The following is a 61065-nucleotide window of genomic DNA, read 5'->3' as shown; positions in this document are numbered from 1 at the left end:
CGCACAGCCCAAGCTCACTATGACCAAGGGAGAAGTCCCTGACTGGGGAGGAACCATCCTCTCTGTGATACTCAGTGGCAGTGTGACTATGGGACTAGGTATTGTCCCTTTCTCCTTTTGTTTCCTTACCATAACAGGGAGAGACAAAAGGTCTGAGAAGGTGTGAATAAAAGACATAGGCAGTGGGGGTCTGGAAACAGTAAGTTGACAAGGTAAGTTTTCCAGCCACCTCATATGTTTTACTCTCCAGCAGCCTTGAGGGTGACTGTCCCCCTTCCCCCAGTGTGATGTGACTTTCCATAGCCCTTCTCTGAGCCTCTGGGAAGGCCTCTGGACTGGCCAGATGCCCACCAGCAGCAGGAACAGCACAGCCAAAGCCCCTCCCTAGCTGCTGTGTCTCAGAAGGACCCCTGACAGCACATGTCTCCATGTGGGTCCCGTCTCCCCAGCTGTGGCTGAGGACCAGTTTTGCTGGAATCAGGCAAAACATTCGGATGGGTAGTCTTCTGCCTCTGGCAGTGTCCTCATTCTAAAGTGAGCAGGTTTAAATAGATGAGTTCTAAATACTCCTCTACTTCTAAAATTCTAATGTAACAATAGTCAGACTGATACTTACGTTGAAGCTTTTTCTATGTCTTCTGTTACTCTTCCTCTATGAGAGTAAATCTGTTTTGTAAGGAAAAGCAATCATTATTCACCATAATGATACTATCTCCAAATCGTTTACCTTCCCTTTCCTCCTCTAAAAGCCTTGCCTGCCCAATAAGATAACTTTTTTTGAGGACAGGAATTCTGTCTTGTTAATAGTTCTCACTCTTCCACAGTCCTTGGTCTTGAATGCCTCTGGGTCTTAATACATTCTATTGAGAGCCATTCATCAATGAGTCCTCTTAAAAGTGGAATGGGAGTGCAACGTCATGCATTTAATGTATACAAATTTGGGAACATGGAAGTTGTAGTCCTTAAACAAAATAAAAAAAATCTGGAAGAAAACAAAGTGGAGTAGAAGGAAACACCCTTAACCTGCTGAAAGTATGGACCAGAAACCTAAACAATGGTGTTTTAAAGGCAAAAACAGGAGTAGGATACTTATTAGACTGCTACTAGTCATCATTGTTGAAAAGGCTGAAATCAGTGCAATAAGAAAAATAGGTATAATTACTGCAAAGGAAGAGACAAAACTGTCAACATTTGCATAGGAGATGGTGGACAACCTAAAAAAAAGCCCAAGGTAATCAGCTGGCATTTTGTTGGATGTAACATGTGGTTTTGGGGAGGTGACTAGGTGCTGAGTCAGGAGAGCAGTACAGTGGATCTCCTGTTTGTTTTGCCCCACCAGTGACTAGAGGGAAAATGGAGTACAGAGCCCTTCTGTAATAGCAATAGAAAGTAATAAACTGTCTTGGAATAAACTCAACGAAAGTTGTATAAGATTTATGTGATGAGGATGCTCTTCTGAAGCCCATAAAATGTCATGTTTCTAGGGTAGCATAAAGAAGCCAGTTCTCAAATTAATCTACAAATTCAATGCAACTTAACTCAAACTCCAAGAAAACTTTTTACAAAAACCAAGAAGCTGCCATCCTTTAGGGAAAAATATATGAGAAAAACTACTAAATTTATGAAAAAGATTAGAGAGCAGGAGCTTGCCCTGCACTGAAACTGTGTAGTGTTAGGGTGGGCACTGCCCATGCTGGTCTCTTTCTCATCTCCTCTGTGCTGTTATCACTTACTTCTTGAGCCTAGACATGTCTTTTAAAAAACTTTCATTGAAGATATACAGATTTCATGGATACAGATTCAGGAACATAGTGATGCTTTCCACCTTACCCTCCCTCCCACCCACACTCTCATCCCTTATTCTTCCCCCTATTTCCATTCTTATTTTTTATGAAGATCTATTTTCAGTTAACATTATACTCCTAAGATTAACCCTACACTAAGTAAAATGTTCAACAAATAATATGAAGAAAAAAATTCACTGTTCTTCAACAGTCCAGACAAGGGCTATTTAAAATCATACATCTCAGGGATTTTTCAATATGGTGGCATAGGGAGGCAGCTTGCTGCTCTAGTCTAGGGGTGGATAGTTAAAAAAAAGTGGAAGGAGTGCAATCTCAGGGAAGGTTTAGGGGGAAAATGGTAGAGGAAACTCCATGTAAATTGGATGGACACTGTGGACCTATATGGAGGGTGTGGACTTGCAGTTTGAGACCCTAGCAGCTGAGAGCCTCAGCACCCCTTTGGAATGAGGTGAGACCATACTGCAGCAGCTCAAGCCACTGGCAATAAAGCTGTGCGAAAAGCCTGGCATGGGTCTGGCTTGGAGCCCTGTGGGGGTGGTGTACCTGCCAACCTAGAGCAAAAAAAAAGGGGGGGCTCACGTTTCTCTCTCCCTGACCACAGGCACTGGCATGCTGTAACTAGCCAAGAGAGGCACCATTTTGGAGATACATAACAACTGCTCAAGCTACTGACCGCGAACCCAGCAACCAACCTAGAGGAGATGCTGGACTCTGGGAGAATTGACAGGGGGCTGGGTGCTTGTGACTGTGGGAGCCTTGTGTGGTGGGACTGTGAAAACACTGGGCTGTGTGGGAGGGTGCAGGCAACCTCCATGGAGGGAACACATCTTAGAGTAGCTTGATGCAGGAATCAGCTGCAGTACATCAGCTGAACTTATTTAGACAAAGTCTTAGACATTGGAGCAGTAGGATGCTACGTAGATCTAATGTTTCTGTAAGATAATACTTTTGTCTTTTGGCTGCATCCATTCTCCCAAGGGCAGTGACAGTTCCTAATCTCATTGTTTCAGCAATGAGGAAAGAGTTCAGTGGTAGAAGAGAGTACATCAAATCCCTGACATAATTTTGGAGAACTTCTACCACTTTACTCTGGCTTTCTTACACTTAACCTCTCCAAATGTCCAGTCCCTTGTTATCTTGGTTCCAGTTGCACAGAGATTTCCTGAGAGTGGGGTTCCTATAAAAAATCTGTGGAATGTGCTTTTCAAGGAAAAGAATAAAGCGCATCTCAGTCTTGGTGACTAAAGAGGAAGGTCAGCTCGTGGTATGTGGAAAGTGGCTTTGATGTTCAGTCTGTGGATTCCGAATCTATTACAAAGGAAGGATGCACTCTGGAAATCTGAACGAGTCGTCCTTACCTTAATGAGACAGAGGATGATAACCAGCATCGTGAGCTCTGCCATCACAGGTATTGCCATGATGATCTTGTTGTGACAGCCGTGATCTTGAGCTCCTTTTGCGAGCTAAGAAAGAGCACAGTTTAAAAAGACAGAATAAAGAACTAGAAAATATGAATGCTTAATATTCAGAACCCCCTTCTTCCAGGTGAGTGGCTTAAAAGATCTTAAAAGACCATACAAAATCTACTGTCAGTGTGACGCTGGGGAAGTTTGCTTGGAGAGCTACAATCTGAGGTGAGGATGGAGTGTGAAGTTGGTGATGCACTGATGCCTGACCTACTACTTCTGCAGTAGCAAATGGATTCTGAGCTGGGGCCTCCTGCTGCCATGGAGATGCTTCTTCCTCGGGCTGCTGTAGTTTTGGTACTGGGACCTCTTGCGGGGTTGAAGCAGGCTCATCGGTTTCAATGGGCTGTGGAGGCGGAGCTTGTTCTTCTTGCTGTGGGGAGGAGGATTGGATGGGCTCCTGAGTCTCTGGATTTGGAGTCTGGCCCTCCAGCAGGAATTGAGATGGTTCAGCCTGCTCAGAAGGCTGTGCAGGTTCCCCTGGGTTCTCCTGGGATTCCGTAGGAAAACCACCAGGATAGACCACATTGTCAGCCGGCAAAACTTGATTTTGACCCTGAAGCTTGGCCGCTTTGTCTGGAGTTCCTACACCAACCTTAGGAAGTCGTCTAAGCCGAGCTAGATCTTTCTTGGGGATCAGGGGTGAAACAATCAACTTGTTTCCTTGTGAACTCTGACTGTCTAGAGGCAGAACGAGTGCTTCAAATGACTGGTGAACCTTTCCTTCCAGTCGAGGAGGCAGAACTAGGGGCTGATCCTGATCCCTGTCTAGCATGGGAATGGCTTCTGGTAGCCTTTGTTGTCGAGTAAGCCTATTGAAATACTGGTACGGAGCAGCAAGCTGTTCTGACTCTGGGGGCAGCCCTTGAGCTGAATCCATGTCCAGAAAAGGAACAAAACTCACAGTGGACTCTTGAGGTGAGGCCAGCATCTGAGAGGGAGCAGAAGACCGCAGGTCATCAAAGCTGCCGGGGTCTGCCGGGAGTGTGAGCGCGTCAGGTGATTCAGGTGGGGCATTCGAGGAGTGGGAAGACCAGGGCTCAGAGAGCCAAGGGAGGCTGGAGGTCAGCTGGACCAGGTCCTGGGCCCTCTCCAGAGGCTGAGTCGCCTGGACTGGTAGCCACAAAGGCTGCCAGTTGAAGAGGAGCCATGTGACCAACAGGCACAAATGGGTCATTGACAGGGTTTTCAGGATACAGTAACTCAGGCTGCTGGGGCACATGCAGTATGCCCTGAGCATGAGCTAATGAATTTTCAGGATACAGTAACTCAGGCTGTTGGGGCACACACAGTATGCCCTGAGCATGAGTTAATGAATTATGGCAGCCCCTTAGAGGGCATGCCTTAGCAACTGTGAACCCCGCCCCACCCTTTATGACACCTGACCTTTATTTACACATTCTTTATTAGGCTCCGCCTCCAGGGCTCTTCTGCTTTGAGCCAGGGCAGCCTTTTTCTACAGCCACTGGGTCACAGACCCAGGTGGCTCCAGAACCCCAGCAGCCCACTAGTGTGGGGTGGGGCTGGGGAGGCGGAGTTTCCCAAGGAAGTAACAGGGCCGGTTTTTTTTTGGGGGGGGGTCTTCAGAGTTATCTGGTTCTTGTTGCTAGCTTGAAGTTTCCTCCTCCAAGTTCAAATCCAAGAGCAGTCTTTCCTCCCATCAGGGCTAGTTAGGGCAGAGGTAGGAGGACACATATTATGCTTATTTATTATGGAACAAGGCCATTTCCTCTAAAGTCTCAGTATCCTTGTTTCCATATTTGACAATTCTGTTAGGTAGGGGCTACAATGACATCAGTTCTTAGAAGATTTCTGTAGAGACATGGGCAATGCAGTGTGGGTGTGATGATTAGAACAGAAATCAATAACAGTTTACATTGGCATAGGAAAACTTCCCCCATTCTACCCTGGCTCAGTACAGCTGCTAACCTATGAAGGACCCTTATGGGGGAAGGGACAAGAAACTAGGCCTGGGCAAATATCGGGGGCTTCTTAAGAGGTTAGATGTTCCCCAGAGTCCAGCGGGCAGGACGTTCTCTGGGAAGGAAAAGTCAATCCCCTTCAGAGAATCTCTGGGCATGCCCAGAGCAGAACTGCCCCTCCCCTCCAGGAAACCTCTGGGCGCGCCCAGAGCAGAGCTGCCCCTCCCCTTCAGAGAGTCTCTAGGCGCGCACTTATGATGTCACTGCGACCGGCCAATCCTGTAACACCTCAGCACTCTCCCTCAGCACTCTCCCTCAGCATTCTCCGGTATGCTAATTGTGCCTCCGAACTAGCCAATCCCGTGCCACCTCTGCATTTTCCACCAGCACTCTCCACCAGCATTCTTCGCCAGCGTTCTCCCATATGCTAATGGTCCCTCTGAACTGACCAATCCTATGCATGCGCATTAGGAATATGCTAATTCGTTGCCTATATAACCTGTGTGAAACTGCCGCTCAGGGCTCCTCACTGCCTGAGGTGGGGGCCCGTTTGCGCAAACGTTCAATAAAAACCTCGTGCTTTTTGCATCAACTGGTCTGGAGTCTGGAGCTTTGGGCGTCCTCCCGAGCAAGTGGGCATCTCTGCAACTGAGAGGTCCAACACCTAGAAGTAACAATGGCACTTTTTAGTGGTTTTGCACACACTCAAACCTCCACACTGGACCCTCCAGGGTGTGAATGATATTGGGGCATGAGTTAAAGCTCCGGTAAACTTGTTATTAAAACAAACAGGGGGCCAGCACTGTGGCATAGCAAGTAAACCTGCCACCTGCAGTGCTGTCATCCCATATGGACACCAGTTCAAATCCCAGCTGCTCCACTACCGATCCAGCTCTCTGCTATAGCCTGGGAAAGCAGTGGAAGATGGCCCAAATCCTTGGGCCCCTGCACCTGCGTGGGAGACCTGGAAGAAGCTCCAGACTCCTGACTTCAGATCGGCTTGGCTCCGGCTGTTGTGGCGTGAACCAGTGGATAGTTCTCTCTGTCTCTCTGTAACTTAGCCTTTCAAATAAATAAATACATCTCTCTTTAAAAAAAATGCAGCTGGGGCCCTGTTAGACATGTCTTGGGCACATGTGTTGGTGAACTCTTAAACTGATCTTGGCCGGCGCTGCGGCTCACTAGGCTAATCCTCCGCCTGCGGCGCCGGCACACCAAGTTCTAGTCCCGGTTGAGGTGTCGGATTCTGTCCTGGTTGCTCGTCTTCCAGTCCACCTCTCTGCTGTGTCCCAGGAAGGCAGTGGAGATGGCCCAAGTGCTTGGGCCCTGCACCCGCATGGGAGACCAGGAGAAGCACCTGGCTCCTGCTTCGGATCAGCGCGGTGCGCCGGCCGTAGCAGCCATTTGGGGGTGAACTAACAGAAAAAGAAAGACCTTTCTCTTTCTCTCTGTCCACTCTGCCTGTCAAAACAAACAAACAAACAAACAAAAACTGATCTTTAAAGTTTTTATCGGGGCTGGTGCTGTGTCGCAGCGGGTTAACGCCCTGGCCTGAAGCGCCGGCATCCCATATGGGCACCGGTTCTGGTCCCGGATGCTCCTCTTCCGATCCAGCTCTTTGCTATGGCCTGGGAAAGCAGTAGAGAATGGTCCAAGTCCTTGGGCCCCTGTGCCCACATGGGAGACTCGGAGGAAGCTCCTGGCTCCTGGCTTCGGATTGGCACAGCTCCGGCCATAGTGGCCATTTGGGGAGTGAACCAGCGGATGGAAGACCTCTCTCTGCCTCTCCTCTTTCTGTGTAACTCTGACTTTCAAATAAATGAATAAATCTTTAAAGTTTTTATCTATTTATTTGAGAGCCAGAAAGAGTTCTCATTCACCGGTCCACTCGCACAATGGCTGGGCCTGGGCTGGAGCCAGGAGCTCAATCCAGGTCTTCCACGTGAGTGGCAGGGGCCCACCTACTGGAGCCGTCACCATCTGCCTTCCAGGTCTTTATTAGCAGGAAACTGGAACTGGGAGCGGAGCTGGGACTTGAACCCATGCCCTCCAGATATAGGATGTGGGTATCTTTGCGGTTAAGCCAAAAGCCTGCCCTTGAGCTGAATTTTCAAACGCAGCTGTGTGCACAACCCCACTGACCTTAGGAACAGAGCTGAACCTGCAGCTTCTGGGGCAGAATCTGCCAGCCTGTGTGAGGTCACCCCCTGCCTTCCTCTTGCACCCTTAACCCACAGAAGGTGTCACTAACAGCAGCCACCACCGTGCACAGCCCGTGGAACACACATTCAGGACCTGCCTGCATCTTGTGTCGCTCACTCGCCACCTAAGAAGCCCCCGAGGAGCAGAAGTCTGTCCTTAACCGAGTGGATCCGGTCTTGGTGGAAACTACACACGCTCATTGCTACAACACGTAATGCATGATGCATCCCCAGAGGGCGCGCCCCGTGGCTGTGAGGGACAACGGAGACAGGCTCTGTGTCCCGCTGAGGAGGCCCCTCGAGGGTCTGCGAATGAGAACCGAAGACACGGAACCCCCTGTCCACAGAGCTCCCTCGGCCCTGCCTCTTGCAGGAGGTGTGTATGTGTGTAGTGGCGGGTAACACTATGAATTCATATCTTATCTACAAATGGAAATACTGCAGAAGGTACAAAAGAAAGGACTGAGAACGGTTATCTCGCCATAAACCTTCCCGTAGCAGCTGGAGTTCTGAACCACACAATGCATTTCTGAGCAAAGAAAAAAGTAAGAAGACATAAAAAATGGGAGAAAAAAGGAATTGGAAATAGCAGGTGGAGACAGCCCTTTATGGGGCTCCCAGGAAGCAAGTCAGGGTACAACCCCACCTCACCCCAGCCCCGCTGGCCCCAGCTCCAGGTGATGTTTGAGGAAACTGAGGCAGAAAGAGGTCAGGGACATGCAGGGTGGAGACAGGGCAGGGCTAGTCCTTCAGGCTCAAGGCCACCTCCCAAAGCCACACCCACTGCCTGCCCCCAGCAGGGACCCTTGGCTGTCTGGAGTTTGTCCAGGAGAGAGATTGAGAGGCTGCCACTGCCCAAGACCTACAGTGGACCCTCGGGCAGGCATCTTTCTGCCCCAGAGTTGCACCATCCTGAGGAAGAGACTGACGCTCAGGCAGGCCCGGCTGTTGAGGGTACACTGTGCTCAGAATGGAGCCAGGCTCCAGGTCAGGTCTCACTCCTATCCTGGACCTGAGCCCCAGCAAGTTATGTGGCTCCTGCACTGCCCCCCCATCTGTACGTGTAGGTGCCACCAGCGCCCCCTCCTGCTGGGGCTGATGGGCATCAAATAGCATGCAGTCTGTTTGAGCAATGGCTGTTGCCATGACGACTACTGTCGTTGTTATCACAGGCAGCAGTCCTGTCTGCTGTGTGTGTGTTGGTGACACTGGCAGCAAGGGCCGTCCACTTGACCCCTCCTGGTGTCTGGAGCCCAGGCTAGTAGCCAGCAGAGGCTGCTCTTTCTCTGGTGGGTTCCAGGTCCCCCTCCCTGTAGGGGTCCACAGCCTCTGCAGCTGATACAGAGTGGGTGTCAGGGAGCAAGTCTCTCATTCACTCATCCATCCATCCATCCATTCATTCATTCCTCAAAGACTGGTCATACACGTGCTATGTGCTGAGCATAGGGAAGTCACAGAGCTGAGAAGGGCAGTGCCGGACCCCAGGCAGGCGGGCACTGCCCTGGGGGGGCCCAAGAAGTGGCCCCTGAACCCAGATCCTAAAGGGTGAGGAGCCAATCACATGGAAGAGAGAGCGGAGTGCCGGGCAGATGGGCAAGCACGCGCAAAGGCCAGGTGGTAAGAGAGGCTTGAGGGGAAGTCTTGGGGCCACAGCAGAGCTGAGGGGCACACGTGTGGAATGGCAGGCAGCGACCGGCCCCCATGAGGCCGTGCAGCCTGGGACGGGACTTTGGTCTCCATCGCAAACTAGTGGGGAGCCACAGCAGGGTTTTAAGTTCTTGGAATACTGTGACCAGATTGAGGTGTGGAAGTTACAAGAAAGGTAACCAGCACTACTAAAGGGTCTACTACCTGCTCAGGGCTGAGCGCTTTCCTGGAGTAATTTTTAAGAGTCTCATATAAGATGGAGAATTTTCTCATTCTGCAGACACAGGGCTGGGTCTTTTTATTTTTTATTTTTATTTTTAACAGGCAGAGTGGACAGTGAAAGAGAGAGAGAGAGAGAAAGGTCTTCCTTTGCTGTTGGTTCACGCTCCAATGGCTGCCGTGGCCGGCGCGCTGCGGCCTGTGCACCGTGCTGAGCCAATGGGAGGAGCCAGGTGCTTATCCTGGTCTCCCATGGGGTGCAGGGCCCAAGGACTTGGGCCATCCTCCACTGCACTCCCTGGCCACAGCAGAGAACTGAACTGGAAGAGGAGCAACCAGGACAGAACCCGGTGTGCCGGTGCCGCAAGGCGGAGGATTAGCCTATTGATCCACAGTGCCGGCTACAGGGCTGGGTCTTAAGAGAGGGGAGACCCCCCTCCCCGCCCCCACCGCTCAGCCAGGAGCAAGGAAGGGATGGGCCTGGGTCTCTCTGACTGCAAGACCCTGTGTTCAGAACTTAGCAGCCCTTGCTATAATCTCCAGAAACTGCTACTGTTATTTATTTTCCCATGGAAAAAACAGGTCCAGAGAGGTTAGGTAAGTTGCCTGAGGCCACACAGCTTAAAACTGGGTTTAAGTCCAGGCAAGCTGGCTCTAGGGACCCCAGTAATTGAGCCCCCACCTGCTGCCTCCCAGGGTGCGCATCAGCAGGAAGCTGGAATGGAAGCTGAGCCAGGTCCGGAACCCAGGCAGCTGCTTAACCCTCTGCACTGAACTCCCAGCTCTGGAAGACAGCTCTTGGGCTACTGTGGGTGAAAAGTCAGGGATGGGACACATAGCGGGGCAGGGCGCAGGGACAGTGAGAGGATGGGAGTGCCGTGGACACATTCAGGACAAGGTGACACAGCCCTGGGGAGGGCAAAGCCATGTGGACTTGAGGCTGCTGGATGGGTAGAGGACTTCTCTCTGAGGTGAGGTGGGGTGGGGTGGGAATGTGGGACATGGCGGGGTTGGTGCTAGACAGCCAAGGAGGCTGAGGGGGAGGTCCGGGGAAGGGGTGTGGCCAGCCCTACTGAGCTTACCAAGGCCACAAAAATATGGGCTGAGTGGTCCCTGAGGGGGCTTGGCTGTGTGGCACCGTGGTTAAGCCACCACCTACAACGCCAGCATCCTATATCTGGGCACCAGTTTGCGTCCCGGCTGCTCCACTTCTAATCCTGCTCCCTGCTAATGGCCTGGGAAAGCAGAGGAAGACGGCCCAAGGGCTTGGGCCCCTGCACCCACGTGGGAGACCAGGTGGAATCCCAGCTTCCTGGCTTCAGCCTGGCCCAGTCCCAGCCAGCTACTGTGGCCATTTGGGGAGTGGACCAGTAGATGGAAGAGCTCTCTCTCTCTCTCTGCCTTTCAAATAAATCAACAAAATCTCAATAAATAAATACACGAGATGGCTGCTCGGCCGCACGTGGCATCAGGAGCTGGTGGGGTAGCGGGTTGGGAGTCAGTGAGCAGGTGGGCCTGGGAAGCTGAGGTGGCCAGAGCAGGGGACGCATCTGTGAGAACTTCTGTGGCTGGAGCCACCCGGGGTTGGGGCCTTTGTTACGGCTGTGGCTGCCAGAGCAAACGCAAGGTCACAGATCCCGCTGAGAGGGGGAGGGGCAGTCCCCAGGGAGCGAGAAGGGGTCCCTGGGGGCAGTTTTCCAGCTGGGACCCCACGGCAGGAGGTAAAGGAGCAGTGGGGAGCGAGCAGGCTTGGCAGAGCTGCAAGGGGAGCCGGAGGCGAGGCCCGGCCCTTGGGAACAGGTGAGTGCGGGCTTTCTGGGGGAGCTGCAGAATCTAAGCCGGAGAGGAAGGGATGTGGAGTGGACAGACGTACAGGCGCTGGACAGAACAACGGACCCTCTATCCCATGGCTCCTCCGTGCCTCAGCCTTCTGGGGTGCCAGGCTACCTGGGGACGACTGGCCCCTGGGGTCACCCATGGTCAGGAGAGCGATGGGGCTCCTGGGGCTGGCAGGGTGGTGTGGGGGCAGGGACTTTTGGGCCCTTGGGGGTCTCCTTGGCCCCAAGGGCACTGTGATCTGGCCCTCCACACAACCTGGGTGTGCACAGCCGCGACCCTCCTCTCGCACTCAGACGTGTAGACGCACAGGCATGCAGACCACAGACCCGCAAAGCCCCGGTGCAGGTCAGGAAACAATGCCATCCCCGAGCCCAGGGAGGAAGCCGTGGGCAAGGGGGCCTCAGGCCTGGGTCTGCTCTGCCCAAGGGCTCCAGATCCCACCCAGAGCCTGGACTCAGCCTGAAGCCCTGGGAGCACAGGGGCTGCCCAGCCCCTCCCCGGGCATGGGAACCACAAGCCCCAGGCAGGCACGGCCGGGCCCAGCAATGGGCGAAAGGGCTGCGGCAGGCTCATTTATCCGGCGTGGCATCCACCCCACCCACCCCACCGTGGCCAAGACAGGGACTGCATGGCACCCCCCCCCCCCATTTTACAGGGGAGGAGGGCGAGTGTGCCTGGGGGAGGCCCCAGCACTGCCGCTGCCCTGTCCCGTCTCACCTGTAACCTCAGGGGTAGGGGCACAGACCCCAAGGTACCCAGGAGGCCAGGCTGCCCTTACCTGGGTCCCTCGGCCTGCTCCCTGGCTGCATGCCGCCCACTGGGTGCTGGGGCCACTGGCCCCGGGAGCAGCTTGCTGTTGCGGGGAGGGGAGGCCCAGCCCACCACGCCGGCTGCCTGGGGCCCCATGCATATTTAATGATGTCTATTATTCCCATTTTGTCTCTGGAAAGGAGCGAGCGGCTGACAGCTGAGCCGGGAACAGCTAGAGAGCCGGGCAGGGGGCTGCTCCAGGCTCCAGCCTGGCCCCGGGGAGCTCCCTGTCCCTCCTGGCAACCTCGCAGAACTTGATCCAGTCTCTCCAAAAGCACACCTCCTCCAGGAAGCCCTCCCTGCCACTCAGGCCTCAATCTGGGCTCTGCACTCACCACCTGTGCAGCTTCTATGACGAGGTGGAGCCCTGCCATGCAGGGGTGCTTGGCTGGCACCCGGAAGTCCCTCCATCGCTGCTTCCAGGGCAACAGGAATACACATGGCTTTCACAGGGGAGCCTCCCGCCACCCCAGTAGGGTCATGAGGGCCACCTCTGACATCTGTCTGGCGCCGCAGACCCTGGCCAGCACTCTCGGGTAGAGAGCCATCCAGTGCCAGGCTAGCAAAGTCCCCACATTCCCTTGCCCTGCAGGTTGGGCCTGCCCACGGAGGGCCCAGGCTGAACCCCCTCCCCAATCGCCAGGCCCACTGCCGCCCCCCACCCCGCGCCCACCCCACCAGATGGGGCCGGCTGACAAAATCTTCCTCACCCTGAACAGGAATCATTTTCGATCTTTTATTTCAGAAAGGAGAGCTGAGAGGTCAGGGCGCCTAGAGAAAATACGAGACCCAAACTCAGAAGTGATCCCCCCTGGTTGGGCAGGGCCAGGATCCTGGGGGTGTGGGCTGGGCAGGGCTGCCCTGCGAGGGGCAGGGGGAGGCACTTGAGGACCCCACTTGGGCGGTGCAGGGACAGGCCGGGCAGGGGGGCGGGCTCTTCCCAAGGGCCAGGGAAGCTGGTGGAAGCTGCGGGAACAATGTGCCCTAACAGTACCCACCACCTTCAGCGACCCAGACGGGCCCAACTCCCCACCCTGCACTGAGCCTGCCGTCGGCTCTGGGCCCTGGCTGGGAGGTAGGCCGGCAAGTCACTCCCTTGCAGCCTGAAGACGCAGGCCCAGGGCTCAACTCAGGACACCCCCAAGAAGGACCAGTCTCATGGGAAACGCTGCCAGGGAGCCCAGGGCCGCCAGCCTCGCCCCTCTGCCCTAACACTTTCACCATCTGCCTACTGAAGAAGCTTCTGGAAACAGCGGAGACCCAAGGGGCCCCTTCCCGGGGTGTGGCTGTCTGGGCTTTTGTGCGTCCAGCGGGCCTGACTCCCCAGGGAGACGGGGCCGAGCAGGGTGGGCCCAGCAGGTGCGGCTACTTCTTCACGATCTGGATGACGTCCTCGTGCTCCACGGTGTGGGAGAGGCCCACGCGCTGCGGGCTGTACTTGGTGCTCGTGCCCTGGCAGGGGTGGGCAGAGAGGCCACGTCAGCCTCTGGGCTGGGCGTGGGTCTGCAAACCGGGGGGACGTGGGGGCCCTAGCACAACAACCCCCCCCTCCCCGGCCTAGGCAGCAGGACGTACAGACATGCCTGCCGCGCTCGGGACAGGCAGACTACAGAGGGTGCGTGCCCACCGCCCGCCTCCTGCCCACACTTACCCACACGAGGGCGTACTTGAACTGGCTGGCGAGCGATCGGTGGATGCGGTAGCACTGGAGGGAGTCACACAGGGAGATGAGGCTCCAACCCCTCGCCCAAGCTCAGCTGCAAACCCAAGGCCTGAGCAGGGGCCGAGCCGCAGGAAGCCCAGAGCAGGTGCTCAGACAGCCCGACCCTGGACCAGGACCACCCACCACACGCTGGGACGGCACGCCGCCTCCTGGTCACGGCTGCAAGGGGCTCTGATGCCCGCCTGGTCAGGAATGCTGCCGGTGAGCAGCCTCTGCCCGCCAGGCCTGAACGACACCCGGACATGCGCCTTCCGAATGTGCCAGCGTGGAGCCATGCCTGCTCTGTCAGTCCCAGCTGTGGCCACAGCCTCCCGCGTTATCATCCACCATCTCTCTCCCCGCCCCCAGCGGCCCACAGCCTTGCACACTCCAGCTGGGGCAGACGGTGAAGGTCCCGACAACAGGGGCCCCTGGCTGCCATGGTGACAGGAGCAGGGCAAGAGGGGACCACCTGTGGCTCCTTCTCCCCCGTGTCCACGGCTCTGACGGCCCGGCTGGCCTGGCTTTTACTTTCTGTCTGGCTTGCTGTCACAGCAAAGGACACCCCCCGGCAGTTTAACAAGCAGGGGCGGGGTCACTCAAGTTCGGGGTCGGGGGGGGGGGAGGCACTGAGGCAGTCGGGGCAGGAGTTCTGCTGCGTGACGCAGGCCCCACTGTGCCCTAGTGCCCTGCCTGCCTCAGGAGGCTCCATAAGCCGTGGAACTCACTCTAGGGCTCCCCCCAGTGGGAGAAGGGAATCCCTGCACTCACATCTCTAGCAAAGAGGGTTGGGTGGGGATGGAAGGTCATCTGAGGCTGTGCTTTTCAGAAAAAGGGGAAATGGCTTTGGGGCTGGGGAGACTACTCCCCTGGAGCCCCAGGCCCACTCCTGCAGACCCTCACACATGCTCCTGTCTGGAGCCTACTGCCTGGAGCCTCTCACAGGCTGGGCGCTCACCACTGACAGCCCTGGGGTAAGTTACCCCAGACGAGGAGACCCAGGCCTAGGACTGGCTGGTCCGTCTGCCTTGGGTCTCTGTTGTCAGCACCCAGTCTGAAAGGGAGCCTGTGGGCAGGGCAGGCCTCTCTGCGACAAAGCCCAGGTCTCCTGGGCAAGGCCCCAAAGCCCCTCCTCACCGTGCGGTCCAGCACCTGTTGCCTGTGCCCCTGTGTCCCGCCCCCCGGCCCCCGGCCTTTGCACCTGCTATTCCACTGCCTGGGGCACCCTGCTCCTCCCAGTGTTGCCCCCTCTTCTTCCCACAGTGTGGCCAAGACCCCCACCCTCCTGGACAAGCAGCTGAGAGCCTGAAAGGGCGGGTGAGGACTGCTCTGGCAGCCATAGGCGGCCCAGGGAGGCCAGCTCAAAGCCTCTGACCTGGAGCTCCGTGTGAGGGACCACGGGGACTTGGGAGGGTCATCTGGGGTCCCCTTGCCTGCTGCCTGGCCTGCGAATTCTGAACCTCGTTTTTCTCAGAGTCAGGCACCCAGAGGCCTCAAGGCAGGCTTTGCTGATGGACAAATGCATGGGGCCAGACTGCAGGCCCGGCTGCCAGTGCCCTCCCGAGCGACTGCTGGGTCGCACAGCAGCCCTGCCTCCCAAGACAGAGCCCGGGAAACGCAGGGAAGGTGGCAAACAAAAATCCCGGACCCCAAGACGGCTGTGGGGCCTGGACCGCAACACTCACTGCTCCTGCGCGCTCCTGTGCAGGTGGCAGGGGCTGGGCGGCCTCTGTTCATTGTGACCCCCACGTGGATCCCCCCGTCCATCTTGACTACCACCAGGACCTCCCCCCCATCCATCCTGACCCCGTGTGGATCCCCCCATCCATCCTGACCCCCGTGTGGACCCCTCGTCCATCCTGACCCCCGTGTGGACCCCTTCATCCATCTTGACCCCTGTGTGGACCCCCTCATCCATCCTGACCCCACGTGGACCCCCCATCCATCCTGACCCCACGTGGACCCCCCCATCCATCCTGACCCCCGTGTGGACCCCCCCATCCATCCTGACCCTGCGTGGACCCCCCCCCCATCCATCCTGACCCCCGTGTGGAACCCTGTCCATCTTGACCCCCGTGTGGACCCCCATCCATCCTGACCCCCGTGTGGACCCCCCCGTCCATCCTGGCCCCCACATGACCCCCCTCGTCCATCCTGACCCCCGTGTGCACCCCTCATCCATCCTGACCCCGTGTGGACCCCCCATCCATCCTGACCCCCATGTGGACCCCCCCATCCATCCTGACCCCCATGTGGACCCCCCATCCATCCTGATCCCCGTGTGGACCCCCCCATCCATCCTGACCCCGTGTGGAACCCCCCACCCTGACCTCTGTGTGGACCCCCTCATCCATCCTGACCCCCATGTGGACCCCCCATCCATCCTGACCCCTGTGTGGACCCCCCCGTCCATCCTGACCCCGTGTGGAACCCCCCATCCTGACCCCCATGTGGACCCGCCATCCATCCTGACCCCGTGTGGAACCCCCTGTCCATCCTGACCCCTGTGTGGACCCCCCATCCATCCTGACCCCCGTGTGGACCCCCCATCCATCCTGACCCCGTGTGGACCCCCCATCCATCCTGACCCCCATGTGGACCCCCCATCCATCCTGACCCCCATGTGGACCCCCCATCCATCCTGATCCCCGTGTGGACCCCCCCATCCATCCTGACCCCGTGTGGAACCCCCCATCCTAACCCCCGTGTGGACCCCCTCATCCATCCTGACCCCCATGTGGACCCCCCATCCATCCTGACCCCTGTGTGGACCCCCCCATCCATCCTGACCCCGTGTGGACCCCCCGTCCATCCTGACCCCCGTGTGGACTCCCCATCCATCCTGACCTCTGTGTGGACCCCCCTATCCATCCTGACCCCCGTGTGGACCCCCCGTCCATCCTGACCCCTGTGTGGACTCCCCATCCATCCTGACCCCCGTGTGGACCCCCCTGTCCATCCTGACCCCGTGTGGACCCCCCGTCCATCCTGACCCCCGTGTGGACCCCCCATCCATCCTGACCCCCGTGTGGACCCCCCTATCCATCCTGACCTCTGTGTGGACCCCCCTATCCATCCTGACCCCCGTGTGGACCCCCTGTCCATCCTGACCCCTGTGTGGACTCCCCATCCATCCTGACCCCCATGTGGACCCCCCTGTCCATCCTGACCCCGTGTGGACCCCCCCGTCCATCCTGACCCCCGTGTGGACTCCCCATCCATCCTGACCCCCGTGTGGACCCCCCTATCCATCCTGACCTCTGTGTGGACCCCCCTGTCCATCCTGACCCCCTGTGGACCTGGCACCTGCTGACCCCAGTCGACACCGTTCTGCTGGGAACCACAGCCCGCTGCTCAGTGCTTGTGCTGAGTGCGGGAGGCAGTCACAGCCATTCCTGGTGGGGACACGCCAGGCTGGGGCCTGAGTGGGGGCCATGGGAGATGGGAACCTGAGCCACAGCCAGCAGTGCCACCAGGGATTTTGGGAGGGAGGGGCCTCTGCCACACTCACAGACCCGGTCCCCTGGAGAAACCTGGAGCACAACAGCTGGCTCAACACCTGCGGCCCGAGGAGCAGACATGCCGACGGCTGCCTGCTGACATCGTCCAACGCCAGGCAAAGCCCTTGTTCAGTGCCACTCTCCCAGCCGCCGGGGCGGGGGGCGTCGCCAGCCCATCTTACAGGAAACGGATGGAGGCTCCACAGCCAACCCGCAGAGGTGGTGTGCGTGCAGCTCTACCCTGGGCCAGGCTGGGCCCAACCCCCGCCCGAGAAGCCTGTGGCACTCCAACTCCGACCCCGGTCCACCAGGTCTTGCCGACTCACCACGTGCTCCACGGAGGCCCCCTTCCGCAGGATGATGGCATCCGTGAAGTCTGGCCTCTCTGCGGGGAGACGGAGGGCTGCGTCAACCGCACGGGCTGTGGCCGCCCTTCTTACCCCTAGCCGGTCTTCCAAGCAGCGACCGAACCCTGCCCCCTGCTGGCGAGCACGACCTCGGGCTAGACCCCTTGGATGATGGCCTCAACAGGGAAAAGCAAAGGGAACCAAAGCCCAGGCTTCCACGGGCCATGGTCTGGGTGAGGAGCAGAGGCCGGCTCTGGGACAGGCCGGGCCAGGACTGGCGGGGGGTCTCGTGGCCGGGGCGCCCCTCCCCACTCACGGCCTCTCTTCTTGGTGTAGATGCAGGTCAGGGCCAGGTACTCCCAGAGCATCTCCAGCAGGTAGTCCAGGTTCAGCTTCATGCCGCAGCTGCGGGGAAGGGGGCGGCGTCAGGCAGAGGCCCCACGGGGCTCAGAGGCTGCGGCCTCTGCCTCCCCCAACCTCCATCGGCTGGGCACGGCGGCGGGGCCTGCGGCCATCAAGCCTGCGACTCTGCCGGCTGCACGATGCCTCCCATCACCAATCGTGGTCTCAGCTGGCAGAGCTCCAAGTCGCTCCCGGGGGCTCGTGGCACCTGTGACTGCCGCAGGCTGGCCTTGGGAGACTGGGGGGGGGGGGGGGGGGGCTGTGGGCTAGGGTCTCTGTGGGGCCCAGCGAGGATTTCAGCAGAGAGGGGAGAACCCCACAGCTCTGGAGGCAGTCAGACCCAGGGCGGCCCCGGGCTCAGCTGTCTATGGGAGAGACACCTGAGGGGCATCCTGACCTCTGCCTAGACTCCGTGGTCGTGGGCAGGCACGCAGGCAGCATGTGGGGTGCACACGCTCATCACCCCTGAGGATGGATGCGGCCCCACATAGCCTCCTGCGGGCCTGTGACTCTGCAAGGGAGGTGCTGAGGCCACCCTGTGTCATGCACCCCCACCCGGCCTCCCTGTGAGGCAGGCCTCGCGGTCTGAGCCAGGGATCTGCCAAAGTGGGGTCAGGGGCACCCCAGGGCCCACCGTGCAGGGAAGGGCAGGAAGCAGGGGCCTGTCCAGCCTCAGCGTCACTTCTCTTTGCCTCCACGCTATGGTCGGACAGAAACCAACCATCCAGAGCCCCAGGAGGGAGACTTGCACCGGGGCTTCCTGGGATGGGCCGTTCACTACCGTGCTAAGAAGTCCCAAGTGCCAGCGAGGACTCCCCTGATGGCTAGGCAGAGCCCGGCAGAGGTGGCCACCCTGCCCGCGCCGAGTCAGGGCCGGGGCAGACCGGCGTCACTAGCAGCCATGGGAGGGGCCGCCTCCTCCAGCCCAGCTGGAGCTCAGGGAAGGCGCTCTGCCCCGAGACGCGGCGCCAGTGGCCTCACCTGATGACCACACTGTTAGGTTTTCGGGCCAGGCGGTCCACTTCTTCCATGGAGATCTGGTCGATCTTGTTATAAACCTGAGATGGGAAAGGCGGAGGTGGGAGCTGGGGAAAGCAGGCAGCCAGGAGGTCGGGGAGAGGCCCGACAGCCCCACACCTGCCACTTACATACAAGCAGGGCATGTACACCCGGTTGCCCACGATCACGTCGATGAACTCGTCTGGAGAGCAGTCTTCGCGGAACAGCACTTCTGCATTGAAGATCTCTGAGGGGCTCGGGTTAAGGGACTCGTGTGCCAGCAGCCCCCAGGCCCCCGCAGTGGAGGCCCCCAAAAAGCCACGCACGACACGCGGGCTGCAAGGGACCCTGGTGGGTATCTGCCTGTGAGATTTTACACAACTTTGAAGTTCGCAGCAAGCAGTGGGAGGGTCGGCATGGCAGCCAAAACACCCCTTATAAGCACCCCTTATCAGTGTTCCATTTCTGGCTCGAGTGCCAATTCCAGCTTCCTGCTACGGCACACTCGGGGAGACAGCAGGTGATGGCTCAAGTACTAGAGTCCCTGCCACCCACACAGGAGACCCACAATGAGCTCCCGGCTCCTGGTTTCGGCCTGGCCCAGCCCTGGCAATGACCGGAGCTATGCTGAACCAAAGCCAGGAGCCAGGAGCTTCCTCCAGGTCTCCCACACAGGTGCAGGGGCCCAAGCACTTGGGCCATCTTCTACTGCTTTCCTAGGCCAGAGCAGAGAACTGGATTGGAAGTGGAGCAGCTGGGACTAGAACCATGTGGGATACCGGCATTGCAGGCGGTGGCTTTACCCGCTATGCCACAGCACTGGCCCCTGTCTCTCTGCTTTCAAAAAAAAGTTTGGGGCCCTCTCCTTTCTTTTCCCCACAGACGCTACGAGACATACAACTGTCCCTCAGCGAACAATGAGCATGTCTTCGCTGTTAGGTAGGGGAAGTGTGCCACTTCCCCTGGCTACTCTGGGCGTCATCTGAGAGCCGGCCCAGGGCAGCTTCTCCCACACGGGACCTCCTTGGGGCCACGCACCACAGGGTGCCAGGGGCTCCCACACTGTCAGACAGCCTGCCCTGTGGAGCCCCAGAGCCCACCGAGCCCCCATCCTGCTGTTACCTGAGGCCTCTGCAGACCAGGGGGCCTCAGCACCGCCTCATCTTTCTCCGCGGTGGGCCTCTTTCTTGGGGGGGGGGGCTGCTGGGGGAGACCCAGTGCTGGGTGGACGCGGCCCCGCCCCGCCCGCCCCACGGGGAGGATACTGTACTCGTGTAGGATGAGCTGCACCAGCTTTTCCGAGCACTGGGTCAGCGTGACCGTGGAGTTAAAGGAGATGCCGCCTCCCTTCTTGGGCTGGAGGAAGAGAGGGCGGGGCGGAGCAGCTGCTGAAGAGGCGGGGCAGCCGCCCCGGGGGGGCCCCCCCCCGCTCCCCCCCCTCCAGCACACGTTGGGCCTCACCTTGAAGTAGATGTTGGGCTTGTGCTTGTTGAGGCGGATGCCCACGGACTCCAGCTCCTTCTCCAGCAGGCTCCTAGGCAGAGCCCCGCGAGCCCTCAGCTGCCGTCCAGGGGCTGCCGCTCACAGCTTGCCCCCTCCACAGACCCCCAGGAGGGGCTGGGTGACGGTGCCTCCTGGCCCATGAAGGCAGAGCCCTCGGCCCCCAGCACGTGTCTCCCATTCGGGGCAGGGCTCCTGGCCAGCTCTGGGCAGGGGCTGGGGCGCCGGGGCCTGGAGCCAGGCCACACTTCTTAGCCCCCTACCCTGGCCCAAGCTGCCCCAGGCGAGGAAAGGACGCGGGGGACCGGGCCAAGCTCCCCCCAGGCGGCCCGACGCGAGCTCGAGGACACCGAGGCTTTCCCCAGCCCGGCAAGTCTGCCCCCCAGCCCCACCCCGCGGACCTCTGCACCTCTCCTTTGTCCAGCATCATGATGACGACATCAGCCGTGCGCGCCACCGCGATCACCTGCCGGCCGCGGCCTTTCCCTGCGCAGGTGGGAGGGGCGTAGGCAGGACCCGCGAGCTCCCCACCCCAGCCCAGGGTGCCGGGACACCTGCCCTCCACACAGCCACCACCCACCAGGCTCTCTGCCGCAGCCCCCCCGGGCTGTGACTTCCCTGGTGCCTCTGGCATCCCCACTGTCAGCCGAGCAAGGCCAAACGTCTCTCCCACACCACCTCACTCAGCCCTCCGCACGGCCAGCACCAGCGCGCCCATTTTACAGACAGAAACACCCGATCACTTGCCCACAACCACAAAGCCAGCGTGGTGCCAGCATCTGAGCCTGAGCCTGCCCTTTCCAGATCTCTCCCAGCCACACCCGTTCCAACAGTCAGTGACCGCCGCCCGCCTGGCCCCAACACCCACCTTGCGCTGCGCCTTCAATGATGCCAGGCAGGTCCAGGAGCTGGATGTTGGCGCCTTTGTACTGTGAGGCAGGAGAGGGGTGGGGGGAGATGGTCGCCGCCGGGAAGAGCTGCCTGGAGCCCGGACACGGACGCCCCACGGCTCAGGGTCCCTTGTGGCCCAGGGAAGGCCCCAGCCTGGGTGCTGGAGAGCTGCCAGTCCCCAGAGCTGCACGGGCGGACCTGACCCGGAATCAGTCAGGAGTCCAGGCCCGGCCACACGCCTCTGGGACCCTCAGGGCCACGCAGCCACAGCTTCACCCACCCCAGCACACGCCCCGCCCCACCCCTCCCCACCCGGGCCGGCGCACCCGCTTACTTCGATGACCCCGGGGATACAGGTCAGGGTGGTGAACTCGTAGGAGGCGGCCTCACTGGCTGTGGAGGTCATCAGACTCAGGAAGGTGGACTGGGGGGAGAGGAAGCACTGCCTGAGTTCTCTCGGGCCCCGGGGCCACCCAGGTCGGGCAGTGAGAACAGGGCCTCAGGCCTGCCTGTCTCAAGTAGATAGGGGCCTGGTTTCTAGGGGCTTCCCCATATGACCGGGGGTCCTGCAGCCCCTGCTGGCCCCTCTGTACCCGTGGAACCCACACACAGAACGAGCTGCTCCCTTGAGAGGGCAAGGGGACAGGTGAGGAGGTGCCACCCTCTCACTGGGAGACAGACGGCTATGGGAGGGAGGTAGGGGTGGGGTGGAGGCTGAGTGCCACTGTACTCTGGGAGTGGGGGAGACCTGGCTTCGGATGTCACTGCTGCTTGGGGACCCGGGGCAAGAAAGGTCCCTGTGTGAGCTGCACAGTGGTTGCGTGCACAGCCGGCCTCAACCCATTCCCTCCATCGCAGGACCGCACCAAGGAGAGAGCCTGGGACACCCAGCTTGGAAGGTCACCTGTCACTGATGGCTACACCAGCAGGGGGCAGAGCCTGGAAGGGAGAGGCCCACCCTGTGAGCCCTGCCCCACCTAACCTGCAGGACCCTGGGGTTCTGGGCTACTGCAGTCCGCCCCTGCCCACTCACGGCCACACCCACACAAGGCGTGGGAAGGAAAGCCTCCAAGCCAGAAACTCAGCCACGGGGACCTCCGGGAAACAGAAACCCGGCAAGCAGAAAGGCATGGACAGACAAGGGCACCAACTGCGAGACACAGTAGGCTCTCCGAGGCCACCCGGGGACACCCTAGATCCCAGCCACGGTGCCCAAACCCCAGGCGCTCGGTAGCTCCAGTAGCTAGTTAAAATCCCCCACCCGCCTCTCTCTCTCTGCACACCCCCACCCTGCCTCTCTCTCTCTCTGATACACACCCCCACCCCGCCTCTCTCTCTGAGACACACCCCCACCCCGCCTCTCTCTGACACACACCCCCACCCCGCCTCTCTCTCTTTGCACACCTCCACCCCGCCTCTCTATGACACACACCCCCACCCCGCCTCTCTCTCTGATACACACCTCCACCCTCTCTCTCTCTGACACACACCCCCACCCCGCCTCTCTATGACACACACCCCCACCCTGCCTCTCTCTCTGATACACACCTCCACCCTCTCTCTCTCTGATACACACCCCACCCTGCCTCTCTCTCTCTCTGACACACACCCCCACCCCGCCTCTCTCTCTTTGCACACCCCCACCCCGCCTCTCTCTCTGACACACACCCCCACCCCGCCTCTCTCTCTTTGCACACCCCCACCCCGCCTCTCTATGACACACACCCCCACCCTGCCTCTCTCTCTCTCATACACAACCCCCACCCTGCCTCTCTCTCATACACACCCCCACCCCGCCTCTCTCTCTGATACACACCCCCACCCCGCCTCTCTCTCTGATACACACCCCCACCCCGCCTCTCTCTCTGATACACACCCCCACCCCGCCTCTCTCTCTGATACACACCCCCACCCCGCCTCTCTCTCTGATACACACCCCCACCCTGCCTCTCTCTCTGATACACACCCCCATGCTACCTCTCTCTCTTACACACCCCCACCCTACCTTTCTCTCTGACACATACCCCTACCCTGCTCTGCCCCTCCCTCTGACACCCCCCCTAGTCTCACGGACGGAGGAAGCAGCACAGAGCTGCACAGCCCGCAGCAGGCGACAGGAGACGGCAGCCCCTGCCCACCTGCCCTCTGCCAGCCCAGGAGCGTGGGCTCAGAAGCTGCCCCGCTGGCTCCTGCTGCAGCTCCAGCCCTGCCTGCTTGGCCTGGAACAGATCAGTGCCTCTGTCTGCCCTCCGCCAGCCCTGCCCAGCGCCCATCTGCCCATCCGCTGCACGGCGGCCAGGGCGATCCACTCAGAGGCCCGTCAGCCGTGTCTAATAGTGATGAGCATCTCCAGTGATGAGAACCAGGGCCCTCTGGGAAGCAATAGACAGGACGAGCCCCAAGTGTCTCCCAGTGCCGGGAACTGGGCCAGCATCAGGGAGGCTGCTCCAGCTTCCTGCTAATGGTCGGGAAAGGCATCGAGCGATGGCCCCTGCCTCCCATATGGAAGGCCAGCCGAGGCTCCTGGCTCCTGGCTCAGCCCTGGCCATTGTGGCCATCTGGGGAGTGAAGCTGAGGCTGGAACATCCTCTCTCTCTCTATCTCTGACTTTTGAATATATAAAGAAATCTTTAAAAATATTTTTAAAAGAATGGAAGAAATGAACACGGCTATGTGTACAATGCTGCCGCTGATTAAAAATAAACAAACCCCATGGATGTCGCACTGAAAAAGCTTTCAAAGGAAACCAAAACGAGAGCGCTCCTGCTTAACGCTCACCCCCAGCAAAGTCCTTCCCAAGCCGGGGCCCCCAGCCCCTGCCGTTCCCAGCTGGCTCCTAGCCAGGTGCCCCCGCTGTTCCCGCTGCCCACAGCGTCCTTGGCCAGGGCTCCACAAGCCCAGACAGGCCCTTGTCAGCACCACCCGCCCAGGACCCTGCCCTCAGCCGGCTCTGTTCGCTGTCCTTGCTCCCCGGAGCAGGGGGCTCTGCGCAGCCGGGGCCAGAACCCGACCTCCTCGCCAGCCATCAGGACCTGCGCAGTCCACGGCTACCGGGAAAGGAAGATGCTAGGGGCGGGGCCTCGGCCCGGGGGCGGGGCCTTCGGAGCACAGCAGACTGGCAGTGGCAGGGGCGGAGACGCCGTGTGTTTGGGAGCCGCCCGCCTGCCCCCCTCCCCCAGGCCACAGTGCCCATCGCTGACCTTACCCACAGAGGGGAATCCAATGAGGGCCACCCGGGCGTCACCCGACTTCATGACGTCGAAGCCCTCTCCTTTGGATGAGGCCGACTTGGAAGGCTCCAGGAGCTGAGCCCGGTACTTGGCGAGCTTCGCCTTCAGCAGGCCCAGGTGGTACTCGGTGGCTAGAGGAGGTGAGGCAGACAGTGGGTGGCCAGGGGCCCCAAGCCTGGGGGCCACCTCCTCCCGCGCCGAGCAGACCCGGAGAGGAGCAGCTGGCCCTTCGCTCCCACCACCCCTGCAGACCCCAGTGCCAGCCACGGTTCTCAGCGGGGCAGCGCCACTCCCTGGGGGCCCTCTGGGACTTGCAGGACTGTTCTCTGCCCCTCGGAGGCTCAAGTCCTCCCTGGCGCCTATCCTAGGCGGCCTGAGTTCAGTCCTGTGCAGTCAGTACCACGGGCTGTGTCACAGTCCCAAAGACATGCCCAGGGGTGGGAACCCTGGGGGAGGGGAACCAGGGCCTGGATCCCCGCTCTGTCCGCCCCCACAGGGCCTTTCTCAGGGCGTTCCTGTGCCCTGAACTTCCCAGCCATGCGCCTGCTGAGTTCCTGGAGCGGGGAACGTCTGAAACTCCACCACGCCGGGAGGCCGGCACCACACGCCTGACAGGTGCGCACTGCAAAGCCGCCCCCGTCCCCGGACTCCATCCAGAGCAGGAGGCACTGCTGCCTCCCTGTAACCCTGGCACGGAGGGACTGCAGCGAGCGCCTCTCATTCCCAACTCCTTCTCCCTTTCCCCTCCTGTGTGGTGCCCCTGAGGGCGTTACGGGCTTTTCACATTCCATGCCACGTAAGCCGTAGTGCACATGGTGCCCAAGGGAATTCCGGATCTTAGCTGCAGTAGGGGACTGGGGTTGAGGCTGAGGAGCAAGGACCCACGGGACTGGGCCGCTGGCTGTCTCAATGCCACCTGTCACCCCCTATCTGTCACTCCTCCCATCACCCCCTGCCTGTCACTCCCTCCATCACCCCCACCTGTCACTCCTCCCGTCACCCCCTGCCTGTCACTCCCCGTCACCCCCCACCTATCACTCCTCCCATCACCCCCCGCCTGTCACCCTCCACCTGTCACTCCCCACACCTGTCACCCCCTGCATGTCACCCCCACTTGTCACTCCCCTTCCTGTCACCCCCTGCCTGTCACCCCCCTGCCTGTCACCCTCCTCCTGTCACCCCCCTGCCTGTCACCCCCCTGCCTGCACCCCCCGCCTGTCACCCCCTGCCTGCCACTCCCCCGCCTGTCACCCTCCACCTGTCACCCCCTGCATGTCACTCCCCTGGTTGTCACTCCCCCACCTATCGTTCCCCTGCCTGTCACTCACCCGCCTGTCACCCCCTGCCTGTCACCCCGTCTGTCACCCCCTGCCTGTCACCCCCCGCCTGTCACCCCCTGTCACCCCCTGTCACCTCCCCTGCCTGTCACCCCCAACCTGCCACCCCCCTGCCTGTCACCCCCCACCTGTCATCTCCCCTGCCTGTCACCCCCTGCCTGTCATCTCCCCTGCCTGTCGCCCCCCGCCTGCCACCCCCCTGCCTGTCATCTCCCCTGCCTGTCACCCCCTGCCTGTCATCTCCTCTGCTTGTCATCTCCCCTGCCTGTCGCCCCCCGCCTGTCATCTCCTCTGCTTGTCACCTCCCCTGCCTGTTGCCCCCCACCTGTCACCCCCCGCCTGCCACACCCCTGCCTGCCACCCCCCGCCTGTCACCCCCTACCTGTCGCCCCCCACCTGTCACTCCCCACACCTGTCACCCCCCGCCTGTCACCCCCTGCCTGCCACTCCCCCGCCTGTCACTCCCCCGGTTGTCACTCCCCTGCCTGTCACTCACCCGCCTGTCACCCCCCGCCTGCCACCCCCTGCCTGTCACTCACCCGCCTGTCACCCCCCGCCTGCCACCCCCTGCCTGTCACCCCCCGCCTGTCACTCCCCTGCCTGTCACCCCCCGCCTGTCACCCCCCACCTGTCACCTCCCCTGCCTGTCATCTCCCCCGCCTGTCGCCCCCCACCTGTCACCTCCCCCACCTGTCACCCCCCGCCTGTCACCCCCCACCTGTCACCTCCCCTGCCTGTCACCCCCCGCCTGTCACCTCCCACCTGTCACCCCCCGCCTGTCACCCCCCGCCTGTCACCCCCCACCTGTCACCTCTCCCACCTGTCACCCCCACCTGTCACCCCCCTGCCTGTCACCCCCCCACCTGTCGCCCCCCACCTGTCACCCCCTGCCTGTCACCCCCCACCTGTCACCCCCCGCCTGCCACTCCCCCTTGGCCGCTGTGTTCCAGACAGTGGCTTTCTTTGCTTTGCAGAACCTGCTGACCACATGACTGCCTCGGGACCTTGAGCTTGGGGCTCTGGGCATTTCGAGCGCATCTTCGCAGAGCCGGCCCCTTCTCACCGTGTGAGGCACAGCTCAGACGCCGCCTCCCGGAAGAAGCCTCTCGGGCCCTCCCTGGGGGTGCACGGGTGGTGCCCCGCAGAGGCTGTGAGCACCCTGCCTCACTGCTGGCTTCCTATGGGCAACTCACTCCTGTGCCTCAGTTCCTTCAGCCGCAAGCAGGGGATGTTAAAGAGTGAACTCCAGGGGGCTGGCACTGTGGCACAGCCGGTAAAGCCGTCCCCTGCAGTGCGGCATCCCATATGGTGCTGGTTCTAATCCCAGCTGCTCTACTTCCGATTCAGCTTTCTGCCGTGGCCTGGGAAAGCAGCAGAAGATGGCCCAAGTCCTTGGGCCCCTGCACCTGTGTGGGAGACCTGGAGGAAGCTCCTGGCTCCTGGCTTCGGATCGGTGCAGCTCCGGCCATTGCAGCCATTTGGGGAGTGAACCAGCAGATGGAAGACCTCTCTCTGTCTCTGTCTCTCTCTCTAACTCTGCCTTTCAAATAAATAAATATTTAAATATATATATCACTCATATATATATGAGTGACCTGCGGCCTCAGGTTTCTGTAGTGTGAAAGCAGCATAGAACATGGCTCAGCACACCGCAAGTGCCCAAGAACAGGGTCTGCAGGAGCCCCGCCCTCCCCGGCGTGTACTGGGCTCTCGGCTCCTATCCCGCCGTGGTGGACCGGCCTGCCCCCTCTTCCCTGCCTCTGACGGCACAGGGGGTGGGGCTGCCAGCGGCATCCCCAGCCGATGGCCATGAGAAATGGTCCCATCCTGGCTCAGAACATGCCGAGCAGCGCTGCAGGGACCTCACTGAGACCCTCTCAGCTGCTACTGCCAACGCAGTAGCCCCCTCCCCCACCCCGGGGCTCCCTGCTGATCCTCCACATCGCCAGCCAGCATCCGTCTCCCCCCACCCCCCGGGGACCCGGTCCACAGGCTCCTCCTACCCTTAGGACAGGAGCCGGGCCCGGAGGCCTTTCCCGTGACCTGTATGTACGGCTCTGTGCTGCCCGCACCTCCTCTCCCACCACTGCCCCAAAGCCCCAGACTTTGGATCCTTGATAGGTGCACCTGCTGCCCGAGGTCTTGCCCCAGCTCTCTGCCTGGCTGGGTCCTCCTGCTCATTCGGGTCTCATCCCAAATACCCCCTTCCCCGAGGTGGTCTCCTCGACCCGGCCCCCGCCCCCGCCCCGGCTCTGTCCTCACCCACTGCTGCCCGGCATGATGTTGTTTATTGGGCTTACTCGATCAGCTCCAGCAGGGCAGGGGTGCACCTGCTGTGACCACAAGTACCAGGCCCAGCTCCCCAGCCGCCAGACCTCAATGGGGCCGAGCGGGGAGAGGCCCCCGAGCCCGGCCCCCGAGGGCTCCCTGCCTCCCGCGAGCCCACAGCACCGCCCGGGGAGTCAGCCGGGCCAGTCCTCCCCCACGATCCACACTGGTCTCCTCGCCGTCCCAGGAACACGCCAGGCCTCTCCGCCCTCCTCCTGGCGCCACCATCTTTCTCTCCAGCCCTGACAATCCGAAACCCAGACTCGGGCACCTGGTCCAGCACGGGTCATTTTCCTTTGGGAACCTTTGCTGACAGAGCGGGGCGTGGGGCCCTGGCCCTGCCTCCAGCCTTGGCACGCCCCTGGCGCTTCGCCCTGGTCTACCGCTGGAGCTGCTATCCCATTTTGCAGACAGGAAAACTGAGGCGGGCACAGCACGCAAGGCCCCGCCGCGTCGGGCCCTCACCCTTGTTCTTCTGCGTCCGAGCGATCTCCTTCTCGATCTCCGAGAGCTTCTCCAGGATCCCCATGGCTGCGGCAGAGATGGACACACCGGCAGCGACGGAGATGGCACGGGCGAGTTCCGGTCGCACGGCGGCGGCGGAGCGGCACGCGACCGGAAGTCCGCGGAGAACCGCGTCCTCGTGGGCGCCCGGTGCGCCACTGTTCAGCGTCCGGGCGGGCGACGTCGAGCGGAAATGCCCGGACACTATCGGTTCCGCCCGCTGCGCCGGCCCCGAGGCGGAGCTCCAGGGGCGGGGCGGGGCCAGGTGGGGCGGGGCCAGATAGAGCAGGGCGGGGCCGGCCGGAGAGGGCGGGCGCTGGATGGAGCGGGCGGGGCCAGACTGAGAGGGGAGTGGCCGGCCGGGGAGGGAGGGGCCGGATGGAGCGGGGCGGGGCCAGACGGGGTTGGGCGGGGCCAGACGGAGCCGGGCAGGGCCAGGCCTCCCGCTGGCCCGGGCCCGGACTGGAAGAGAAAGGGAAACCTTGAGTGTTAAAGCCGACCTTGACAGTGAAGGCAGAGGTGCTGAGGTGGAAGGCTGGTGCCTGTCATTTTGTGGGCCCCCCCCGGATCACCTTAGACAAGGGCTGCAGCTTGGCACTGCCCGCCGTCAGATACCCCCTTGAGGCCGCGCGGTGTGGACAGCGTCTCCTATGTGACATTCTTGACAGGAACAAACTGTGCCTGGGTTTAAACACGACACCAGACACGGAGAGTGGGTCGTCCTACAGGCCAGTGGCCGGCCAGTGGCTGGGGGCTGGAGGGTGGGCTGGGGTAGATCCAACATATGAAATTCACGGTGTGGCAATTTGTTTCTCACAGCCTGGGCACTGGACGTCTCAGAGCCCAGGACCAGTGTGGACGGGGGACCGGGAGGGCTTAGACGACACAGCCTCACACAGCCGGTCCTGGGGGCGTGCTCTCTGGGACAGCGAGCCTGCTGGTCTCTCTGGGAAAGGCACCAATCCCATTTTTTTTTTTTTTAAAGACAGAGAGAAAGCAAGGAGAGAGACACAGAGAGATCTTCCATCAGTTGGCTCCCTCCACAGATGGCCTCAACAGTCAACAGCTGAGCCAAACCAAAGCCAGGAGCTGGACTGCATCTGGATCTCCTACAAAGGTGGCAGGAGCCTGACACTGGGGCCATCTGCTGCTGCTTTCCCGGGGGGAGCAGAGACTGGATTCCAGCCAGTCTCCATGAGATGCCTGTGTTGCAAGCAACAGCCTAACCCGCTGGGCCACCATGCCTGCCCCACTAATCCCTCCTCCTCCTCCATTTATTTATTTATTTATTTGAAAGGCAGAATTACAGGGAGAGGAGAGGCAGAGAGAGAGAGAAGTCTTCCATCCGCTGGTTCACTCCCCAGCTGGCCGCAATCAGTAGAGCTGGACCAATCCGAAGCCAGGAACCAGGAGCTTCTTCCAGGTCTCCCACATGGGTGCAGGGGCCCAAGCACCTGGGCCATCTTGTACTGCTTTCCCAGGCCACAGCAGAGAGCTGGATTGGAAGTGGAGCAGCCAGGACTTGAACCGCTGCCCATATGGGATGCCGGCACTGCAGGCGGCAGCTTTACCTGCTGTGCACCATTTCAAAATGAATAACAAACCCTCAGTGTATAGGCAGAGGTGGGTAAATCACCATGCCTGTATCGTATTCTCAAGTAGTTCAAAACATGCATATATTCACAAAATGCATGCTGAAGTAAGAGTGGCAGTATGCAAGGGTTGTTGGCCCTGGGGGAAGAGTATGAGGGAGTTTATTGTTAGTCCTTCAACTTCCCTGTATCGTTTCAATCAGAAGTTGGGGCACTGGGGAGCAGGTCCTGTGTTCAAATCTCACGTCCCTAACTGGGTGATCTTGGCTACATTTCTTTATTTTTAAGATTTTTAAAAATTTATTTGAAAGACAGAGTTATAGAAAGAGGAGAGGCAGAGAGAGAGAGAGAGAGAGAAAGGGGGGGGGTCTTCCATCTGCTGGTTCACTCCCCAGCTGGCTGCAACGGCCGGAGCTGCACTGATCCGAAGCCAGGAGCTGGATCAGAAGAGGAGCAGCCAGGATTAGAACCGGCGCCGGCCCACGCCATGGCTCAACAGGCTAATCCTCCGCCTTGCGGCGCCAGCACACCAGGTTCTATTCCCAGTTGGGGCGCCGGATTCTGTCCCGGTTGCCCCTCTTCCAGGCCAGCTCTCTGCTATGGCCCGGGAGTGCAGTGGAGGATGGCCCAAGTGCTTGGGCCCTGCACCCCATGGGAGACCAGGAGAAGCACCTGGCTCCTGCCTTCGGATCAGTGCGGAGCGCTGGCCGCAAGGTGCTGGCCGCGGCGGCCATTGGAGGGTGAACCAACGGCAAAGGAAGAACTTTCTCTCTGTCTATCTCACTGTCCACTCTGCCTGTCAAAAATTAAAAAAAAAAAAAAAGAAGAAGAAGAAGAAGAAGAACCGGCGTCCATATAGAATGCTGGCCCTTCAGGCCAGGGCTTTAACCCGTTGCGTCACAGCGCTGGCTCCTTGGCTACATTTCTTAAGCTTTCTGAGCCTGTTTATACCTCCTGATAGGGTTGTTATAAAAATGAAATAAGGAGGGGGGGCACTGCTGTGGCGTAGCAGGTAAAGCCGCCGCCTGCAGTGCCAACATCTCATATTGGACGCCAGTTCGAGTCCCAGCTGCTCCTCTTCCAATCCAGTTCTCTGCTATGGCCTGGGAAAGCAGTAGAAGATGGTCCACGTCCTTGGGCCGCTGCACCCACGTGGGAGACCCGGAAGAAGCTCCAGGCTCCTGGCTTCAGATCCGCACAGCTCCAGCCATTGCAGCCATTTAGGGAGTGAACCAGAAGATGGTGGACCTCTCTCTCTCTCTCTCTCTCTCTCTCTCTCTCCTCTCTGTGTGTAACTCTGACTTTCAAATAAATAATAAATAAATCTTTAAAAAAATGAAATAACGGGTGCGTGTTGGTCAAGTGGTTGGGGTGCCTGCATCTCCCACCTGTGGGCTATGTAGGCCCCTTTGCAAGCTTTGAGTTTGCCACACTCACCCACATTTTACTCATTTTTAAGAAGACTTTTATTTTATTTATCTGAAAGCAGGGAGATTTTTCAGGTCCACTTTCCAGATGGCCACAGCAGCCAGGGCAGGGCCAGGCCAAAACCAGGAGCCAGGAGTTTCTTCTGGTCTACCACGTGGGTGCAGGGGTCCAAGCACTTGGGCCATTGTCTGCTGCTTTCCCAGGCGCATTAGCAGGGAGCTAGATGGGAAGTGGGGCATCCAGGACTCGAACTGATGCTCATGTGGGATGCTGGCTTTTTTTTTTTTTTTTTTTTTGCAGCTTAGCATTTTACAAATTAAGGTGTGAGTGAGTGAGCCGTGCAAAGTTCCTGGCCTGTTGCTCAAGCTGTTCAATGGCCAGGCTGAGCTCCAAAGCCAGGGCTTCCAATTCCAGGGCCAGAGACTCCAAAGCTGACTGTAGACTGTAGGGGGAATATATCATAGACAGGTGTTACGTCTACAGCGTTTACGGATGGTAGGAGGTGAGAGCACTTAGGGAACTGGGGGGTCCCTGCAGTCCTCTCGGCCTCCTTCTTCCATGGGATGTGGGTCTTGGGGCCTCACTGTGGCCACTCTTGTGCCCACGGAAGCACGTTCATAGTCTACACTTAGGAAAAATGAGTCTCTTTCCCAGAGTCCTGGCGTCTGCTGGTGTGTCTGCTCCCACGGAGATCCTGTGGGGCTCGGTTTCCTCATGAATGCAAGGGGCTCGTGCTGACTTCCAGGCTCAAAGGAGATTGACGGCACATCAGGCTTGCTCCAGGCGAATGGCCTCTCCTGCCTGGAGGGTCTGTGTCCCACCCATCCCCAGCCTGGGAAGCCAACCATGAACTTGATGTTCAGGCTGCCAGGGACCCCTTGAGGTGGAGTTTCTGTGCTTCCGGAAAGGCTGCTACTGGCAAACACCTGACCTGGGCACCAACAGACCGAGCTGATACTGTGAAAGGTAACCCATGGAATGAGGAGGACAAATAGCCCTGCAACTCAGCACCAATAAAACGGGCAACCCGATTAAAATAGGTAAAGGACGTGAACAGGCACTGCTGCAGGGAAGATGTACAAATGGCCAGCCATCATGTGAACATATTCTCTGCATCACCAGTCATTTCAGAAATGCAAATCTATAGGCTAATCCTCCACCTGTGGCGCCGGCACACCAGGTTCTAGTCCTGGTTGGGGCACCAGATTCTGTCCCGGTTGCCCCTCTTCCAGGCCAGCTCTCTGCTGTGGCCCGGGAAGGCAGTGGAGGATGGTCCAAGTGCTTGGGCCCTGCACCCACATGGGAGACCAGAAGCACCTGGCTCCTGGCTTCGGATCAGCGTAGTGCACCAGCCGCAGCTGCCATTGGGGGCTGAACCAACAGAAAAGGAAGAGCTTTTTCTCTGTCTCTCTCTATCTCTCTCCTACTGTCCACTCTGCATGTCAAAAAAAAAAAAAGAAATGCAAATCAGGGGCCGGTGCTGCAGTGTAGTGGGCTAAGCCTCTGCCTGTGGCGCTGACATCCCATATGGGCACCGGTTCAAGTCCCAGCTGTTCCTCTTCCCTTCTGATCCAGCTCTCTGCTAATGGCCTGGGAAAGCAGTAGAAGATGGTCCAAGTGCTTGGGCCCCTGCACCTGCATGGGAGACCCAGAAGAAGCTCCTGGCTCCTGGCTTCAGATTGGCCCAGCTCTGGCTGTAGCAGCCATTTGAGGAGTGAACCAACAAATGGGAGACTTCTCTCTGTGTCTCTCCCTCTCTTTCTGTCTCTAACTCTACCTCTCAAATAAATAAATAAAATAAAATAGAAATGCAAATCAAAACCACAATGCGATACCATTTCACAGCATTGGGACACCTGTTATAAACAACCAAACAAGGCTGGCACAGCGGCTCACTTGGCTAATCCTCCACCTGCTGCACTGGCACCCGGGTTCTAGTCCCGGTTGAGGTGTTGGATTCTGTCCTGGTTGCTCCTGTTCCAGTCCAGCTCTCTGCTGTGGCCCGGGAAGGCAGTGGAGGATGGCTCAAGTGCTTGGGCTCTGCACCTGCATGGGAGGCCGGGAGGAAGTACCCGGCTCCTGGCTTTGGATCAGCGCAGTGCACCGGCCATAGTGGCCATTTGGGGGGTGAACCAATGGAAAAGGAAGACCTTTCTCTCTGTCTCTCTCTCTCACTGTCCACTCTGTCTGTCAACAAACAAACAAATAAAACAGCAAACAACAAACTGGTGAGGAGGCAGAGAAACTGGATGCTGGTAGGAATGTAAATTGGTAACACAGCTGTGTATGGTCGACCACTTCCTCTTCCAGGTATATGCCCAAAAGGATTCAAAGCAGGATGTCAAAGAAATCCTTCCATACCCACAGTCGCAGCAACGTTATTCATGACAGCCGAGGGGATGGAAGCATTTCAAGTGTCCGTCAGTGGGCAGGTGGCCGTAGGCTTGCAATGGGACACTGTTCACCGGGCTGACATGTCCTATGCTATGGATGAACATGGACGATGACAAGCTATTAAGCCATTCACAGGAAAACAAATTCTGCAGGGCTCCATTTCTATGAGATATGTAGACACAGACATAGACACAGAAAGTAGAATGAGTGAGGGGGGCTGGTGTGGCACACTGGGTTAAGATGCTGCCTGCAATGCTGGCATCCTGTATGATGGTTAGTGTGAGTCCCGGCTGCTCCACTTCCAATCCAGCTCCTTGTTAATGCACCTGGGAAAGCAGCAGAGGATGGCTCAAGGGGCCGGTGGGTAAAGCCGCTGCCTGCAGTGCTGGCATCCCACATGGGCAGAGCCCTGTCTGTCTTTCTGTTCCTTCATTCCATCCCGCCGGGGGCAGGATGACCGGGGATTCAGCCCCAGCACTCCGACATAGGACATGGGCTCTGCATTACCAGGATGCTGGGGGCAGGGTGACCAGGGATGAGCCCCGGCACTCCAATATGGGACACAGGCGTTTCCATCGGTGCCAGAACCGCCAGGCCAACTGCCCTCGCCTGCCCATGTACCTAACTCGTCCCCAGATCCCTGACGATGCGTAATGCTGAGTGGGCACACCTGTGGCTGGTGTGGATCCCATGTACTACGTCGGTGTGCCGCCAATTCAAGTTTTGGTTTTGGAACTTTCTAGAACCTTTTTTTCCCCCAAATGTGTTCACCTTTTTTTTAATATTTATTTATTTGATAGGCAGAGTTACAGAGACAGAGAGGGAGGGAGAGAGACAGATCTTCCATCTGCTGGTTCACTCCCCAAATGGCTGTAAGTGCCAGAGTTGGGCCCATCTGAAGCTGGGAGCTTCTGCCACGTGGGTGCAGGGGCCCAAGGCCTTGGGCCATCTTCTACTGCTTTTCCAGGCCATAGCAGAGAGCTGGATTGGAAGTGGAGCAGCCAGGTCTCAAACCAGCACCCATATGGGATGCTGGCACTGCAGGTGGTGGCTTTACCCTCTATGCCACAGCATAGGCCCCTTTAATATTAATGTTTAAAGATTTATTTATTTTTACTAGAAAGGCAGAGAGAGAGAGAGAGAGAGAGAGAGTCTTCTATCTGCTGGTTCACTCCCCAAATGGCCCTAACGGCTGGAGCTGCGCCAATTCAGAGCCAGGAGCTTCTTCCAGGTCTCCTACACAGCTGCAGGAGCCCAAAGACTTGGGCCATCTTTCACTGCTTTCCCAGGCCATAGCAGAGAACTGGCTCAGAAGTGGAGCACCTGGGGCCGGCGCCATGGCTCACTAGGCTAATCCTCCGCCTTGCGGTGCCGGCACACCGGGTTTTAGTCCCGGTCGGGGCACCGGATTCTGTCCTGGTTGCCCCTCTTCCAGGCCAGCTCTCTGCTGTGGCCCGGGAGTGCAGTGGAGGATGGCACAAGTGCTTGGGCCCTGCACCCCATGGGAGACCAGGAGGAGCACCTGACTCCTGCCATCGGATCAGCGTGGTGCGCCGACCGCAGCGCGCCTACCGTGGCGGCCATTGGAGGGTGAACCAACGGCAAAAGGAAGACCTTTCTCTCTGTCTCTCTCTCACTGTCCACTCTGCCTGTCAAAAAATAAAAAAAAAAAAGAAGTGGAGCACCTGGGACTTGAACCAGCACCCATATGGGATGCCAGCACTGCAGGCGGCGGCTTAGCCCGCTACGCCACAGCGCCGGTCCCGTGGAGGAATCTTAAACGCATGTTACTTAGTAAAAGAAACCAATGTGAAAAGGCCACAACTGTGTGATCCCAACTCTATGGCATCCTGGGAAAGGCAAAGCTGTGTGGACAGCAGAAAGATCAGAGGCTGCGGGAGGGAGGGGGGAGGGAGGGAAGGAGGGGAGGGAGGAAAGGAGGGGAGAGAGGGGGGAGGGAGGCAGCAACAGATAGAGCATGGGGGGGTTTTGGAGGGGGCGTTTAGGGCAGTGAATGGCACTACTCTGTGTGATGCGTAACAGCCTCCACAGCATCTTTCCTTTGTCCAAACCTGTAGACGGCATCAAGAGTGACCTCTACAGGTGGCTGTTTGGCACAGCAGCTACCTCGCCACCTGGGACACCCACATCCCGGGTCATGGTGTCTGGTTTGAGCCCCCATGAATCCACTTCTGATCCAGCTTCCTGCTGATGCTCACCGTGGGAGGGAGCAGGTGCTGGCTCCAGTGCTCGGGCCCTGCCACCCCCAGTGAGAGATCTCTGGATGGAGACCGTTGTGGGCATTTGAGGGAATGAAACAGTGGATGGAAGACCTCTCTCCATCTCCATCTCTCTCTCTCTCAAATAAAATGAAAATAAATAAATAAATAAATACAGGATGTTAGATGTTGGCCAAAAGTGACTTTAAAAAAAAAGCATGGGGGCTGGCGCTGTGGCGTAGTGGGTAAAGCCACGGTCTGAGGTGCCGGCATCCCATATAGGCACCGGTTCAAGTCCTGGTTGCTCCACTTCCGATCCATCTCTCTGCTGTGGCCTGGAAAAGCAGTAGAAGATGGCCCAAGTCCTTGGGCCTCTGCTTCTGTGAGGGAGACCTGGAAGAAGCTCCTGGCTCCTGGCTTCAGATTGGTGCAGTTCCAACTGTTGCGGCCAATTGGGGAGTGAAGCAGTGGGTGGAAGACCTCTCTCTCTCTCTCTCTCTCTCTCTGCCTCTCCTCCTTCTCTCTGTGTGTAACTCTGACTTTCAAATAAATAAATAAACAAATCTTTTTTTTTAAAGTGTGAACCCTAACATATCCTAGGGACCCTGAGTGACAAGGACAAGGGCAGGTAGGCTCATCTGTTGTAACGAATGTGTCACTGCCTTGGGGAGCTGAACGGTGGGCCAGGCTGCCTATATGTGCGGTGAGGGCCTATGAGAATCCTCTGAACTTTTTTTTCTTACTGTCAATCAGAAAAATACTTCAGAAGACACAAAGCCCACACTCAGAAACAAAGAACAGAAGTTGGCTCCCTGCTCACGCCGCTCATCTGACACGGGAGCAGGAAGGCACTGGGAGTCAGAGGCAGGTGGGGCTTGGGCCCACCAGCAAGGGGGACCCTAGCCCTCCCCTCCTGGAGCCGCTTTCCAGAAGCAGCATCCACTCCTTGACCACTGCTGACCTGGAAGGACACGGGGAAGTCCTTTCCACCTTGGCGGGTGCCAGGAAGTCCCTGCTGCCTCCGGCCCTGGCCAGGAGTTGGGAATACCGATTTCTCTCACGTTTCAGCCGCGCCAGGGGGGGCTACGGCCCTCTCACGCTCCGCCACCCCCGCGGAGGAACATGACCGCATCTCCTACGCACCAGCTTGTCGGGGATGAAACTCCTGGCGACGTGGTTCAGTCTGGCCTGCCGGGCCGATGTGGACATTTGGGGAGTGAACCAGAGGATGGATGACCTTTCTCTCTGTCTCTCTCTCTCTGTCTTTCTCTCTCTCTCTCTCTCTCTCACTCTCTCCATATCTCTGCTTTTCAGATAAATATATCTTTTAAAAAAATAATAGGTAAGTTTGCTTGAACAAAGGAAACAAGGGTGCAGTGAGCGATCCAGGGTCCCACAGCTGGAGCGCGGTCCTCCCCTCCCTGAGTCTCCCCCCACCCCCGCCCACCTGCCCCGGGGCCACGCCCACAACTCAGAGAGGGGACAGGCAGAGGGCGGCCCCCAACACAGCCACCCACGGCCGGCCTGGCACACGTGGGAAGTCCGTGCACACCCCGCTGCACAATCAGAAACTCTGCCCCCACAGGCCCCACGCGCACGCAGACACTGGTGGGGAAGCGGGGGATGGGCTGCTGGGCCCAGGATACAGGGGGACATGATGACAGGCAGCACCCACGCCCCGTCGTCTCGGGCTGCAAGCATGGCCCGCCAGGGGAAGGGAAGTGGGCGGGCTGGGCAGCCCAGCTAAGGTGGGGTTCTGTGCAGACCCCAGAGTCACAGAAGGGGCACAGAGAGATCCCCGTCACCACCCACCTGAGGGGCGTGGCCTGCGCTTTTGAGCATCCCACTGTGTGCCCAGAACTTAAGTGTACTTAACAGATGGAAGCTGCCAGCAAACCCATCTTACAGATGGTGAGACCGAGGCTCAGTCAGAGTTACAGAGGGAGAGGGAGAGGGAGAACAGTCTTCCATCTGCTGGTTCACTCCCCAGATGGTCACAACAGCCACGGCTGGGCCAGGCTGAAGCCCGGATCCAGGAGTTTCTTCTAGGTCTCCCACATGGTTGCAGAAGCCCAAGCACTTGTCTTCCATTGCTTTTCCCAGGCCACTAGCAGGGAGCTGGATCGGAAGTGGAGCAGCCAGGAAACAAACCAGCGCCCATATAGGATGCTGGCACTGCAGGTGGAGGCTTAGCCCCACCAAGCCATAGCGCTAGCCCCTTTATTTTCATTTTTTTATCTGAAAGGCAGAGAGAGGGGAAGATCTTCCAATCGCTGCTTCAATCCCCAGATGGCTACAACAGCCAGGGCTGAGCCAGGCTGAAACCAGGAAGCCTGGAACTCCACCTGGAGCCTCCCACATGGGTGTCAGGAACCCAAGGACTTGCATCCTCTGCTGCTTTCCCAGGTGCATTAGCAGGGAGCTGGAGGCAGAGTGGCTGGAACCCAAACCGGACGCTAATCTAGGACTCAGCTGTCCGAAGCAGCGACTTAAGCCACTGCCTTAAATACCCACCCCTCACATTTGTCTTTTGAGTTGCAAGAAAGCAAAAAGAATTAGCAAACACAAATGGAAACTAAGTAGCTTCAGGAACAGGTGGATTGGCCTCACTGAGGTTGTTAGCTCTCCTGGCCCCTGAGGCTCCCGGCTAACAGCAAACCGATTTAGAAGCCTCCCAGAAGCAGACTCGGCGAGTGTTTGTCAGGTGGGTGCTGTTAACACAAGTAAGAGTAGGAGTCTACGGCCAGCTCTGGGGAGAGGTCCCCCGGAGAAGAGCGAGAACATCCTTCCGCACCGGATAGCGTCACCTCTGCCCGTGCTATGGCTCTGGTCGCGTCCTGGGCACTTCCCAAGACTGACCCACGGAACCCCCTGACAGCCCCAGAAGGCTGTCGCAACGTCCGCCTCAAGAATGGAAAAAATCACAAAGGAATGATGATGGTGCCCAATTGCTAATCGTTTGAAGATGACTTGGTTTCAAAACTCCTGCAAGGCTTTTTTTTTTTTTTTGAAAGATTTATTTACTTGAAAGTCAGAATTACACAGAGAGAGAAGGAGAGGCAGAGAGAGAGAGAGAGAGAGAGAGAGAGAGAGAGGTCTTCCATCCGCTGGTTCACTCCCCAGTTGGCTGCAACACCTGGAGCTGTGCTGATCTGAAGCCAGGAGCCAGGAGCTTCTTCAGGGTCTCCCGTATGGGTGCAGGGGCCCAAGGACTTGGGCCATCTTCTACTGCTTTCCCAGGCCACAGCAGAGAGCTGGTTTGGAAGTGGAGCAGCCGGGACTCAAACCGGCGCCCATATGGGATGTTGGCACTGCAGGTGACAGTTTTATCTGCTATGCCACAATTTTTTTTTTAATAAAGGATTTATTTGTTTGATTTGAAAGTCTGAGTTGAGAAGCCATGCTCAGGAGCTCCTCACTCTGAACGAAAGAAGGACTCACCCCAAGCCTCTGCCTGCCTCGGCTTGGATGCTGCCTGCGATGGGGACCTCACTACTGATCAAGGGCGTGCAGGGGATGGTCCAGAGGTGTTCACTCAGCGGCCGCCATGGACAGGCACCTGCCCTGCCCAGCAGCCCTGGGAGCCACTGTCTGTGGAGCTGGACGTCCCAGCTGCCCAGTGGCCTTGGGGGCTTGCCTGCCCATCTGTAAAATGGGTGGATTACTCCATTCAAGAGTGCAAGTCCTCCTTCCGTGCAGTCTGGGAGGACTTCCTGTGACGTCCCACAAATGGCTGCCGAACATGGACAATGCAGTTGTATCTCACTGAACAGCCACGAGTCCCTGTCTTTGCCTCTCTCTCTCACTGTCACTTGGCCTTTCCAATAAATACATCAAGGACCTGTGGCAGCTCCAACGTCCCATGGCCCCACGACCTTCTCCTCTGCTGAGACCCTGCCCTGCTGGACAAGGGACTCCCGCGGATCCCAGGAACAGGGACACCTTGGGGGCCACTTCCCAGCATCCCGCAGTGAGCCACTTGGGATCTGAGCCAGACAACTCTGTCACCAACTCCCAAAGTCAGCCCGAGCACTCGAGAGCTTCCTTTCTGGCTTCTGGGAGGAGGTGACCGCAGGCTGGGAGCAGGGGACTGCCAGTGGGCAATGTTCCCCAACTTGGGGGCCTCAAGACGGACTCCAGCAACACCCATGCCCCACAGCAGAGTGGGGCCACTTCTAAGATATTCACCCAGGGGCGGGTACTGACGCACAGTGAGTTAACCCGCCACCTACAGTGCTGGCATCCCATATGGGCGCCGGTTCGAGTCCTGGCTGCTCCACTTCTGATCCAGCTCCCTGCTAGTGCACCCAGGAAAACAATGGACGATGACCCAGGTGCTTGGGCCCCTGCATCTACATGAGAGACCCAGAAGAAGCTCCTGGCTCCTGGTTCTGGCTCTTGTGTCCCTTTGGGAGTGAACTAGTGAATGGAAAATCTCTTTCTCCTTTTCTCTCTGCCTTTCAAAGAAATAAAGATATAAATCTTTTTGTAAAAAAAAAAAAAACAACAACTTCAGAACCGTTTATTTCTGGAATTTTCCACTCCATCCTTTACTGAGAGTAAATAAAACCATGGAAAGCAAAGCGTGGCTGGGGGGAAGGGCACCATCCTTCTGCTCGCTCTCTCTTCCACTTCCCATAAAGACAGTTTTTGTGTTGCTTTCTCTTTGCTGCACCAGCCCACGACACCCCCCCCGCCCCTCCCCTCCTAGCACCAGGTGCACTGCAGATGCTAGCAACTGTGGCATGAAGGCAAGGCAGACCCAGTGGGGCACAGACAGGTGGGACAGGTGAGCCGTGTGCAGATGCATGCATGGGACCACAAGGCCCCCCCCGGGAGTCACGTGCACAGCTATCCATACACGCACACAACACACATGCATGGAAGCCCTGAGTCCAAGCTGCCCCCTGTCCAGCGGGGCCCTGGACAGCAAGGCCTGACTCTGCCACTTGGGCAGCAAGATGGGTTTGTCCACTCTCGGTGCCCGTGAACCTGTCCCCGGCTGCATGAGGGCTGGATAAGCCCAGACTGCTTCTATGTAGAGGACGGGGCTGCAGGCTCTGCGACACGCCAGACAGCCAGTCAGCCAGCTGCAGGGCCCCAGCTGCCTGCCCCCCCCCCCCCGCCTGCCCCCGTCCCAGGCGCGTTGCCAGCCAAGTGCGAGCGGCCGCCCCACTGAGCAGAAGGAGAGACTGAGGCCCGGGGGCCCCCTTTAGAGGCGAAACAGGCAGTGGCGGCTCCCTGGCCAGCCCCCATCTCCCTCCTCCCCTCCTCCCACCTGCCCCCAAACAGCAGGACCCCAGCCCGTGGAGCCCCTCTCCACTGAAGCCCCTCCAGCCCTGTTCACCAAGGCTCGCTTTCCCGACAGAGATTGATACAAAACCTTTTATCTCCTTCCCCTTAGACTCAAGCCTGGGAGCAGAGCTGTTACTATGGTGACCCACCGGGCCCCCCTGCAACTCCTGCCCCACCCCTTCCCTCACCCCCCGCCCTGCCCCTGCTCTCCCCCACTGCCTCCCACCCCCATCCTGCAACCCAGGACCAGCGTTCTCAGCACTGTTGCTTGCTTCGCCGCTGAGGAGTGGGCGGGGGTGGGGGTTCCTTGGGGTTCCCCCAGACTGCACCTGCTCCCCACATTCCCAGGAAAGACCACCACCCGGCAGCTCCTGTAGACCCACTGGTCTCTCTGCCTCCTTTCTTCTTTAAAAAAATTTATTTGAAAGGCAGACAGAGAGTGAGCTAGACACAGAGATCTTCCATCTGCTGGTTCATTCTCCCACGTGTGTGTCCGCCGGTGGCTGGCACTGAGGCAGGCAGAAGTCAGGCGCCTGGCGCAGAATCGGGTCTCTCCTGTGGGTGGCAGGGGCCCAGGTGCTTCAGCCATCACCAGCGCCCTCCCAGGGTGAGTGTCTTAGCAGGAAGCTGGAGTCAGGAGCCTCCATGGCCGGGATCCCCAGCACGCAAACCCTCAAGGTCAAGTTCGCAGGAGACGGGGATTGAGTTCCTGGCTCCTGGCTTTGGCCCAATCCCAGCTGTTGCAGCTACTTCTCTTTCAAGTCCGCTTTCCAACAGCGCATGGGCTAACAGAGAAGCTTGTTTTGGTGTGAAATGTTTTGAAATTCATAATACATCATTTCCATGAACTTGGGGAAGATTTCTCATGTACGTGTGTTTCAAAACAAAAAGTTTGCACCAAAATAAATGTATATGTATATTTAAAAATTTATTTACTTATTTTAAAGGCAGAGATACATAAGAGAGAAGGAGAGAGAGAGAGAGAGAGAGGTCTTCCATCCACTGGTTCACTCCCCAAATGGCCGCAAATGGCCAGAGCTGGGCAGATCGGAAGCCAGGAGCCTGGAGCTTCCTCCAGGTCCCCCACGCAGGTGCAGGGGCCCAAGGACTTGGGCCATCTTCCACTGCTTTCCCAGGCCACAGCAGAGAGCTGGATGGGAAGTGGAGCAGCCGGGTCTCGAATCAGCGCCATATGGGGTGCTGGTGTTGCAGGCAGCTTAACCAGCTGCACCACAACGCCAGCCCCAGTGGTACTGAGCCTGCTAAGCCTTGAAGAGGATTGAGTTTCTGGCTCCTGGCTTCAGCCCCAGGAAGAACACTGTGGACATTTGGGGGCATTTGGGGAGTGAGCCAGTGATTGGATTTCTCTCTCTCTCTCTCTCTCTCTCTCTCTCTCTCTCTCTCTCTCTACTTCTCACACAAATAACTTTTTAATGAAAACAAGAATTCCAGCCCCTGGATAGAGAGAGAGAGATTCATGTAGAAAAAGCGATGGGGGGCCTGCAGGGGGATCTGCGGGATGCATTTCAGTGCACTACCACCAGGGGGAGCCAGGCCCTCCTTGTCCTGGGCAGTGCGCCCCTGAGCTGAGCCAGACAGAGCAGGGTGGGAAGAGCACCACGGGCAGAGGGAACAGCGTGTGGGGCTGCTCAGCGGACACAGGGAGGAGACAAGAGAGGGACCAGCGAGTCGTTCTGCAGGCACGGAGCAGGAAGAATATACAGGGGCCAGTCTTGGGGGGACATGGGGAGCCGGGGGTCAGGGCATAGCAAGGGACCAGCGTCCTGCCCTGGCTGCCCTGAGGGGCGTGGGTGGGGACTAGCTCCCAAGGAGGATGAAAAGGCCAAAGCAATTCGAATCCATGACTTCCTGGACGGAGGTGAGTGAGGAGGGGCAGGGGAGGGGTCCGGGGTGCCGGGTGGGGGCGGGGCGGGGATGGCACCGTTGTCATATAAACAGATGAAAAGCTGTTCCGGGCGTGCTTTTGTTGTATTTTTTTATAATACTTTTCTATTGTCAGAAAAGGAGAGAAGAAAATATGTTTTATTAGCGGCGAAGCCCTTTTATGCTCACCGCTGGTTCTAACAACAACACACGAGACTGCAGAGTCCCCGGGCGCAGCCATTCTGCCCCTGCTATTTGGTAAAAGCTTAAAGACCTGCGGGGCTGGGGGAGGCGGGGCGGGGGTCTGTGGTCAGCCATACCAATGAGGTTTCTTGGTGTGCGTGTGTGTGTGTGTTGCTAACATGTATTCATTTATTTATTTAAAAAGCTGAGTGATAGAGGACCGGCGCCACGGCTTAACAGGCTAATCCTCCGCCTTGCGGCGCCGGCACACCGGGTTCTAGTCCCGGTTGCCCCTCTTCCAGGCCAGCTCTCTGCTGTGGCCAGGGAGTGCAGTGGAGGATGGCCCAAGTGCTTGGGCCCTGCACCCCATGGGAGACCAGGAGAAGCACCTGGCTCCTGCCATCGGAACAACGCAGTGCGCCGGCCACAGCGCGCCTACCACGGCGGCCATTGGAGGGTGAACCAACGGCAAAAAGGAAGACCTTTCTCTCTGTCTCTCTCTACTGTCCACTCTGCCTGTCAAAAATTAAAAAAAAAAAAGAAAAGCTGAGTGATAGAGAAGGCAGAGAGAGAGGGGGAGAGAGGGATGGAGAGAGCGTCTTCCTTCCTTTGGTTCACTCTCCAAATGCCCACAGCAGCCAGGGCTGGGACAGGGCAAAGCCAAGAGCCTGGAACTCCATCCGGGTCTCTCACATGGGTGCAGGGACCCAAACACTTGGGTCACTGATTTCTGCTGCTTTCGCAGGCATATTACCAGGAAGCTGGATCATAAGTGGAGCAGGGGCCCACTGTGCTGTAGTGGGTAAAGCCGCCGCCTGCAGCGCTGGCATCCCATATGGGCGCCAGTTTGAGTTCTGGCTGCTCCACTTCCCATCCAGCTCTCTGCTATGGCCTGGGAAAGCAGTAGAAGATGGCCCAAGTCCTTGGACCCCTGCACCCACATGGGAGACCCGGAAGAAGCTCCTGGCTCCTGGCTTTGGATAGGCGCAGCTCCGGCTGTTGTGGCCAATTGGGGAGTGAACCAGTGGATGGAAGACCTCTCTCTCTCTCTCTCTCTCTCTCTCTCTCTCTCTCTCTCTCTCTCTCTCTCTCTCCTTCTCTCTCTGTGTAACTCTGACTTTCAATTAAGTAAATAAATCTTTCAAAAAAAAAAAAGACTTTACAATTCAACATTGGGAGCACGCTGGCTTCCCCAACTCTGCACTAACACTGGCTGGGGTGGCAATGGCGCGAGTTCCCATCACCACCTCCTGCCTCTCTCTCTCGTGGCCGACTGCTTCTCCTGAGGCAGTCCTGGTGGCGGGAGAGTTCCTGCTTGGAGCCGAAAGCCCACTCCGGGAGCTCCTGCCCCATGGAGCCACACAGCCTGTGAGTGGTTTTACCTGTTCAAGGCAGCTGCTCAGCTCCTTGGAGACTGGGATTGCTCCCTGTCCCTTCGCCTTCCAAATGTTTTTCCTTGGGGTACAGTGGTCTCAGTTCTCTTTGGAACAAGCTGCAGAAAAACTAACACAAATTGTGTGATGCAAAAAGAGAATAAATAAAATAAAATAGGCACATGTTGTTGGCTCCTGTCAGTGAAAAGTCCATGGGTTTCCAGCTGCAGGCATGGCTGGATCCAGGAGCCCAGATGGTATCTCTATGTCTCTCTCAACACTGCTTTTCTCCATGTTGGCTCTCTTCCCAGACCCACAGCTAATGAGCTTACCGTTTGGTAAGTTTCCAGCAAAGCTCGGCACTTCCAGCAAAACACCCAAAGAGCTTGGGGAACGTTAGCCATCCCTGTGGCCAGGCAGACGGGGCAGTGTGGCAAGACTCAAGGCGCTGGCTCCTCCCATCTCTGCCTCCCAGTCTGAACCCCCTGGGCTGGAAGTGGGGGAGGCTGGCCCCATGGGAAAATCGGGGCACGGTTAGCATGTTCTAGAAGAACTGTCTACGAGGACAATGGCATATGTGGTAGAGTTGTGTCCGGGTGCCCTTCCAGTGCCAGGAGTCTCAGCAGACACGGCCATCCTATGGTCGGCACCCTGACAGCCGAGCGCTGGTTACCTGGGCGGCGGCATCTCTGCCTGCCTTTCCCAGCAGCCTCTGGAGTGGGTTCACCACAGTGAACGTGCGTTGGATGGGTGGACAGATGGGTGGATGGGGGGATGGGTGGACAGATGGATGGATGGGGGGATGGGGGGATGGGGGGATGGGGGAAGGGGGGTGGGGGGATGGAGGATGGGAGGATGGGTGGATGGCTGTGTGTTGATGGATGGGTGGATGGAGGGAGGGGTGGGTGGAGGGAGGGGTGGGTGGAGGGATGGATGGGTGGATGGGTGGATGGGGGACAGATGGATGGATGGGTGGATGGGTGGATGGGGGGACAGATGGATGGATGGGTGGATGGGTGGATGGGTGGATGGGTTGGTGGATGGATGGGTGGATGGATGGATGGAGGGAGGGGTGGGTGGAGGATGGATGGGTGTGGATGGGTGGATGGGTGGATAGCCTTGTGTAGGTAGATGGATGGACGGTGGATGATCCTAGCGATGCCTGTTGGCCCTGAGTCAGTTGGTCTGTGACTCCCCTACATGGCATTTCTGGGACTGGAAGAATTCCCCTCACCCCACGGCGCCCAGACTCACCAGGAGTTAAGCAGGGCCATCGCCCCACACTCACTCCTCTCTGCTGGACATGAGCAGCCTCCCAGGGAGTCCCAGGCTCTCCCCTCACCCTGCTCGCCCGTCACCGGCCCCACCTCCCTGCCAGCGGGCTCTGAGCACTGAGACCCAGGCTGGGTCACATCCACCTCGGCTTTCAGTGTAGTGGGTGTCACAGAGCAACGTGCAGTGCCCAAGGTCTTTTTATTTTTATTTTTTTAAATGCTTACTGCAAACCCAAGGGCTGAGCATCGCTAAGCTCCGCCTGTTTACAAAGCAGAAATTTGCTGAGAGCAGGGGAGGTGCCTGAGGCCACAGCTGGACCAGATGTCACCCCACACACACACACCCCACACCCCCCGCCATGGTCCTGCTGCTGAAGGGGCACAGAGCCTGGCCAGACCCGTGCCCAAAAACAACCACTTCTGGGAGCCTTTCAGACAAGCACACAGTAGGTGCCAAATAAACTGTGTGTTTGCTAACAGGAGTCCTGCTGGGCGCCTCCCCTCTGCCAACCTATAAGATCGGTGGGGAGTCTCTGGGGTGTGTGTGTGTGTGTGCTCTTGAGCGAGAGGAACCCCCCACCCCAACACGCACACACACACACACACACCCCAGGCACAGACGCCTGGCGGTAGAAGCGCCCTCCACATTCCCTGTGCTAAGCCCAGGGGCCCCCTGCGGGGAGCAGGGTCCTATCTGACCCCAATCCTCCCCCCTTTCCCAGCCTTCCTGCCACTGGGTCTCTCTCTCTCCCGGAAACATAACCTCCAGTTGACCTCGGAGAAAACATGGAGGAAGTTCAAGGCCACACAGATGCAGATTGGGTTGTTAGACCCCTGGGGTGGCGGGGTGGGGGCTGGGGGCGGCAGTTCTCTGGGAGCGCTAAGCCTTCGGGTGGAGGACTCAGCCAGGTGATTAAACAGGCCGTAGGGGAGGGATTTCGAGACTCCGAAGGTATTTCCAACCCCAGGATTCTCTGTTTGCTCTCCAACCTAAACAAACCAAGAGCCCAGGCCGACCCTCCCCGCTGCGAGTCTGATACTGCCTTTATGGGGCCTCTGGGCTGCACAGCGCCCCTGCTCGCTCCTCAGCCCCCCGCCCCACCCCCACCCCAGCCTGCCAGCGATGCGGGCCTGATCCATCCCTTATGGTCTCCACATCCCTGCTGTCCCAGCAGCTGGTAGATGCACGAGCTCTCGGCCAGCACCATTTACAGGACCAAGGCCACCTGCCCTGCCCTAAACAGGACACTCCTAAGCCCAGGAGCCTCTCACAGGCTAAAGCAAGCAGGGAAGACAACAACAACAAATCACTCTTGAGACCGCCTCCTCCAGGAAGTATCCCCTGATTTCCAGGGCATGAACCCCACCCCCTACCCCCCAAGACCTGTGGGCCAGGGCATTTTGCATAGGTTTTCTCATCTGTGAAATGAGTTTTTTTTTAATATTCTATTTATGTACTTGTGAGGTAGAGCTATAGACAGATAGAGGTAGAGACACAGAGAGAGGTCTTCCATCTGATGGTTCACTCTCCAGATGACCGCAACGGCTGGAGCTGCGCCGATCCGAAGCCAGGAGCCAGGAGCTTCTTCTGGGTCTCCCACGTGGGTGCAGGGGCCTAAGGACTTGGGCCATCTTCTACTGCTTTCCCAGGCCAGGGCAGAGAGCTGGACAGGAAGTGGAGCAGCTGGGTCTTGAACCGGTGCCCATATGGGATGCCGGCGCTTCAGGCCAGGGCGTTAACCCACTGCGCCACAGCGCCAGCCCCAGATATGGTCAAATCTTAAAACAAGAGACCAAGGACAACATTTGGCATCTCAAGTTATGTTAACAACAGCTACAATACTAAAATACAACAGCTTTCGTCAGAAAGTCATCACTGAATAGTATTGGGATCTGTTTATCTTGGCTGTTTAAGAATGTTTTGTAAATGCACATGTTGAGGCCGGTGCTGTGGTTAATCCTCCGCCTGAGGTGCCGGCATCCCATATGGACTCCAATTCCAGTCCCAGCTGCTACTCTTCTAATCCAGCTCTCTGCTATGGCCTGGGAAAGCAGTAGAGGATAGCTCAAGTCCTTGGGACCCTGCACCCGCATGGCAGACCCAGAAGAATCTCCTTGCTAGTAGCTTCGGATTGGCGCAGCTCTAGCCGTTGCAGCCATCTGGGGAGTGAACCAGTGGAAGGAAGACCTCTCTCTCTCTCTCTCTCTGTCTCGGTAACTCTACCTCTCAAATAAATAAATAAAATCTTTTAAAAAAATGCACGTGTTATAGGAAAGATGTAGGGGCAGCCTTCGGCCTGGCAGTTAAGATGTTGCCTCCTACACCAGAGAGCTGGGTCTGATGCCGGCCTCCAAATCCAGCCGGTGCAGACCCCAGGAGGCAATGGTGATGTCTCCAGTAACTGGGTTCCCACCAACCAGCTTCGGCCTCCACTGTTGCAGGTACTGGGAGAGCCAGATGACAGGAGCTCTCTCTGTCTCTCCACCTCTCAAATAAGCTTTACAAAATATTTTAAAAAATTTATTTGAGAGGCAGAAAGATGGACGGAGACACAGAGATCGCCCATCATGATTGCTGGTTCAATCTCCAAATGTGGAGGCCAGCACTGTGGCACAGCAGGTTAATGCCCTGGCCTGAGGTGCCGGCATCCCATATGAACGCTGGTTCTAGTCCCGGCTGCTCCTCTTCCGATCCAGCTCTCTGCTATGGCCTGGGGAAGCAGTAGAGGATGATCCAAGTCCTTGGGCCCCTGCACCCAGACCTGGAGGAAGCTCCTGGCTTCGGATTGGCTGGTGCAGCTCCAGCCGTTGCGGCTATCTGGGGAGTGAACAAGCAGATGGAAGACCTCTCTCTCTGTCTCTACCTCTCTCTGTAACTCTGTCTTTCAAATAAATAAAATAAATCTTTAAAAAAAAATCTCCAAATGCTCACAATAGCCAGGGCTGGGCCAGACCAAATCAAGAGCCAAGAACTCCACCTGGGTCACCTATGTGGGTGGCAGGGACTCAAACAATGGATCCATCACCTGCTGCCTCCGTGGGGTGCCCATTAGCAGGAAGCTGGAATCAAAAGCAGAGGCAGGACTTGAACCCAGCACTCTGATGTGGGGTCCTGCGTGGTGTCTTCACCACTGTGCCAAGTGCCTGCCTCACAATTAGCTACTTTTTAGTTAGGTGTCACTGATGGTATCTCAGCAGAAGTTAGTGTAACATCATGGCTGCGACGGTGACCATGACCTTGTCTTCACACTATTCTTAGGACAGCCAGCGCTCCAATCGTGGGCTCAGGGTGACGCGGACAGAGTAGAAGTTCCACAGGGAAAAACAGCAAATGACAAACGGGCTAGAGGTCGCGTCATGAAGGGTACGTGCTCGGCTGGGAACAAGCTTCGAGGAATGATGCTGCACGACAACACAGGGGCCTTCCGATCCCTGTCCACCCGCGCGAGAGAGCCTGGAGAGGGACTTGGTTGGCCCAGGGAGGCAGGCACCAGGCTAAGTCAGAGAGGGGGGGCAGGCACCAGGCTAAGTCGGGGGGGGGCAGGCACCAGGCTAAGTCAGGGAGGTGGGGCAGGCACCAGGCTAAGTCAGAGAGGGGGGGCAGGCACCAGGCTAAGTCAGGGGGGGGGGCAGGCACCAGGCTAAGTCAGGGAGGTGGGGCAGGCACCAGGCTAAGTCAGAGAGGGGGGGCAGGCACCAGGCTAAGTCAGAGAGGGGGGGCAGGCACCAGGCTAAGTCGGGGGGGGCAGGCACCAGGCTAAGTCAGGGAGGTGGGGCAGGCACCAGGCTAAGTCAGAGAGGGGGGGCAGGCACCAGGCTAAGTCAGGGGGGGGGGCAGGCACCAGGCTAAGTCAGGGAGGTGGGGCAGGCACCAGGCTAAGTCAGAGAGGGGGGGCAGGCACCAGGCTAAGTCAGGGAGGTGGGGCAGGCACCAGGCTAAGTCAGGGAGGTGGGGCAGGCACCAGGCTAAGTCAGGGAGGTGGGGCAGGCACCAGGCTAAGTCGGGGGGGGGCAGGCACCAGGCTAAGTCAGAGAGGGGGGGCAGGCACCAGGCTAAGTCAGGGAGGTGGGGCAGGCACCAGGCTAAGTCAGAGGGGGGGGGCAGGCACCAGGCTAAGTCGGGGGGGGGCAGGCACCAGGCTAAGTCGGGGGGGGCAGGCACCAGGCTAAGTCAGGGAGGTGGAGAACGTGGGGCTCTGCTTCCTTGGGAGGCCGGGTTCTGAAGCAACCCATTCCCTCTCTCCAAGGCTCACGCTAAGCAAGAGCTCCCTCTCTGCAGAAACGGAACCACAGACATTCGATTTTTTAGCTACAAGGCCAGAAGGAGTCCCGCCAGATACTCACTGCCAGTGCATCAAATAGATGAAAGGGAGCAAACACGGGCATCACTTGGCTCACCAGGGAAATAATATCTCTGTGGGAGGAAAAGCAAGCAGTCAGTGACCTAAAAAGATAAACCATGTGCAATCACCGGTTAACTGCTGACCTGACACACTTGACAAATGGAGCAGTCAAGTTAGTCAAAACAGTACATTTCTTTTGGACAAAGTGCGTAATAAAGCATCATTTCTTGGGGAGGGGATTTGGTGCAGTGTTTAAGTCACCACCTGGGATGCCCATGTACAACATCAGAGTGCCTGGTCCCAGTTTCTCCGCTTTGGATCCAGCTTCCTGCTAACGCGCCCTGAGAGGCAGCAGGTGATGGCTCAAGGGCTTGGGTTTCTGACACCCACATGGGAGATCTGGATTGCGTGCTGTGCTCTTGGCTTTGGCCTGGCCTAGCCCAGCAGTTGTGGGCGTTTGGGGAGTGAAACCAAGAGGATGGACGATCTCTGTGTGTGTCTGTCTCTCCATCTCACTCTCTCTGCCTTTCAAACAAAGTGAAGATAAAAAAAAAAATTTAACTACTTTTTAAAAAATAAATGAGAACCAAATCAGGACACAAAGTCTCCATCCAGGTGACGTCATGTAAGATGGCACAACAGGCCGGCGCCACGGCTAACTAGGCTAATCCTCCACCTTGCGGCGCCGGCACACCGGGTTCTAGTCCCGGTCGGGGCACCGGATTCTGTCCTGGTTGCCCCTCTTCCAGGCTAGCTCTCTGCTGTGACCTGGGAGGGCAGTGGAGGATGGCCCAAGAGCTTGGGCCCTGCACCCGCATGGGAGACCGGGAGAAGCACCTGGCTCCTGGCTTCGGATCAGCGCGATGCGCCTACCGCGGCGGCCATTGGAGGGTGAACCAACGGCAAAAGGAAGACCTTTCTCTCTGTCTCTCTCTCTCACTGTCCACTCTGCTGTCAAAATAAATAAATAAATAAATATTAAAAGAGAAAAAGAAAAAGGAAGGGGTCCTGAGAGCCCACGCTGTCCTGGGAGGTAGCAGGGTCCTTCCCACCAAGCTTATTCAAGCAGAAGCTGCACAGCGGACAAGGAGGTTTCAGAGGAATCCCGACGGCCGGTGGGTGATTGTCAAAAAATAAAAAATAAATAAATAAATAAATAAATAAAAAAGAGCTTTTTAGGTCCCTTTAATTTCTACAATTGTTAATTTGGAAAGGGTTTTTTTTTTGCCATTACTTTTTCAATTTCTTTTTCTGTTCTTCCTCCTCCTTCTCTGCTTCGACAATCCTCCATGCATTTTAGGCCACTCACGGCTTTTCCTTCTCAGTCTCCGTCTCTCTGCATTTCATTTGGGATGTCTGCCGCGACTGCACCTTTAAGCTGACTATTTATTTACGTACTAATTCCATTACTTGTTTCATTTCTGGTCAGTTTCAGTTGCTTTGTTTCTCGTCATCATCAATGGAGGATCATACTTCTTGGTAAACATGGTAATTTCACTTGTTTTTTGTTTTTAGAGATTGAGTTATTTATGTGAAAGGCAGAGTGACAGAGAGAAAGGGGAGGGGAGGGAGATAGAGATCTTCCATCTGTTGCTTCACTCCCCAGATGGCCACAGCAACCAGGGCTGAACCAGACCAAAGCCCGGAGCCCAGACCTCCATCTGGGTCCCCCATGTGGGGAGCAGGGACTCAAGGACTGAGCCGTCATCTGCTGCCTCCCAGGGTTCACACTGGCAGGAGGGCGGGTCAGAAGCAGAGTAGCCGGGACTTGAACCAGGCACTAGAGGATGACACGCGGGCACCCCAGGCAGCAGTCTAAGCCCAGTAAGTCTCCTGCTTGGTGATTCTTAGTCGCACGCCACACACTGTGCATTTCACCGCGCTGAGTACTGCGTATTCTGTGTTTGCAAGCACCCTCAGCGCTGATGTGGTCAAGTTCTGTGATGTAGTTAAGTTTTCTGGCATCAGTCGGATCCTTTCAAGGCTTGCTTAAATTTAACCTTTGTGACACAGGAGCAGAACATGAGTTATTTCTAGAGCTAATTTTGCTCCACTATGGAGGCCAGATGTTTTGCCATCTTTCCCAGCTGCCGAATGTGTTACGAGGCTGTTCCATTCTGGTTGGCAACGACAGAACTTTTTCCCAGCCCCCTGTGAACTGCACGGATGTTCTGCCTGCTCCTTTGGGCACGTCCCCCGCCTTGGCAGTGGCCCCCGCCTTGGCCGTGGGCTGGAAACCCTCTCCCAGGAAGCTGGGGCAAGCAGGGACTCTCTTCCTTTGTTTTGCCTCCCAGGAATTATTATTCTGCCCTGCTTACAGCCCAACGTCTGAGAGCCATTTGTTCTTCACTTAGGGTCTGAAGGCAAATCCAGTCCCCCGAACTTTATCAGATCACCTCCTTCGTGTTAAACTTTTGTAAGAATGTGTTAAGGTATCGGTCTATCTAAAAGCAGTAGGGTCAGAACAACTAGGAGAGTACACTTAAAAATAATAAAACTAGGGGCTGGTGCTGTGGCATAGTGGGTGGAGCCGCTGCCTGCAGTGCCAGCATCCTATATGGGCATTGGTTTGAGTCCTGGTTGCTCTACTTCCAATCCAGCTCTCTGCTATGGCCTGGAAAACAGTGGAAGATGGCCCAAGGACTGCACCCATGTGGGAGATCCTGGCTCCTGGCTTCGGATCAGCCCAGCTCCGGCCATTGTGGTCATTTGGAGAGTGAACCAATGGATGGAAGATCTCTCTCTCTGTTTCTGTCTCTCTCTAACTCTTTCAAATAAATAAATCTTCAAAATAATAATAATAATAAACCTAAATTTCTTCCTAAAAGTAATTTGAGGTAACTGATACAAATTACCGAAGCTCTTCTATGAACTGTTTTTTTTTTTAATATTCAAACGACGCCTTATTATGAATCTACCCAGCGTGGAAACACATAACTACAGAAATGCAGTAGAAGTCAGCCTGTGCTGAAGGCAATGGTGCTTGTGGCTACTGCCCAGGCTGCAGCAGGCACGGAAGCAGCCAGCATGCCTGGACGGTGAGGGGCCTTCCTGGGGAGAGGCCCATCTCTGTGCTGCTCCTGGGGTCTCTGAACAGAAGCAGCACTGAGCACGGAGAAGCCCCTCTCAGGTTTGATGAGCGAGTGAGCTGGCTAGTGGAGCAGCAGGGTGATGTTCGTGGGCTCCTGTCACTCCAGGTCATTCAGAGGTAGCCCCGTACCTCTCTCTCTCTCCTGGCTGCACCGCTGGCTTTTTCCCCTGCGACATGCTTCATGGGGCTCCCATAGTCAGAGAGAGTCAGTTTCTGGATGAGTACCTACTTGTCACTGGTGAAGACGTAGGCGACCACATCCTTCAGAGCTGTGAGCAGGACGCCCACCACAAGCGCGCAGATGCCTGGAAAACAGAGAAGCCATAAGAAGGGACAGTTCCCCAGGGTGACGCATCCTGCGGCGGATCTCTCATGAAATTCTTCATCCACAGCTCAAGACACGTAATCATGTACGTGAGGGCTTCCTCTTACTGTCTATGAAATGGGCAAGCAAGATCAGATGGTTTCATCTCCTTTTTCTTTTTTTAAAGATCTATTTTTATTTATTTGAAAGACAGAGTTACAGAGAGAGGTAGAGGCAGACAGAGAGAGAGAGAGAGAGAGAGAGAGAGAGAGAGAGGTCTTCCATTTGCTGGTTCACTCCCCAGATGGCCACAACGGCCAGAGCTGAGCTGATCAGAAGCCAGGAGCCAGGAGCTTCTTCCGAGTCTCCCATGGGGTGCAGGGGCCCAAGGACTTGGGCCATTTTCTACTGTTTTCCCAAGACACAGCAGAGAGCTGGATTGGAAGTGGGACTCGAACTGGCACCCATATGGAATGCTGGTGCTGCAGGCCAGGGCTTTAACCCTCTGTGCTACAGTGCCTGCCCCGCATCTCCTTTTTCTAAGAGACTCATGGGAAAGATGCTCAAGGAGATATCGTTATTGTGGTTTGAGGCTTTGAATCCCCTGCAGGTTCATGCTGAGGTTTATCTCCAGTGTGACAGCGCTGGGAGGTGTGGTCTTTGGGAGACTCTGCCGTCACGAGTGGTATTAGGGCCCCCCCCATACAGGGACTGAGGGAGGGAGGCGGTCCCCTTTCCACCCTTCAGTTCCTTCTGCCATGAGGACACAGCCTCAAGGCGCCACCGTGAAAGCAGACAGCAGCCCTCACACACGGCCCACCCTGCTGCCGCCTGGGCTTGGGCCTTTCCCACGCTTCCTGAGCTGTGAGATAGAAATGTTGGGGTCTTTGTAAGTTACCCCATCTGTGGTATTCTGTCACGGCTCAGACGGCAAGATAACTAAAACTCTTTCCCAATTGCTCAGAGTACAGAGCGCTGGAGACGTAGAGGAGGCAGGAGCCACCCCAACTACAGTCATTAAGCAGGACTGCCGAAGATAATCACTGCCTTTGAAATTAGCTCAGTAATGGGGCCACGCTATGGCGCAGCGGGTTAAAGCCCTGGCCTGGAGCGCCCGCATCCCACATGGGCGCTGGTTCTAGTCCCAGCTGCTCCTCTTCCGATCCAGCTCTCTGCTATGGCCTGGGAAGGCAGTAGAAAATGGCCCAAGTGCTTGGGCCCCTGCACCCACGTGGGAGACCAGGAAGAAGCTCCTGGCTCCTGGCTTCGGATCGGTGCAGCTCCAGCTGTTGTGTCCAATTAGGGAGTGAACCAGTGGATGGAAGACCTCTCTCTCTGTCTCTACCTCTCTCTGTAACTCTGTCTTTCAAATAAATAACATAAATCTTTAAAATAAAAAAAAGAAATTATCTCAGTACTGCCAAGGATAACATTATATAGTTTGTAGATAGCAACAGAAAACCAATTAGCAGTAATTAGTATTAATATTACCAATTAGTACATTGGCAAGAGCATAAAGAACAGAGATCTGGATTGTGTATATGAGGGTACTTCAAAAAGTTTGTGGAAAATGGAATTAAGCAGGAAGTTTATTTTGATATAAAGCCATGCAGGTGTTTTTGTAATAGGCACTTTTATGAAGTTTTGGAAGGCCTTTCCTACACATTGATTTCAAATCTAGGGAGCTCGTAGGGAAACGCTGACACACGGATCCTCCAGTTACCCGCTAAACCCAGCCTGGCGGCCGGCATCACTCACCAGCACACAGGAGAGCGGCAGTGCAGGAGCACCGGGCCTGCTCAGCGCTCCCAGCTCCCAGGGCGTTGCCCACACGGACGCTGGCTGCCACCCCGAAGCCGAGGGGCACCTGGGAATTAACAAGCACAAAGCACAGTCACAAGTCACCAAAATCACCAGCGTCCAGTGGCATGGAAACTCTAGACAGACTCAGAGCTCTGCATTCTAGAACCTTCTATCACCATGTGGCCGGAAGGACGCAGTGGCTCAGCCTCACCGGCACACGATTTCTCACTGTTCAGAAAAGTGTCTCGGCCACCCTGACTGTACCCCGTGGCAGATGGATCAGAGCAGAACCTGGACTTGAGGGCCAAACACCCTGTTTGTGGCTACACACACTCAGGAATTAAGTCCTGACACGCACTAGCTGCATTTCTGAGATTTAACTGACTCTAAGTTTATAAGTAATTTGTGAGGATTAAAGGAGCCATGTGCAGGAGCACTCACAGCAAAGCCTGGCACTCAGCGGGCACTCGGGAAAGGCTGATAAATCCAACACCCTAACAACCCTCAGTGGCAGTGGATGGATGAAATAAACACCCTGTACACCCGAGAGTCAAGCAAATACACCTGTGCGAACACAAAATCTTGATTTTAATCACTGACTGTGGAAACCTAGAGCAATGGGCATCCTTGCTTCCTAAACAGATGGTCACGCAACTTCCAGAATCGTTCTTCAGACCCTCAACTATTGTGGGGCACACACCACTCTGAGTGTGGCGCTATTGCTTTTGCTGAGAGCCATCCTCCACTGCACTCCCGGGCCACAGCAGAGAGCTGGACTGGAAGAGGAGCAACAGGGGCAGAATCCGGTGCCCCAACCGGGACTAGAACCCGGTGTGCCAGCGCCGCAGGCAGAGGATTAGCCTAGTGAGCTGCGGCGCCGGCCTACATTTCAGCTTCAACTTCTCATTCCCACCAGAAGAAGCACCCTTCCTGCAGCCTTCGAATTTGCAACTGTTTCATCAAACTGGTTGTGCTGATAAAAATTTATATATATTAAGTTGTGGGAAGAGTTGAGTACATAAAAAGGCTTAAGACTTGTATGACCACGGTATATACGTATTTGACTTCTGGTTCAAGATGTACGACTGGCTCACGTAGTAAACTCTCTTCCCTCTCAAAATGCCACTAATAGGGGCCGGCGCTGTGGCAGAGCGGGTAAAGCCACCGTCTGCAGTGCTGGCATCCCATATGGACGCCGGTTCTAGTCCCAGCTGCTCCTCTTCCGATCCAGCTCTCTGCTATGGCCTGGGAAAGCAGTAGAAGATGGCCCAAGTCCTTGAGCCCCTGCTCCCATGTGGGAGACCTGGAAGAAGCTCCTGGCTCCTGGCTCCTGGCTTCAGATCGGCGCAGCTCCGGTCATTGCAGCCATCTGGGGAGTGAAGCAGCAAATGGAAGACCTCTCTCTCTCTCTCTCTCTCTCTCTCTCTCTCTTTCTCTCTGTGTGTAACTCTTTCAAGTAAATAAATAAATCTTTTTTTTAAAATGCCACTAATAGAAAATAAACATCCATGCTTAGTGGAAAATAAATTGTCAGCATTGAGAATAAAAGAGCAAACCGCTTTTGGAAAATCTGCCACCACCTAGATGCCAGGGTGAAGCCACAGGAGGCCCACAGCGCAGGGAAGGCAGGACCGTGTGCGTGAGAAGTATTTGGGGAGACACGCCAGGGGGCGACAGACAGAATAGCCGATCCAAGCCAATCACATCCTTAAGGTTGCACGAATGATAGCCTCTGGGTCCCAGTTCTCTCCCCACTACGTATGTGAAATAGCAGCACAGTCCTCCAACGGCACTACAGGGAGCAGTCCACGAGTCACCGTGTGTAACGTGTTGACACTGCCGCCTGGATCCCAGCAAGTGGGTGGCTGTTACCCAGCTGCTAGCATTTGGAAGGCAAAGGAGAACTCTCATAACTGCATGTTCCTCATCTTACTTGGGAAGCCAAGCTGCAGGTGACAGATCAAGAAATAGAGGTGAGTGTTCATTATTTAAAGTCGTATCCACCCAGAAAGCTAGAAATAAAGAACAAAACCCACAGGGTTGCCCGGGATACTGCAGAGGGCGAGCTGCCTCCTCCCCCCGCTCCTGGAGCCAACAGCCGCTAGGTCACGGTGAGCAGAAGGCACGCAGCTCTGGTGACAATCACCAGAACTAGAGGCAGGAGGAGTCAAAAAGTGGGGCAGCTCTGGGGAACCAGACTGAAAAAAAAAAAAAGAGGAAGCGACGTGATTTTTCATTTTTATAAACTTCTAAAGGTAAGTACTTCAAAAAGTTGGTGGGAAACGGAAAGAAAAGCTATTTTGGTGCAAAAAAATTGGAGTTCCATACACGTGTTTTTTATAATGCTTATTTTCCATGAACTTTTTGAAAACTCACTATGAACTGCTTTTAGAGCAAAATATGAACTGCATTGATAATCAGGCATTTTAAGAACACATACAGCCGGCGCCGCAGCTCACTAGGCTAATCCTCTACCTGTGGCGCTGGTACTCCGGGTTCTAGTCCTTGTTAGGGTGCCGGTTCTGTCCCGGTGGCTCCTCTTTCAGGCCAGCTCTCTGCTGTGGCCCGGGAAGGCAGTGGAGGATGGCCCAAGTCCTTGGGCCCTGCGCCCGCATGGGAGACCAGGAGGAAGCACCTGGCTCCTGGCTTCGGATCAGCTTGGTGCAGTGCGCCAGCCGTAGCAGCCATTTGAGGGGTGAACCAATGGAAGGAAAACATTTCTCTCTGTCTCTGTCGCTCTCACTAACTCTGCCTGTCAAAAAAAAGAAAAAAAAAACAACACACATACAAGTTTAAAAGAAAACAGAAAAAATGGGGGCCAGTGCTGTGACATAGAAGGTTAAAGCCCTGGCCTGAAGCACCAGCATCTCATATGGGCACCAGTTCGAGTCCCAGCTGCTCCTCTTCCGATCCAGCTCTCTGCTGTGGCCTGGGAAAGCAGTGGAAGATGGCCCAAGTGCTTGGGCCCCTGCTCCCGCATGGGAGACCCAGAAGAAGCTCCTGGCTCCTGGCTTCAGATCGGTACAGCTCCGGCTGTTGTGGCCATTTGGGGAGTAAATCAGCAGATGGAAGACCTCTCTTTCTGTCTCTACCTCTCTCTGTAATTCTGTCTTTCAAATAAAATAAAATAAATCTTTTTTTAAAAAAAAAGAAAATAGAAAAAATTATATATATGCAAGTGATGGAAAACTAGTAACAATCTATTTATAATGAGTTCATATAAATTGGTGAGAATACTATTCCCCAAACTGACAAACAGGCAAAGGACTCACACAGATAATTAAAAACAAAACAAAGATTGCAGTTAAACATGAACATATTGGCCGGTGACGCGGCTCACTAGGCTAATCCTCCGCCTGCGGCGCCAGCACACCAGGTTCTAGTCCCGGTTGCTCCTCTACCAGTCCAGCTCTCTGCTGTGGCCAGGGAGTGCAGTGGAGGATGGCCCAAGTGCTTGGGCCCTGCACCCACATGGGAGACCAGGAGAAGCACCTGGCTCCTGGCTTTGGATCAGCGCAATGCGCCTACCGCGGCGGCCATTGGAGGGTGAACCAACAGAAGGAAGACCTTTCTCCTCTCTGTCTCTCTCTCTCTCACTGTCTAACTCCGCCTGTCCAAAAAAAAAAAAAAAAACCCACACCATGAACATATCATTTATTCAAAAAAGAAAAGAAAATACCCATTTTCTTCTATTAACAGCAAAAGATGTTTTGAAGTGCTCTTTTCCGGCACGATCTTCTGTACTTGGGATAGTGCTAATAGTCAGCTTTCGACGAGGATGGCACTGATCTGAGGACCACTGTGGGAGGCACCGCCTTCTTATCAAGGGGAATAACCAGATCTGGCTACAAGAGTTTCTCAGGCATGGCAAGCCAAGACACTGTGGCAAAAAATGACCTACATGAAAGATCTCTGTGAGTGAGATCCCAGCAGAAAGAACGGGCCATCAAAGTAGGAGGTGCCTTTCTCTGAAGGGAAGAGAGAGCTTCCACTTTGACTATGACCTGGTCTAAATAAGATCGGAGTTGGCGAACTCAAAAGGCCTCCATAGCCTTGGCAACTCATGACTAGAGCCTAGGGAGATTACTGACGCCATAAACAAGAGTGTCAATTTGTTAAGTCAACAACAGGAGTCACTGTGCACTTACTCCTCATGTAGGATCTCTGTCCTTAATGTGTTGTACAATGTGAATTAACGGTACAACTGGTACTCAAACAGTGCTCTATACTTTGTGTTTCTGTGTGGGTACAAACTGTTGAAATCTTTACTTAGTATACACTAAATTGATCTTCTGTATATAAAGATAATTGAAAATGAATCTTGATGTGAATGGGATGGGAGAGGGAGCGGGAGATGGGAGGGGTGCGAGTGGGCGGGAAGTTATGGGGGGGAAAAGCCACTGTAATCCAAAAGCTGTACTTTGGAAATTTATATTTATTAAATAAAAGTTAAAAGAAAAACAAGATGAATAACACAATCAAGTTCCCCAATCCACGAACACAAGACTGGACAAATGGATCCTAGAATCCATGGGCTGAAGAAGGCCCTAGAGACTCAAGACGGTCACGGACGAGAAGAGACTGGAGAACGCACCCCCAGCTCAACACTAACACCAGAAGACAGTGAGATACCATCAAACTGCTGGGCGAGCAGGCGGGCCCTCCACCAGCTAAGCTGCTGCCCTCCACAGAGGGAGATTCAAGGGCACTGGTCAGCCCAGGCTGAGGCTTCTCCGTGAACAGGCCTCGGAATCTACACCAGCGCGACTGTAGCTCTTAAACCTGACCGTAATCGTGGAGGCTAAGCCACACAATTGAAAACAAGGTGAGAATAAAGTAAGGCAAGATTAAGGAAGTTAAAGCCATCTAGGTGTATCTGGGGGGGAGACAGTGATGACGGACTTACAGGTTTTACAGCAGGCACGTACCCACGTGGACATGTTGAAAGCAATCCTCGGGCCGGCACCGCAGCTCACTAGGCTAATCCTCCGCCTAGCAGCGCCGGCACACCGGGTTCTAGTCCCGGTTGGGGCACCAATTCTGTCCCGGTTGCCCCTCTTCCAGGCCAGCTCTCTGCTGTGGCCCAGGAAGGCAGCGGAGGATGGCGCAAGTGCTTGGGCCCTGCACCCGTATGGGAAACCAGGAGGAGGCACCTGGCTCCTGCCTTCGGATCAGCGCGGTGCGCCAGCCGCAGCGCGCCAGTCGCGGCGGCCATTGGAGGGTGAACCAACGG

At 56.9% G+C, this 61065-nt stretch overlaps 1 protein-coding gene across 1 annotated transcript; it reads right to left on the bottom strand.

Moving 5' to 3' along the window:
* Positions 1–12631: 12631 nt before the first annotated feature.
* On the bottom strand, positions 12632–28720 carry LOC133777333 (developmentally-regulated GTP-binding protein 2-like). The gene is made up of 13 exons (XM_062216862.1): positions 28611–28720; positions 24451–24611; positions 21585–21674; positions 21228–21288; positions 20761–20845; positions 20321–20393; positions 20125–20215; positions 19009–19106; positions 18842–18918; positions 17775–17863; positions 17438–17496; positions 13561–13614; positions 12632–13361 (listed from the first exon to the last, which is right to left on the bottom strand). The coding sequence occupies exons 1-13, from the start codon at positions 28672–28674 to the stop codon at positions 13275–13277; spliced, it is 1089 nt and encodes a 362-aa protein (XP_062072846.1). The 5' UTR covers positions 28675–28720; the 3' UTR covers positions 12632–13274.
* Positions 28721–61065: the final 32345 nt, after the last annotated feature.

The sequence above is a fragment of the Lepus europaeus genome, chromosome 18, assembly GCF_033115175.1.
Source record: "Lepus europaeus isolate LE1 chromosome 18, mLepTim1.pri, whole genome shotgun sequence".
Classification (NCBI taxonomy): domain Eukaryota; kingdom Metazoa; phylum Chordata; class Mammalia; order Lagomorpha; family Leporidae; genus Lepus; species Lepus europaeus.
The sequence above is the reverse complement of the archived record's forward strand: the minus strand, read 5'-3'. Positions and strand labels throughout refer to the sequence as shown.

Coding starts and splice junctions, on each gene's coding strand:
- LOC133777333 (XM_062216862.1), bottom strand. CDS start 28,674: ATGGGGATCCTGGAGAAGCTCTCGGAGATCGAGAAGGAGATCGCTCGG. Junction 21,675..24,450: donor GATTCCCCTCTGTGGGTAAG/GTCAGCGATGGG, acceptor CTCTCCCCCCAG/TCCACCTTCCTGAGTCTGAT. Junction 13,362..13,560: donor TCAAGTACGCCCTCGTGTGG/GTAAGTGTGGGC, acceptor CACCCCTGCCAG/GGCACGAGCACCAAGTACAG.